Source organism: Malus sylvestris, chromosome 9 (assembly GCF_916048215.2).
Source record: "Malus sylvestris chromosome 9, drMalSylv7.2, whole genome shotgun sequence".
NCBI classification, from domain to species: domain Eukaryota; kingdom Viridiplantae; phylum Streptophyta; class Magnoliopsida; order Rosales; family Rosaceae; genus Malus; species Malus sylvestris.
In genome coordinates, this window is record NC_062268.1 from 4,372,913 (window position 1) to 4,433,860 (window position 60,948).

Sequence of the window (60,948 nt, forward strand, 5' to 3'; positions counted from 1 at the left end):
ACAGTGTGTTCCACCTTTTTTTGGCGTACCAAACGCAGGACGGAACGCCTCGTCCCGTTCCGTCCCGTCCCGCATACCAAATGCACCCTTGGGGACTTGTCAAACGTGGTTCTGTTCTGTCCTCACCCAATTTCCTGAATGAGGATCTTCTCCAGATTTTCTTTGTGAGGATTCTGAGGATCTTCAAATCGTATTCGTTCATCGTACATCAAGCGATCATAAATTATTTTAAAATTTTTATTTAAAATTAAATATAAATAGTATATGATAAAAACTGATCGCACGATATACGATGAACGGACACGATTTGAGAATTCCTAAGATCGAGAATCCTCTTCTCATTCCAATTTCCTTAACGTATTGTACGACTAATTGCATGCAAATGATAACTTGGGTAATCTCGGTTTTATGTTTGATCATACAGATATTTGATTCGTCAGATACTAAAATCTCTCCTAATCTATGATAAGACTGACCAAATAAATTAAGATAAAAATATTCTTGAGCTCATTTAGTCAAAACCACACTAGTATTCGAAATCTCCGTACTCTTTTTCTTCGCAATTGATTGGACTAAATATGTTCATAAATTTTAGTTTAAGAAGCATTGGTTAATGATTGGGAGAGAGTATAAAAAGAAAAGAGGAGGAGGAAGAAGGGCCGGCCAAAGCCAAGTGCGGGCAGGGCGACCGTCCAGGGTTCAAAATAATTGGGGGCACCAAAATTATTAGGATGACATATTTATATATGTTCTCATAAGAGTATAAAGTTATAAAATTTGGTTCAATGACAAAGAAATTTAACTATAACTGGTGGTTTTGTTGTTTGAAATTAATAAGGAGGTCTTGGGTTCAAAACACCATGTGTGCTTATTTACTTTTTAATTTTTACGAATTTTTGTTTAGTTGTTAATTTATTTTTAATTAGTAAGTAGTAGCTATGTGGGTTGTTATTTTTAAAACATTTGTTCCAATTCAAATCTAATATTCAACAAAGAGTAATGCGTTAACCAAATTTGCAAATCATATGACGTGTTATAAAAAAGTTTAATTTACTACCCATTTATTACTTATACATATCAATTAAAGACTAAAAAAAAATCATTATTTTTTTAGTCCCATATTGACAAGGTTAGTAAATAAGAAAAAAAACTCACGATTCATACAAAAACACTTTAAAAGTTCAGATGAAAAACAAAACTCATATCTATATACTTGTAATCCTGGAGTTTTTTTGTTTCCTTTTCACGATACAAAATAAATTAGTTTTTCCGTGTTTCTAAATTATTAAGTTTGAAGTGTTTTTCTAAGTATAATTTTATCGATGTCTTAGGTATGAAAACAAATAATTTTTTTATATAAAATGAGGGCACATTTTGTGGTGTCGGGGCCACAAAAATCTGTAGACCGGCCCTGGGAAGAAGTCTTTGTTTTTGCTTGGAAATGAAGAGGTCTCTTGGACGTTGTTAAACATTAGCTCAATCAAAACACCTTTCTTTCGTCTTCAGCCTAACAAATTTATCATTTTATACAATTCTTTGGATCCAATAATCCTCCATTTATTCTTTACACTATTTTTCAGAGCAAAACCAAACCTTCCCACCTTCCTCTCTCTCTCTCTAAAAGTCAGAGCTCAGGTGAGAATCGAATTCAAAACTTCAAATGCCTCTTAATTAACTAAACTACAAGCGAATCGAGCTTTATGGTTGGAAAATTCATAAAGTGCGGACAGTCTAGTACTTTGCAGTTTTGGAGTTGGAAACTTAGTACTCATGAAGCAAGTCGTAAATGTTCTTGGTTAAGATCAATGATCCATCACATCCGGAATTCATGTGGTCTACCTTCAAAGACAGACACTCCAACTGTCATCCATGAAGATAATGCAGCCTGTGTCGCCCAGATGAAGGAAGGATTCATCAAAGGCGATAAGACTAAACACATATCTCCAAGATTTTTCAATGCACATGAGCTTCAGAAGGCTAAAGTTATTGAAGTCAGACAAATCCGTTCCAATGAAAATCTGGCAGACTTGTTCACCAAATCTCTACCAAAGTGTACATTTCAGAAGTTAGTGTAGGGAATCGGATTACGTCGACTTACAAATTTGAAGAATGCGGAATCAGGGGGAGATACAATTCAGGGAGAGCATCCATGATACATGCATGTTGTACTCTTTTTCCTTCGATTAGGATTTTTCCTATCAAGGTTTTAACGAGGCAACATAAGCTTTCTTAACGCCATATTAACAATCCGGGTAAAGTTGTACTCTTTTTCCTTCGCTATGGTTTTTTTTTTCCCACTGAGTTTTTCCAAGCAAGGTTTTAACGAGGCAACTAATGTTGATATGTGGGCATCCAAAGGGGAGTATTGTAAAATAGTGGGTATGTTTGCCCACATGTCTATAGTAACTCTTTCACAAGTTTAATAGTGTCATTTGTTTGTTTCCTATGAGGTTGCTCTATAAATAGAGCACTACATTTGATCAAATGAGACTTGGAAGAGAAAAACAACTAATAGCAATAATATACATTACTTCCTCTGCAACAGCTTGTGTTGGTATAATATTTTGCAACTGCTTCGCTCATGTTTCTAATAAAGGTTATCTCTCTAAATTTTGCGTATTTATAACAGAAAATGAGTTTTCTAATGGTTTATGGATTTTAAGTTGGTTTTACTTTATTAAATAGTCAAGTATAATTGCTAACCTTCCCAGACTTCCATCCCAAGAAGAAGAGACTGAAGGCCGCGGATCCAGACCGAGATTCTCCAACGTCAAGCACAAATCAGACGGGAAAAACGATGACGATGAAACCTGTGTTTCCGGCGTCTTCGGAGGAGGCTGCAATCCAGGCAATGTCCACTTCTCCGCCTTCTTCCCAATCTCTTCCGCCGCCTCCTCCTCCCCATTCTGCTCATCCGAATCCTTCGAGCTCGGAATCGAAAACAGCTTCTCAAATGCCTGAACCAAATACATCACCTTCCCACGCTCCGGCACACTCTTCCTCGCCTCTTCGAACAACTTGTCCCTTCTTCTCTTGATTGTCGAACAACCCAATTCACTATCCGGGTCCAAATCACCCGACCCATCTTCAATTTGAAGGTCCTGAATCCTGAAACCCTCCTCGATTGCTTCCTCCAGTTCACGCTCAGCTCTGTCGCTCTCCTTCAAACTCTCGGATTCGACATCGTCGTCGTTTCGCTTCTTAAAGAACTCTTCCTGCGACGCCTGCAGATTTTCATACGCAACGCAGAGGCACATCTTCGAATTTCCCTTCTCTTTGCACTTGCAGGCGACATTCGGGTTCTCCTTCTTCGATTTCTTCTTCGCGACTGTAAAAATGTAGAATTAGTGATTTTTACTGATATGACTTTGTACAGAGAATACAAGGATTTATACAAACAGCTGAGAACTATTATAGGTAAAAGAATCCTAATTTGATGCTAATTACATTTACTCCTAAAATCTCTGGAGCCAAATCGTTGACTATCTTCCTGATTCCTATAATCACTCATTAACAATTTTCTTCCTTTAACACTCCCCCTCAAGTTGGAGTGTGGATATCAATAACACCCAACTTGCCAAGGTGTGAACGGAAACAGGTGCCCGCAATGGCTTGGTAAACATGTCAGCAATTTGTTCCCCTGTTTGTACATAGGCCGTTCTAACTTCTCCCCTTTGAATTTTCTCGCGGACAGTATGACAGTCAAGCTCAATATGTTTGGTCCGCTCATGGAACACGGGATTTGCTGCAATGTACAAAGCAGCCTGATTATCACAAAATAATCTTGCTGGATTAGGATGAGTTACATGCAAGTCCCTCAACAAGTATCTTAACCATGTTAGTTCACAAGTTATTGCAGCCATGGAACGATACTCTGCTTCCGCAGATGAACGTGCTACAGTGACCTGCTTCTTGCTTTTCCAGGATACAAGTGAGTTCCCAAGAAAGATACAATAACCTGTGACAGAACGGCGTGTGATCGGACAACGAGCCCAATCCGCATCGCAATAACCAATCAAATTCAGTTTACTTTGTGCAGAGAGAAATAACCCTTGACCTGGAGCTTCTTTAAGATATTGGAGGAGTCGATGTGCTGCATCAAGGTGATGTCGCTTTGGCTCCTGCATAAATTGGCTTAAGGTATTGACGGCATATATGATTTCTGGCCTTGTAATTGTCAAGTAAATCAACTTCCCAATTAATCGTCGAAATCTCGTTGGATCTTTGAGAGGATCGCTACCAGTAGGCAATAATACCAAGTCAGGCTCCATTGGGACCTTTGCCGGCTTAACACCAAGTAAACCGGCCTCTTCCAGTATGTCTAGTGTGTATTTGCGCTGACAAATGGTAATGCCGGCTTTTGAACGTGCCACCTCGACTCCAAGGAAGTATTTCAAGGGTCCAAGATCTTTAATCCGGAAGCGGCTATTGAGGAATTGTTTAAGATTGTTGATTGCGGCATCATCATTCCCTGTAATAACCAAGTCGTCAACATATAGTAATATAATGGTGAGAGAACCACCAGTGACTTGAGTGAACAAAGAGTAATCAGCCCGAGATTGTGTGAACCCAATTTCGCAAATGGCAGAGTGGAATTTTTGAAACCAACTTCGGGAGGCCTGCTTGAGTCCGTACAAAGACTTATGGAGTCGACACACGAGACGCTCCCCCTGTCGACGAGAACCAGGCGGAGGCAGCATGTACACTTCTTCATGGAGATCACCATGAAGAAACGCATTCTGCACATCCATCTGATGTAAAGGCCAATTACGAACAGCAGCGACGGTCAACAAACAACGCACAGTGGTGAGCTTCGCGACCGGAGCAAAGGTTTCTTTGTAATCGATACCTTCACGTTGGGTAAAACCCTTAGCAACAAGACGAGCTTTGTAACGGTCTATCGTTCCATCCGATTTATATTTGATCTTGAAGACCCACTTACAACTGATCGGACGCTGACCAGGAGGCAAAGAAACCATGCTCCAAGTCTGATTTGCTTCAAGAGCTTGAAGTTCAGTGGCCATGGCTACAACCCAATGAGGGTTATGACAAGCTTGTTCATAAGTGGATGGTTCCACAAGTTGAGATACATTAGAAACAAAAGTCCGGTAAGCAGGTGACAAATGAGCATAAGAAACGTACCGTTGGAGGGGATAGCGAGTACCGGACGTGGAGGAAGAGGCAGTAGTGGGCGTGAGCAAAGCCGCATGATAAGCCGTATAATCTTTAAAATATGCAGGTGGATGTTTAGGTCGGGTGGACTGCCGAAGTGGAGGGGGTGGAGGTGGCGGTGAGGATGAAGGTGGGGAGGGATTGAAGTGATCAGTGGGTGATGATTGAAGTGGTGGAGTGAGGTTAGGTGAGGAAGGGGAAGCATCAGGAATGGGGGAATCAGGGGCGTGTGGAAGATGGTTTATGGGGTTGTGGTCCTGATAAGTTGCAGGGTGGAGAGTAGGTGGGTCCGTAGGTGGGGCTGAAGGTGGGAAAATGGGAAGGTTGGAAAATTGGGCATCTGGTAGGATAGGAAGTACAGGGAGATCATTTTGATGTTCTGGTGGGGAGTGTGCAAAGGGAAAAATATGCTCATGAAAATGAACATCTCGAGAGGTAAAAAATTGCTTGGTTGCAAGGTCATAGACACGATAACCTTTTTGTCCTAGGGGATAGCCAAGGAAAATGCATCGTCGTGCACGTGCATCAAATTTGTGTGTGGGAAGAAGATTTGTGGCATAACAAAGGCATCCAAAAACTCGTAGATGGGAATAATTGGGTTGTTGACCATGTAAACGTTCATAGGGAGATTGGTGGCATAATAATGGTGTGGGAAGTCGATTGATGAGGTAACAAGCGGTTTGGATACTTTCCCCCCAAAATTTTAGTGGTAAATTGGCTTGAAAACGGAGGGCACGTCCAATATTTAAAAGATGCCGATGTTTACGTTCAACAACTCCGTTTTGTTGAGGGGTATGTGTACAAGAATGTTGGAAGATGGTTCCATTTGTTTCCAAAAAATTGTGCATGGATAGAAACTCACCACCATTGTCGGCGCGTAAGATTTTAATGTCATAATGAAATTGAGTTTTGACCCAAGAAAAAAATGATTTTATCAAGGATTGTGTATCAGACTTGAAACGCATAAGATGCACCCATGTAAATCGAGTAAAATCATCTACAATGGTTAAAAAATAACGTGCCCCTGAATGTGTATGAATTTTGTGAGGCCCCCAAATATCACAATGAATTAAGTCAAAAGGTGCAATAGATTTAATTGAACTTGAAGGAAAAGACAATCTAGTTTGTTTTGCCAAATGGCAAATTTCACACATGTGTTTGGACTCAAACATTATTTCTGGAACACTTGTTGACAAGGAATGTAAAGGTACATATGAAGGGTGTCCTAGGCGTTGGTGCCATAGGTCAGTAGTGTGGCGAACATGGTTGGCTAGATGCGGGTTTTGGCTTGGTGTAAGATAATAGAGCCCATCAAAAAATCCGAGCTTGTTCTTTGCGCTGAGAGCAATGCGCATAGAACGGCTCCATTGTCCATAGTTGTGTCCGTCAAGGGGTTTTGAGACTAAAACAAGACCCGGTGAATCCGAGTGGTGAAGGGTGAGAGGATCAGATGCATTTGGCATCACGTCTGTTGGTTTCTCGTCACCCATGTAAGCTGTTTGCAGGGAAGATTGACTGTGTTTGTAGCGGAAGGTGAATGAGCCTCTAGAGTCACCAGGATCGGTGCTCTGATACCATGTAAAAATGTAGAATTAGTGATTTTTACTGATATGACTTTGTACAGAGAATACAAGGATTTATACAAACAGCTGAGAACTATTATAGGTAAAAGAATCCTAATTTGATGCTAATTACATTTACTCCTAAAATCTCTGGAGCCAAATCGTTGACTATCTTCCTGATTCCTATAATCACTCATTAACAATTTTCTTCCTTTAACAGCGACGACGAGCTTCCTCTCCCGGATCTTGTTCCCTGGCGAACGAACAACCGGGTTTGCGTTCTTGGACTCCGATTTGTGGGACTTCGCTGCCGATTTCGACGCAGGTGAAGCGGTGGGTTTCGGTGCAGGGGAAACATTGGAGTTCGAATTCTCAGTGTATCTCGAGTTGTCGTGCTTCTTGGATCGAGACCCATGTTGGTTTTTCACAGGAGTCACCGCTTCGGCGTTCGAATTCTCAGTGTATCTCAGTGTTCTTTAGGAAGCTACTCTGTTCATTTTGTGTACAGTTGTAGAATTTTGGTTCAGTTAAGTTCATTAAGGATTTTCAAACTTTTTGGAGGTGTAATTTTCTGTGATTTGATTATTTCGAGTGTGTACTTATCTGTGATTTTCTGTAATTCTTTGCGATTTGCTTGTTCTTTTGATGTTTGTGAGCAGGTTGAGCTTCCTCCATGGACTGACATCGTTAAGACCGCAAGATTCGAGGAGTTGGCTCCTTATGATCCTGACTGGTACCATGTCAGAGTTGGCTCCTTATGATCACGAAGTTCTCTCAATGGCAGGGGAATCGAGGTGTGGTTCTAGTTCTTGAGTTTTATATGATCGAACTAATATAGTTTTACAATAACTAGTTTCGCCTTTCTGTAATATAAACAAAAGGAGTTGCGGAGAATGACAATAACAAATGTATGCGTGAGAATTTTATAGTCAAACTGTTAAGAGCAGTTGCCCTTACATGATTACATCCAAAGATGCGCATTAGAACAAGACGCGCATTAGAATGATCATGAATATATTAAAATTGCTCAACAAGTTATTGTACACGTTTGTATGTGCACGTAAGATGTCTCGATCACTTGGTGCATCATTTTGAGGGACGCTTCTTCCTATATAACGTAAGAGCCCGGTATCGAGGTTGTGTAAGTAGACATCCTTAGGCATACCAATAAACTCAGGATCATCCATCTGATTAAAGCTAATCTCCTTCACACGGCCATCTTCCTGCGGCACATGTATCTCCAATACAAAATTGAGTAGATTGGTAACCCACTCGGTAATATCAACTGCATTGCCATTTGCCGTAAAAAGAGCACATCTCCACGATCCTACGAGTATCCCTTCATCATCATATACTTCGACATTCAGTTCACCATTTATCCAGATCTTCACCTTCTCACTAAACAGATAGGGCTCTGGCGGTGGCAGACTGTAGATTTTGTAGGCGAAGTAGACTAATGCAATAGTAATGATGATAATACAAATCCATGTGCATGTGCAACCTTGTAGCAGTGCGTTTTCGTCTGCAGCATTTACACCAGGAATCCAGCCAAGCAGCAAGATTACGAAGAAAAATGTTAATCCAAACTTGTCCTTCTGGCTCACTCGTGCACCATGCTTAATGGGAAGCCCTAAAATTCTGGAACAAGAATGAAATCAAAATTTATTAAGTTGATTAACTGCGATTGTGTGTGAGAGAGAACATACTAAGAGGTTTAAGAAAATACACATCCGCACGGAAGAACATATTACACAAGAAACAACTTGAAATGCACCTTTTAGTAACGGCGATATCATTTGTAATACAGGTGAAGTGAAGTTTTTGAGTTTTTCGACCGGAAAGGAGGATCAAGGAAAATAAAGGAAAATCATATTGTGAAGTGAAGCTTTGAGTTTATGATATTGGAGAGAGGAAGTAGCGATCTCTGAAGGAAAATCATATTTTAATTGGAAAGAGTTTTTGAGTGGGGACATCATTTGGATATCATTTGGATATCATTTGGAGCTACTTAACATTCATATTATGAGATTAAATATCATTTGGAAGTCTGGGCCTTAGGCCTTTTGTTGTCTATGTTATTTTAAAATATCATTTGGAAGTAGCGATCCAAATGATATTTTAATCTCATAATATTCTAATATGTTAGCAACAGTATTGTTGCCAATTTCCAAATGATGTCCCCACTCAAAAACTCTTTCCAATTAAAATATGATTTTCCTTCAGAGATCGCTACTTCCTCTCTCCAATATCATAAACTCAAAGCTTCACTTCACAATATGATTTTCCTTTATTTTCCTTGATCCTCCTTTCCGGTCGAAAAACTCAAAAACTTCACTTCACCTGTATTACTTTCAGGTGGTCATAATGCTTACTCCATTGCTCCTGCGGTTTAGAGGTCTGGTCATAATGCTTACGATACTGTACGAGTTGGAACCGGAGAAATATATCGACTGGACTGGGCTAGCGGTCTTTCCCGCTCGTAAGGACTGCGCGTTGGCCTCCTTCAAAACAAAGTTCTCAGCGACGCCGTTCGTGGACGAGTTGGACGAATCGGAAAAATCGGTGGCGCACACAGCGTCACTACACACAGCGCCGTGCGTTGATCTTTTCCTCAAGAAACAGGAGCGTACGGCCGGCGCGTCGGTATTGTTCGGTGTTAAGCTCAGAACGTTGACGCCATTGGTGTACGACTTGGGACATGAGAAATCGACAGGGTGCGTAGGGGTCTTTCTCGACTGCGCGTTGGCTTTGCTCGGCGGAGAGCTCGGAGCAACGCCGTTGGAGGAGTTCGAGGAATCAGAGAAATCAGCGCTGCAGACGCAGATTAAGATTGTGCTCCAAGACGACCGTACCGACCGGTAACGAACTTCCTTGTTTTCAAATTTTATTAGAATTACTTCTTTTTTTTTCCAGATATTAAAATTACTTAATTAACAAGTAACAATTCAATTTGCTGTTAATTAACTGTCTAATGATTTCATTCCCTCTCACTTAAGAATGAAAAGTAATATCATTAAATCGTAGTACGAAGTGATCACTTCAACTCTGTAAAGGAATTAATTGTTCCTCCTTTTATACTTATTTCAACATTTTAATTAATTAACTGTCTAATTAATTTCCAAATGATGAAAAATTCTAATTCGCCTTCTGATTTCAGCGGGATGGCTCCACACGATTGGGCCGTTGATGGCTTGGTTCCTCTTGCTGTCAGTTGTAAGGTTAGTGTGATTGTTAAGTGGTTCGGAGTCTGGGCCCTTAGGCCTTTGTTGTCTATGTTGTTCACAATTGGGCCTTTGTCCTAGTCTGTGTGGGCTTGGTGCTTGTTTCTTTGCTTTAGTTTGAAGGAAATAATTTTGCTTCCCAAACAAAACTACTTAGGATTATTAGTTCACCCATCCATAGAAACCTGTGAAGCTAATTGAAGTGTTCTCTTCTGCATAGTTCTTCTGTAGCCAAAACTACTTTGGCAACTTTACGTTTTCATGGAAGCCATTGATATCGACCTTCAACAAATTAACAGGTCCTTGTATTGGATGATCCGGAATATGTTCATTACAATGCAGAAATTATTGACCTGACAAGTTCGCAAGATAAACGTTTCATGTTGCTTAAAAAGACCAATGTTAGCAACAGTAAGTGCATTTTTTTAAATGTTCCCTTTCTTTTACTCATCCGAAAGCATTACAAAATGTGTATGTACGGATATTGAAGCAACTACACCAATTATTGTACATTTCACATACTTTTTGGTTTGCAATACAACAGGTGCCAATCAATATAAATGCCTTGCTCGTTCGCAAGGCCGCGAGATTTTCTCAAGCTCCTGCAATGCACTTCCGATTGTTACAGATGATATCGCCGTTACTAAAAGGTGCATTTCAAGTTGTTTCTTGTGTAATATGTTCTTCCGTGCGGATGTGTATTTTCTTAAACCTCTTAGTATGTTCTCTCTCACACACAATCGCAGTTAATCAACTTAATAAATTTTGATTTCATTCTTGTTCCAGAATTTTAGGGCTTCCCATTAAGCATGGTGCACGAGTGAGCCAGAAGGACAAGTTTGGATTAACATTTTTCTTCGTAATCTTGCTGCTTGGCTGGATTCCTGGTGTAAATGCTGCAGACGAAAACGCACTGCTACAAGGTTGCACATGCACATGGATTTGTATTATCATCATTACTATTGCATTAGTCTACTTCGCCTACAAAATCTACAGTCTGCCACCGCCAGAGCCCTATCTGTTTAGTGAGAAGGTGAGGATCTGGATAAATCGCGAACTGAATGTTAAGTGGTTCAAAGTCTGGGCCTTAGGCCTTTTGTTGTCTATGTTGTTCACAATTGGGCTTTGCCCTGATCTGTGTGGGCTTGGTGCTTGTGTCTTTGCTTTAGTTTGAAGGAAACAATTTTGCTTCCCAAACAGAACTACTTGGGATTATTCGTTCACCCATCCATATACAGCTATGAAGCTAATTGACTGGTTCTCTTCTGCATAGTTCTTCTCTAGCCAAAACTATATTAGCAACTTTAAGTTTTCATGGAAGCGATTAATATCGACTTTGAGCTAATTGACAGGTCCTTGTATTGGATGATCCAGAATATGTTCACTACAATGCAGAAAATGTTGACCTGACAAGCTCGCAAGATAAGTGTTTCACGTTGCTGAAAAAGACTAGTGTTAGCAACAGTAAGTGCGTTTTTTTAATGTTTCCCTTCTTTTATTCTTCCGAAAGCATTACAAAATGTGTATGTACGGATATTGAAGCAACTACACCAATTATTGTACATTTCACATACTTTTTGGTTTGCAATATAACAGGCGCCAATCAACATAAATGCCCTGCTCGTTCGCAAGGCCGCGAGATTTTCTCAAGCTCCTGCAATCCACTTCCGATCGTTACAGAGGATGACACTGTTACTGAAAGGTGCGTTTAAAGTTGTTTCTTGTGTAATATGTGCTTCCGTGTGGATGTGTATTTTCTTAAATCTCTTAGTATGTTCTCTCTCACACACAGTTGCAATTAATCAACTTAATAAATTTTGATTTCATTTTTGCAGTTCCAGAAATTTATGGCTTCCCATTAAGCATGGTGCACGAGTAAGCCAGAAGGACAAGTTAGGATTAACATTTTTCTTCGCAATCTTGCTGCCTGGCTGGATTCCTGTTGTAAATGCTGTAGACGAAAGCGCATTCCAACGGGGTACTATTAGCACATGCACATGGTTTTGGATTAACATCATTACTATTGCATCAGCATACTGCGCCTACAAAATCTTACGTAGGTCTCCGCCAGAGCCCTATCTGTTTAGTGAGAAGGTGAGGATCTGGATAAATGGGGAAATGAATGTCGAAGTATATGATGATGAAGGGATACTTGTAGGATCGTGGAGACGTGCTCTTTTTACGGCAAATGGCGATGCAGTTGATATTACTGAGTGGGTTACCAATCTACTCAATTTTGTACTGGAGATACATGTGCCGCAGGAAGATGGCCGTGCGAAGGACATTAGCTTTAATCAGATGGATGATCCTGAGTTTATTGGTATGCCTAAGGATGTCTACTTACACAACCCCGATACCGGGCTCTTACGTTATATAGGAAGAAGCGTTCATCAAAATGGTGCACCAAGTGAACGAGACATCTTACGTGTACGTACAATTTTGATGTAATTAATTACGTACGAACTTGTTGAGCAATTTTATTGTAATTAACACGTACGAACAGTTGAATATCAGAGTGCGCAACGAACGAGACTTACAAAATAATAGAAATATTATTAAACGAACGAGAATGCCGAAACGGCTACAAAACCCTAAGAGACTACATTGTGACTAACTTGATACTCAAACTAAATTACAAGCTCTATTTATAGAGCAATAAACCAAAGAAACCCTAATGCGTAAATGCCAAAAATACCCTACTACAAAATCAAATCAAATCTCTAATTAATTTCCTAAATAAACCTAATAAATTCCAACACCCCCCGTCAAACTCATGACGGTACACGACATGAGTTTGCCAACAAGCAGATGTGGATGCAAGCCTCCAAATTCCGATGCCGATGCCGATTCCAATTTCCGATGCCAATTTCAATACGAAATTTCACCAGTGTAAGTACAAGATTCCAATGCCAGTGCAAATTCCAACTTCCGAACAAACAAACAAAAAACCATATTCAAAACCATATGATGCAGCAAACAAGTTTTGCAAAATAAAGGGATTGCAGCCGACAGAACAACTCTAGTGAAAAGTCAAATTGCAGAAGGGAAAGCCTAAACGAGACCAAACAGAGTGACCAAGAACAAGGGACACAGAGCAAAGCGGAAGCGAAGCCTAAATGAGACCAAAAGTAAACCCAAAAACAAAATGCGATAAAACAAATTGATACCAACAAGAACGGATTGAACCCTAAGGATCGAACCCGCTCTGATACCAAGTTGAATATCAGAGTGCGCAACGAACGAGACTTACAAAATAATAGAAATATTATTAAACGAACGAGAATGCCGAAACAGCTACAAAACCCTAAGAGACTACATTGTGACTAACTTTATACTCAAACTAAATTACAAGCTCTATTTATAGAGCAATAAACCAAAGAAACCCTAATGCGTAAATGCCAAAAATACCCTACTACAAAATCAAATCAAATCTCTAATTAATTTCATAAATAAACCTAATAAATTCCAACACGAACTTGGCTAGGGGCTAACCAACTACCAAGTCAAGAGTCACCTGTTGTTTTTGTTTTAAAGCAAGTCTTTGGATGTAATAATGTAAGGGCAACTGCTCTTGACAGCTTGACTATAAAATTCTCATACATACTTCTGTTATTGTCATTCTTCGTAACTCCTTAGGTTTATGTTATATTCATTCTGAACACCCATAATCCACGCTCTTGTTCTTCTCCAAGCCGGTTTTGCATGCTTAATTCTGAAGGTTCTTCAATGGCAGATTGGAGATGATAGTCTCCAAAAGCTCTTGCAGTTGACTCTTCCAAGCTAAACATGATGATGCGGTGGCGGAGGAGGAAGACGAACCGCTCCCCACCCCCCCCCCCCCCCCCCGCGGGGCATTTCACATGTCATCTCAATATTGATTTCAAAGCCAGTTACACCAAAAACCCCTCCCATGAATTAAAACTACAAATTAAGAGCTAGCTAGCATATGAAATTTGATTTTTTTTATTGAGATTTGCAACAAGTTTGCAAGATCATTCATATGAGTTCACATCTTTTCTTTATTAGGGTTTCCTCCAACTTGTTTCTGATATGCCTTTTTATCTTGCGATACTAGCTGGTCCTGAGTTTTTTGGTGCCCAGTGCCAAAGCTCAAAATGTGCCATTTTTAATACGGAAACATATGTTTAAAAAAAATTATTTAACGAGGATAATCACACGTATGTGTAAAAAATTCATCACTAATAGCATACAAAATGGCTTCCAATTTTTGTCATGTACGTGTAAAATTTTATTCACATCAACCAAATTATGATCCAAAACAGATGGATAACCACATATACAAACCTGCAAATGGCTTTTGCCTTCATCATTAGTAAGCCCATCAACCTTCATTAACTCTCTAATTTGTTTTGGTGTAGCAGCTGCAAGATAAAAAAACCAATCACATAACACATTAAACACACATTAAACATATACCAATCCAATCAGATATTCATCCAATCATATAAAATAAAGGTGTTCATCAATTCACTCTTGAACTTGTAAGGATTGGCCAACACAAAGCAAAGAGTGGCCAACACAAATCACCCTATGCAACATTTCCATAAAAACACTTTCGAAATCTTCACCGGTATCCATCTACAAATCCACAAAGACAAGTAATTAATGTTTCATGTCAATCACATTGACAAACAAACTAAACAACCTCCTCAAAAGTTTAACCCAAAAAGTATACCAAATTTGATATTTATTAACATAATCAAAGCAACTAAACAAAAACCAAAATTGAAAGTAATAAAAATAAATTGATCCATAAAAAATACACAATAAATTGACCCACAACTTCCCATTTGCCCAGCAGCCCTTCACCATTCACTATATGCCAACACCTTTCACGATATTGTTTTCCGTAATCAATTCTTCCACCATAGTAAAGCAATAAAGTAATCTTGTTCTGTTGGGGTCTGTCGGTTTCCCAGTTCCATTAGCCGTCTTCGGCTTTCTTTGTTCTTGGCCTTTGTGCCTTGGTAATGAATCCTTTCTTCTTCTTCTTCTTCAAAAAAAAAAAAAAAAAAAAAAGCAATGGACTCAATGGCAGCCATCGATTTTATAGGTTCTTACTAAAAGCTCAACAATAATTGTGCAGCTACAGGAATTCCAGATACAATTAGTGTTCTCGAAATTGTAGAGGTCTCTCCGATGAGATATTTCCATATGGTCTTCACTCCCTCTCTCAGACATTTTCTCAAACAGTTCCAATGCATAACAATCTTTTGTCACAAATTTTCGCACAAGATACCAATAAACCCATCCACATTTATCAGTCAAGAAGTCTTCATATATGATCAGAATAACACCAGTATAATATGGCAGAATAAACTTCAAAATCCAACACCATTTGTCTTTCCAATTTGTAAAATTGAAAACCAAGGATGTAAAATTGCCTACACATGATATAACAAAAATTTCCTATCAAAATTATCATTCCAACACATATTATTATAAAAACCCTAACATCTATTATATATATTACAAAATCACTAATACATAGTCTAACAAAACGGAAATCGGCATCCAAATTCCTAACAGGATGCAGGAAAAAAGTTGGACCTTGAACTTTGAAATGAAATCAAATAATTCAATTCATCAACAACAACAATTATACATCAATTATCATATAATTCTATATCACTTGCAAAATTTTATATTAAATTATGAATTAATAATTCAAATTTTAAGCACTTGCAGCATTTTGGAATTGGGAGAAAACTCGGAAAAGGAGACAGTCAGAGACGGCAGGGCAGGGAAAGTGAGAAACAAAGTGGGGTAACACTGAGTCTGGGCTGGGCCTAACTAGCTCATAGAGAATGATAAACACATAGAATTAAACTGGCAAGTCTCAAAACATGAAACTGCAACACAAAGAGTTTCGTTACTTCACGACCGCGACAAGAACAAGAACACAAAACCAGATATTACAGGCTCTATGATTCCAAATCAAACAGTTTCGAGGATGACAAACTATCGATCAACTACTAAGCGAGTCTCAGCACACCCTAAATGCAAAATCCAACAGAAAGCCATTGCCTTTGGGAAGTTCATTTATCATTTATGAATGATCACAGGCTCTAAGTAGGTACGTAGCAATAAAACCTTCAGTCAGGTACAATAATAACGTTACGAGGCTCTGTGGCTGGCATGGCATCCACACCTTTCCCAAATATTAACCCAAGTACAAGGCTTGTCAATGTCGATTCTCGATGCTTTGTTGTAAAGTTTTGTTGCTAAAATGAAATGCTCCTCGACCCTCTTCTCTTTGTTTAGTGTCAATTCCTCGATGATTCTTCGCTTGGCAGTGATCGGACAGAACTTCGATTAAAAGCATGAAGAAGACCATGATTTTTTATCTCATGGAAAAACCGACAAGTATCCTAAATCAAGAAAAATTATCTCGCTGTTTAGCATTAATATGAAATCGTGTCATCATCACACGTTCATTTAGCATACTCTAATAACAATTATTTTAGTAAAGTAATTTACACTAAAATTTACAAACAAATCGGCAGTCTTGAACTATCATCTTACAGAATGATAATTTGAGCGTAGGTCATTACTTCCTTTAGCTTTTCATGGAGTAGTGCCCTGCCTTTTTCTTTCCAAAGTGAATTTGATTCATAATACAAGGCCTCCACCCACACTCCAGCACCATCATAGTATTTTCCGTAGGGATCGATTACCATTTTCTCGAGCATTATTGCATTTCTCAGGATACAAATGGCAAGCTCGATCTCACATGGCGTATATTGAAATCCTTGAACTTAACTTCTCTCAGATGACAATGTTTGATTCCAGCAAAGTTCTCTATGAGCTCGGAAAGACGCCTTTGGAGTTCGTTTTCCATCACAAGAAGCCTGAATGCGTGACTTACGCCAAGCGATCCGCGGAGACCTCGAAGCTCATCTACTCTACTACAATGTCGAATCGCCGGACCGCGCGTTGGCATTTCTCGACGGAGAGCTCGGACAGACGCCTTTGGAGTCGGCTTTTCAAGATACTAAGCCTGAATGACTGAATCACGCCAAGCAATTCATGGCGGCCTCGAAGCTCATCCTCCTCCGTGAAGAGGGAGCGACGCCGTTGGTGGACGAGTCCAGTAAATCGGCACCGCAAACGGCGGTCTTGCTCAAGAAATGCTTTCTTACGGACTTCGCGTCGGCTTTGCTCGGCGGAGAGATCAGAGCGACGCCGTTGGAAGAGTTCGACGAATCAGAGAAGTCAGCGATGCAGACTGCAGTTGAGGTTTTGCTCCAAAACAACGATCGTACGGACCGGTAACATATTTCCTTGCCTTAGACCTCTTCTTGACTAATTAGTGTAATGAGAGTTAATTAAGTAACAAACCAGTTTGCTGTTAATTAATTATCTAATGATTTCAACAACCTTTAATTAATTAATTAACTGTCCCTTCTTTTTTACTTATTTCAACATTTACTTATTTTTCTACTTATTTCAACATTTTAATTAATTAACCGTCTAATTAACTCCACCTTCCTGCTCCACAAATATATACAAGGTTCTAAAAGTCGCTAGGCGCTAGTCGGGCGGCGGGCTGGGGCCTAGCGGCTAGGCGGCTAGGCGGGGCCTAGGCGGGGCCTAGGCGGGCGCCTAGGTGGGCGCCTAGGCGGACTAGGCGGATTTAAGTAAATCTATCATATTTTAGGTAAATAAGTGTCTGCTTCTACTTGAAATATATATAATTTCATCATAAACTACAAAATAGAATGCATATATATCATGAAGTATTGAAACATAATGAAAACATGTGAAATAAGGATATAATGTTTGTTCATTCAAGTATGCAACAAGTCTCTTACAATTTATTGGAAAAAAACAAAATGCAAAATGAAATTTATGTATTTTCTGTCTAAGTGAGTTGCAACCTAGGCGGGTCTAGGCGGGTGTCTAGGCGGGCTAGGCGGGTGCCTAGGCGGTCTAGGTGGTGGGCTGGGGCCTAGCGCCTAGGCGGCGCTAGGCGGGGATTTTTAGAACAGTGAATATATGCAACATCATGTTAAACATAAGTGTACCCCAACTAACCATATCAACTATATCTCCATGTTCAAATATATGCAACATCATGTTAAACATATGTGTACCCCAACTAACCATATCAACTATATCTCCATGTTCTGTAACAAAAGAACATTTCCATGATCCTACACGTTTATCTTCCTCATCAAATAATTTGAAGCGCATTTCAGCTAATTCCATATAACCCTCTGTCCGGATCCTCACCTTATACTAAATAGAATCCAATCAGGTGGAGGAAACACAGGTGGAGGCAACCCAGGTGGAGGCAACCTAAAACATTTTAAAATTTTGTAGGAGAAATAGAGTGAGGCAACCTAAACCCAGGTGGAGGAATCACTCTATTTCTCCTACAAAATTTTAAAATGGTTTAGGTTGCCTCCACTTGTGTTTCCTCCACCTGATTGGATTCTATTTAGTAGAAGGTGAGGATCCTGACAGAGGGTTATATGGAATTCGCTGAAATGCGCTACGAATTATTTGATGAGGAAGATAAACGTGTAGGATCATGGAAATGTTCTTTTGTTACAGAACATGGAGATATAGTTGATATGGTTAGTTAGGGTACACATTTGTTTAACATGATGCTGCATATATTTGTGGAGCAGGAAGGTGGAGACGGGGCCGGCCCTGAGGGTAGCCCGAGTAGGCGCTCGCCTAGGGCCCCCAAATATTTTTATTTATTTTTATATATAGGGAAGTGTTATTGACACTCCAAAAATCTCATCCTACACTCTTCACAAGTGTATTTTTCTTTCCAAATATAGAAAGTTTGGAATGTAGAATGAGAATTTTGGAAAGATAATCATAAGTTTCTATATATATATATATATATATTTATATATATAATTTTGTAGTTTGAGTAAAATATTTAAATATGAAATTATAAATATTTTTTTGGAACTTGCCATGCAGCGCTTTGGGGGGGGCCTAAAATATTTCTCTTTAAATATGTGTGTATAATATATATATATATATATATATATATATATATATATATATTTTAGAGTTTGAATTTAATAAAATATTTAAATATAAAATCATATAATTGTCTTGAAACTTGGCATACAAAGTGTCTTAGGTGGGGTGAAACTTCAGCAACAATTCAACTTTTTTTTGGAAATTTAACGCACAGCATACTGGTAGCAAGTCTGCGCCTGCGAATCGGCTCTTTCCCACTCCACTTACAGAGGTCAGTTACCCGATAAATGCTTATCTTCTCTTCTGCTTCTTTTTCTATAATTTAATTTGTGACTTGTGAGTGCTGTGTTTGTAAATATAATTAGGATTTTCGATTCTAGGGTTTATGATTTGTTTATTTTAATGCGTATTGTTTATGTGAAATCAAAGTATTCACTTGTCAAATATCTATATTGCAATTATAAAATTCGAACTTGTGGATGCACTTAATAAAGTGGTTAAATCCCTTCAAGAAGATAAATGGATTATGGGTGCACTTAACAAGGTTAGTTACTTTTGCTTCCTAACTAGTTTTGGTTCAAGATAATTCAAAGTTTCGATGTTGAATTTTGTTAACCATATCAGTTACAGTTGCCTCCGCAGAAAGAAGTTTCTCAAAATTAAAGTTGATCAAATCGTATCTTCAATCAACTATGTCACAAGAAAGATTGAATGAGTTAGCTATTTTGTCAATTGAAAAAGAATTGGTTGAAAAGTTAGATTATGTAAACTTAATTAATACATTTGCGTCTAAAATCGCGGGACGTGTAATATTTAAGTAATGTTTGCCAATCTTTCTTCTTTGGATATGAATTCTAATAATTTTTTATGTAGAAATGAACATTTTCATGTATTTAGCGAAACATTTTCTTATACATATAAATGTACAATGAGTTGGGTATCAAAGATCTTTAGACCTAGTTTGGGAGTGAACTGCTTAAAAAAAAGCACCCATGAAAAAAAACTGTGAGGGTTTTAGGTGTTTGGTAAACTGAAAAAATGGCTTATTTTGAAAGCTGCTGTGAGAATAAGCTGAAATCAAAGGAAAAATCTGAAGCTACTATTTGTAGCTTTGGAAAACTGGCTTTTTTTCAAAGCACACGAAGCTATAGTGCTTCTTTAATGAAAAGACCCATTATTAGACTGCTTTTTTTTTTTCAAAAGCACTTTTACAAAAAAGTTTACCAAACACTCTGCTGATTTATTTCACAGCCGCTTATTCTCACAGCATAGCCGCTTATTCTCACAACAGCTTTTTTTCAAAGCACAGCAATACCAAACCAGCCCTTAGGACCCTCGCTTGAAGCCTCGCCTAGGCCCCAATTTCTCAGGGCTGCTCTGGGTGGAGAACATGAGGTCAGTTTTAATCAAATGGATCATCCTGACTTCATTAATACGGCCAAGGATGTGTACTTCCACAACCCCAATACCGGGCTATTACACTATATAGGAAGAAGCCCTCATCGGAATGATTTACTGGGTGAACGGGAGATATTACATAAACGGATTTGGGATGCAGATGTTGATGCCTCGCAGTGGCGGATAAAGAGGGACCTGTAGGTCCCAGGATCCTTTGGAGAACCTAAATCGTGTTTTGAAATTTTCTAGGGACCCCTCATACTCGAAGATGACAGCTAGTGCCGCTGCAGCGGTGGCGTCTTCCTGGAGAAGACGACCGCGCGAGGAAGAAATATTTTTTTTCTGTTTTAAGACTTAACCCATAAAGCTCGTTTAGGCCAATTGTTTGGTTTTGTTCGATTTTTGCTGTTTGTTTGTGGGCCTAATATTTTGCTTAGGCTTTTGGTGAGATGGTTGGTGTGTTGCTTGTTTTCTTGTTTTTAGAACCCACTTTTTCTTTGTGTTAATTTTTTGGATATTTATTTTGTAAAGTTTCTTGGTAACTAATGAATTTTACCTTTGTATCATAAAAAATAAAAAAAAACCCCCCAAACTCCTATCACGTCCCCCCCCCCCCCCCCCGCAGTCCCACCCCATCCCTTCCTCAACTTGATATTATATTCTCCCTTAAAAAAACTTGATATTTATATTTATTTTATGCATAATGATTTTTCTCAATTAAGAGGGATTAGCAATCTTGCTAAAAAAATGGTGGAAGAAAGGGTTGCAACAAATATTTGTATATGTATATTTGCTTATTCAGTGGGCTTTGGTTTTATCGGGTTGCAACTGCTTCAATGGAGATGACATTTTTTGCTATGAATATCAAGGGTCTACTTCACAACAAAATGAGAGATCAATAGTTGCATAGAGAGGACATGTTTCATTATAAATTTTTTTTATCTTTATTATTGAAACCCTCGAATCTAAAATCTTGGATTCACCAATGCCTCGTGCATATCCCTTTTGGCCAGGGGTAAAGATGCAGATGATGGTCAAGGCTAGGGGTCTATACATGCAACTACCAAGTCAAGAGTCACCTGCAAGCAAGCTAGGGTCTATACATGCACTTTTGTTTTCATTTTAATGCTAGTCTTTCGGTGTAATCATGTAAGGGCAACCGCTCTTAACAACTTGAGTATAAAATTCCCATACATACTTCTGTTATTATCAATCTCTAATACTAACTAGGAAACCTCACTCTCACTACTCAGTCTTGGAACTCAGTAAGGTGCCTTGTACCTGTTCGACGAATTGCCCCAGTCAATCTGAAAGCTTTCTTCGGTACTAGCACCTCCTCCTGCCGGAAGCTTGATCTGCCTCTGGTTGCTTGGCTGTGGTGCCTTGTACCTGCTCGACGAATTGCTCCAGAGAATCTGCGTTTTTTTTTTTTTTTTTCTTTTTCAGGGTGCCCAAGGTTATTCTGCGTTCAACCGCCCAAGGTTATTCTGCGTTCAACCTTGCTTTATGGTGTTGACAACTCTAAACTGAATTATCATGGGCACAAATATCGTCTGTCCATGGGGTTTTCTTGCAGAGACGGTTATGCCGACAACTAATATGCCCCCCGCTCAACCAATTCTGAAGGCAAGGACTTTTGCTTCTGTGGTTTCCATCCCAATTGAAGACGTCCATCTCAGCCAACTTCCAACTCCGGTTGTGCGTGGGGACAAAACATATGTCAAAATTAGCGAGGATCTATACCAAGAACAGTTGAAGTTGTTTCAAAATAATCTCCTTGGGCGTTTGCTCCTAAAAAAGGGTTCTACGCCAATGAAGACCGGTGCTCTAAAATCTTGCTTAGAAGATGCATGGCGCCCTACTGCACCATGGAACCTGGTTCCTATAGGTAAAGGTTATTTTGATATCCATTTCAATAAGGAAGATGATATGCGACGGGCATGGGGTGGCGGTACGTGTACTCTTGCTACTGGTTTATTCAGGTTATCAAAATGGACGCCAGATTTTAAACCAGGTGATGTTCTCCCTCAAACTCATGCTCAGGTATGGATCAAAATTTTTGGTTTGAGTCAGGAATATTGGCATCCTAGACACTTGATGGAAATTGCGAGAGGGGTCGGCACTCCCTTGCAACTAGATTCAGCTACAAGGGAAAGGCAATATGGTTATTATGCACGTATATTAGTTGATGTCAATCTTGCAGATGATTTACCTACATCTCTTATGGTTGAAAGAGAAAGTCATGGCTTCCCGGTTGAGGTGGTTTATGAAAATTTATCGCCCAAATGTAGTCACTGTGGTTTGATAGGGCATTTGGCTAATAGTTGCAAACAACTTAAACAGATGTCGAGAGGTCGTTCTCGTAGCCGGACGCGAAAGGGTGGTAACATGGGGGGACAACAAAACCGGAGATCACTCTCGCAGTCAACTGCACATGGAATATCGTCCCATAAAAGATACAACAATACCGGTGAATGTCTTTTGTGGGTCACATGCTTCTGAACCTCTTCAACAGGTTGATCAATTGTTGCCTGCAGGTATTGAGGCAGCGGATGATGGTAATGCTGAGCCCATTCTTCAGTCTCCTCTTGGAATAACGCCAACTGTTTCTGGTAATGTCATACCAGAGACTGACACCGCTGATACGCATATTAGTATTCAATCCACTGGGATTTCGCATATTAGCAATTCTATGACCAGATCGCTGTCTCCAGATGGATCACATCCTCATAATGGTCTTTCTTATGGTCAGCATTTGGGCAACACCATTGTCCCAAACAATCTTGGCCCACATGATCTCTGTGACGACTCTAGCACTCCTCCTGGCTTTGAGCAGGTCGAGATGGTAGCTCAGAATAGTCAGCAGTTGGGCAACACAGATGTCCCAAATAATTTTGGCATGCAGGATCCTCATGACAACCATAGCATTCCCCCTGGTTTTGAACATGTTGCGACATTAGCTAAGGATGTCATCGATATTGTCAATCACATAGAAGGCTGTGATATGGATGGTTTTACTCCTGTGTTATCTAATAGTCAACGGAAAAAACAAAAGCAGCTTGCCAATCTTAATCAACCCTCTGATAAACCATATCCAAGTAGGGTCCGAGGAATACCAGCTCGCTATAAATGAAGGTTCTCTTCTGGAATATCCGTGGCATTGGTAACGATGACTCTCGGACGGAACTCTCTAACATCTGTCGGTTGCATCACCCGGATTTGGTTTGCATTGCGGAGCCTATGGTGACTTTTAATTCTATTTCAGCTACTTATTGGGATTCTTTAAATCTATATGCTCTTACTTTTAATTCTAGAGGAACTCTTGCTCCCAACCTTTGGTTACTAACATCTTCGGCTTGTGCAGACCCTTTAGTTATTTCTATCTCGGATCAACAGGTTACAGTTCGCTGTACTTTTGACCATATCCCAAGCCAGTTCACATTTGTTTATGCAAGCACTTCACCTATCAAAAGAAGAGACTTGTGGGCTGATTTTATCTCTCTGCGCCCACAAACACAAGTTCCATGGATGGCTATTGGCGATTTCAATGCTATCCTGGGCGCCCACGAGCAGATAGGAGGAGGCAGACCGTCCCAAGCTTCATGTGCTCAGTTTAGTAATATGTCTGACACTTGTAACTTTACCCACTTGAACACATCTGGGGCAGCCTTTACATGGTCTAATGGCTGGAGGTCACGTGGTCGCACTGAAAGAAGGTTAGATCGCTCATTGTGTGATATTAGCTGGTTTGATTCTTGGCCCCACTCTAACTGCATAGCATTGCCAAAGGTAGTCTCAGATCACAACCCCCTTATCTTCTCTGGTTCTAGAGTTTTGAGTAGTGGTCATCGTCCTTTCCGTTTTCAATCAATGTGGGTTCAACATCCATCTTTTCGAGAAACTGTAACTCATTGCTGGAGAAATACAGTTGTCTATGGTTGTCCTATGTTTATCATTCTGCAAAAATTGAAAGCTCTAAAAACCTGCTTGCGCCAATGGAATTTTTCGGTCTTTGGTGACGTCCATAATAGAGTGGCTAATGCTCGGCATAATCTTTCTATGATTCAACAAAGAATTTCAACTGAGGGTATAAATAATGATCTTTTCGAGGAGGAGATTGTCGCCAAGACTACAGTAATGGAGTCTCTCCAAATGCATGAGGCATTTTGGAAAGATAGAGCTCGTGTTAAGTGGTTAACTAAAGGGGATAGAAATTCTTCTTTCTTTCATGCCTATGCTCGTATTAAATCATCCAGCTCTCATATCAGTTGTATTCTTGATGGAAACAATCTTCTTACTGACCCGCTGGCAATTGAGAACCATATTGTTAATTTCTATCAGACTTTGTTCTGCTCTTCTTTCACCCCTTCATGTATTGATGAGGTTTGTGAAGTCATCCAGCCAATGGTCACAGACTCTGAAAATGATCTCTTATCTGCATTACCTACTGATGAGGAAATTAAGGAGGCAGTTTTCTCATTAAATGCTTCCAGTGCGCCAGGGCCAGATGGTTTTCCAGGTTTTTTCTATCACCATTGTTGGGATATTGTCAGCTTTGATGTTATTCAATTTGTGAAGCAATTCTTTCAATCAAATTGGTTATACCCCAATGCCAATAGTAATTTCTTAGTTTTGATTCCGAAGGTGGAAGACGTTATTTCCATGACTCATTTTAGACCTATTGCTTTGGCAAACTTTCTCTTTAAGATTATTCCCAAAATTTTGGCAGTTCGTCTTTCTCATGTTGTTCAACGCATTATTTCTCCGCATCAAGCTGCTTTTATACCTGGCCGTCGTATCACAGATTGTATTGGCCTTGTTTCAGAATGTTTCAATGTGCTTGACAAAAAAACTCGTGGTGGCAATATGGGAGTCAAAGTTGATATAGCTAAGGCTTTTGATACTTTAGATTGGTCATTTCTTTTGCGGGTGCTTACTAACTTTGGGTTCTCCACTTGTTTTATAGACTGGGTTTTTACCATCTTAAGATCTGCTAAATTGTCCATCCTAATTAATGGTTCCCCGCATGGTTTTTTCTCTTGTTCCCGAGGAGTGCGCCAAGGGGATCCTCTCTCTCCGTTACTTTTCTGTCTAGCTGAAGAGGCTTTATCAAGGGGTCTGAGTCGTCTTCAACTTGATGGGCTTACTAAGCCAACTTTTGCTCCAAGAGGTTGTATCTCTCATTCTCACGTTCTCTATGCAGATGACTTATTCATTTTCTGTAGAAGTGATGGTGTCACTCTGCGTAATTTGCAAGGTTTCTTCGATACATATAGTAGAGCCTCTGGTCAATTTATCAATAAGACAAAAAGTACTTTCTACTTGGGCTCTACCTCAAGGCATCGCAAAGCTGTGGTTGAGAGTTACTTGGGTTTCAAATAAGGCAAAGCACCTTTTGTCTACTTAGGAGTTCCAATCTTCTGTGGCAACCCTAAAATGAGTTATCTTCAAGCCTTGGCAGATAAAGCTAAAGCTAAGTTAACTGGTTGGAAGGGGAAACTTTTATCTATGGCAGGAAGAGTTCAACTCACTCAATCAGTTTTTCAAAGTATGCTCTTGCATAGCTTCTCTGTTTATAAGTGGCCTTCTTCCTTGCTAAGGCCTCTTTCAAGATGTGCTCGCAATTTTATATGGTCTAGTGATGTAACCTCCAAGAAGTCTGTTACCGTTTCTTAGCGTCAGATATGTGCTCCGAAGAATGAAGGTGGTTTGGGTTTGCGTGATCTTGGCTCTCTTAACACTACTGCTCTCTTAAAGCTTGGATGGCTTATTATTACTACTGATTCCCCTTGGAGTATTTATCTTCGGGAACGTTTCAAGCTACATGGTCGCCTATATTCTTGTAGTTATAAGCGATCTTCTATATGGCCTGGTATTAAATCCATTATTCATATCTTGTTTCAGAATTGTCGTTGGGTGATTGGAAATGGTTCTACTACTTCCCTTTGGGTTGATAAATGGCTGGATAAGCCTATTGTGGACGTCGTTGGTGCAACAGAGATTGCTCCTTCTTTATCTCGTACTAAGGTCTCAAATATTATTTGTATGGGAAAATGGGTTATTCCTTTTATTTTTTCTTCTACTTTCCCAGACCTAACTAAAGAGATTTTAGAAATGCCTCTTCCAATTGATGAGGATAAGGACGTTTTAATTTGGGAAGTTTCTACTTCTGGTGTTTTTTCGTTCTCCGATGGCTATGAAATTGTTCGTCATCGGTTTCCTGTTAAGAGTTGGGCTTCCATTATCTGGCGTCCTTTCATCCCACCTCGTTACTCTATTTTAGTTTGGAAGATTCTATTCAACAAGCTCCCAACGGATGATCAACTTCAGCGCAGAGGCATCCCGCTGGCTCCAATATGCCAACTATGTCACAAGAATTCTGAATCTATTGACCATTTATTTCTCTAGCTGTGAATTTGCACAATGTGCTTGGCGTTGGCTAGCTACCCAATTTGGCACTATTATTCCACCTACGGGCTCCCTCTCTGATTTATGGCTTGTTTTTCTGTCAAAGCGGTTTTCTCCACATCTTCGCAATGTCTGGATAGCTTCAGGGTTTTTCTTACTAATGGCTATTTGGAAGATGCGTAATAAAGTGAAGTTTGAAGGCAAACCTCCCTCATTCTCACGTCTCTGCCGCTCCACCTTGGCCTGGATTAGGCAGGTTGGAGCTCTCACCCCTGGCCATGTACGAGGCATTTTGGATAGGCAACTTTTAGTTTCTCTTGGAATATCGCCTAACTCCTGTAAAGCTCCTTCTATTGTCCCTGTTCTTTGGCACCCCCCTCATTTTTCTTGGGTTAAAGTGAATACTGATGGCCTTGCTAAAGGTAATCCGGGTCCTGCGGCATGTGGCGGGGTTTTTCGTGACTCTGCAGGTTATTTTCTTGGTGGTTTCTCCCTAAGCTTGGGCCATCGTACTTCTTTCTATGCGGAGCTCCTTGCTGTCGAATTGGCCCACGCGCGGGGCTGGCAAAATTTATGGCTTGAAAGCGACTCTTCTAGTGTAATATCATGTTTTGCTTTTGGATCTTTCTCTCCCCCTTGGTCTCTCCAGACACGCTAGAACAATTGTACTCTCCATTTGCAGAACATGGGTTTTCGTTGCTCTCATATTTTTCGAGAAGGGAATGTTGTTGCTGACAAATTAGCCAATTTAGGGCTTCTATCATCTTCACTTGTTTGGCATTCCACTCCCCCTATAGAGATCCTTCCTCCTCTGCACTCAGATTTCTTGGGCATGCCAACCTACAGGTTTGTCTCCTCTTCTTGATGTGTGTTCTCCTTTCTTTTCCTAACCTTTTTGGATTCCCTTTTGTTTTGCAGCTTGTCTTGCAGGTTATTACCTTTTAGGTTTATAGAGGGGCTTGGGTTTATGTCCGCCCAGTCTTTTCCTTGTATTTTCTTTTCCAAGAGGGGTACGGTCTATGTCCCCCCCTCTTTTGTATTTCCTTTCTCAAAAGGGGTAAGGTGCATGTCCCCCCCTTTTTTGTATTTCCTTTCTCTTGTTCTATGAGGGGTTAGGTTTATGTCCCCCCCTGTCTAGGTGTATCTTCTTTTTTCTTATCAATAAATTTCCCTCGTACCGCCGAGGTTCTCCGAAAAAAAAAAAAAAAAAAAAAACTAGGAAACCACAATGACTAGCGGATGAAATTATAGCTTTCTTACCAATTATCATGTTAAACTTTTGGTATGAAAAATTTATTGTCATTATCTTTATCATGCCAAACTTTTGGTATACTAAATTTCGATACGTCAAATAGTTCGGTTGGCATGGTAGGGTAATGACGATGTTATTCTTATTAGCCCAAAATGTCTTTTCCGTTGATGACACTTAAATCAAACTTGAACTTGATTCCCTTATGCCCTTTGGTAAAAAATATCGCCACTTTACACTCTGAAACTCGATTTTTGTATAACTTTGGCAGTATTCCGTCCATTCCATCAAAATAACGTTAAGTATGGTGACATGTAAGAGTATTACAGTAATTTTGGCTGTTAGAACGGACCATCAGAAGCCCACCCATGAATTAAAACTACAAATTAAGAACTAGCTAGCATATGAAATTTGATTTTCTTATTGAGATCTGCAACAAGTTTGCTAGGTCTCCTCCACCATCTTATTGGGCTTTAGCATATGAACAAACCCATCAGCTACTAGAGTTTCCTCCTACTTGTTTCTGATATGCCTTTTTATCTTGCGATACTCATTCAGAATGCTAAACACAGACTTAAACCGGCAAGTCTCAGAACATGAAATTGCAACACAAAGAGTTTCGTTACTTCACGACCTCGACAGGAACAAGAACACAAAACCAGATATTACAGGCTCTTTGATTCCAAATCAAACAATTTCGAGGATGACAAACTATCGATCAACTACTAAGCTAGTCTATTTGGTTTCTTTCATGGTCTTGTCTCGATGATTCTTCACTTGTTAGAGATAGGACAGAGCTTGGATATAAAGCATGAAGAAGACAATGATTTGTGATCTCATGGGAAAACCGACTAGTATCCTAAATCAAGAAAAAATATCTCGTCGTTTAGCATTAATACGAAATCATCTCATCATCACACGTTCATTTAGCGTAATCTAACAATAATTACTTAGTAATGTAATTTACACTAAAATTTACAAACAAATCGGCAGTCTTGAACTATCATCTTTACAGAATGATGATTTGAGCATAGGTCATTACTTCCTTTAGCTTTTCATGGACTAATGCCCTGCCTTTTTCTTTCCAAAGTGAATTTGATTCATAATACAAAGCCTCCACCCACACTCCAGCACCATCATAGTATTTTCCGTAGGGATCGATTACCATTTTCTCGAGCATCATTGCATTTCTCAGGATACAAATGGCAAGCTCGATCTCACATGGTGTATATTGAAATCCTTGGAACTTAACTTCTCTCAGATGACAATGTTTGATTCCAGCAAAGTTCTCTATGTCCTGTTGTTCCTTACGGAAAGGCGATACTTCCTGCAAAAACAGAGAATTTATGTAGTTATACATAGAGGGTTTAGGGACAAATATTTGGCATACAACGTAAACTTTTTTATTACTAACCGTTACTACAAGTTCTTCCAAAAGGGGTGCAGCATTCAGAAATTTCAGAACCCACACGAGGTCAGGTTCATTCGAAAAAATATCCAACTCCAGTTTCTTGAGGCTTCTGAATGTTGGTACCTCCCAAACTCTAAAAGCAGCACACGTCTGCAGATGAAGAGTCTCAAGCCCAGGAAACCACGCAAATTGATACATCCAGTGCCACGAACGAAAACAAATTTTTTTTGGCCGTGGAGGTTTGATGGCAACAAATCTACTTGAAACAGTTCTAAGGAAGCAAGATTTACTAGAGAAATATAAACTGTTTTTAGATACTTGCAGTTTACCAGTTTCAAATCATTCAGTCGATGTGATGGACTCTCAATAATTAAATCTTGGCCCAACTTGCAACTCTTTAAGGTCAAGCTTTCAAGCAACAAACAGTCGGAGAGAAGACGTGCCACAGGAATTTCGTCTGCAATTCTACACAGATACAGACTAGTTAGCTGATTGAATCCGTCGAAACCAGGTGGTAGTCTTAGAACACATCTAGCCATGGACAAATTCTTTAGAGTTGATGCTGCCTTCAACTCTGAAAGCAACCAGCACGGGAAAACATAATAATTATATGTATGTTCCCTGTCCGAGCACCTATATAAATGAAGATGAATCACTTCAACTCCCTTTGTAATTGCAAAACGAATCCATTCATTGAGGAAGGCAGCAGAAAATCTGTCCAGAAAGAATTCCACTTTGAAAGAGTCCAACTTCTTGCCGTGGTGTAGCTGCAAAACTTTATTCACACATCTTACGAAGCTTTCTCTTTGATAATATACATTTATCAAGGATGGACGACAATCGTTAAATCCATCTTCAGGCAGTTTATCCATTCGTTCAGGAAGTCCGACTCCGAAAATGTTTGGGACGTCAAACGTAAGATTGGCCCTTGTTAGTATGGGACGCAACGTCCCAAGGTACCTCCACCAACGGCATACCAAGCTACTAGTATCCACTGCATCTTTTATGGTTAACAATGAAAATACAGATGACAGTATGCAATCCGGCAACTCATTGATAGAGACAGTACAAATACGATAGAGACAGTACAAATTTTCTGTTATATATATATATATATACATACATCTGTCTAATATGTAGGTAGGGCAGGCAATCATCTGATGCTCTCTCTTGAGCGCAAAAGAAAAATAATAAAACAAAAGCTTAAAAGAAACAGAACTTACAGTTACAGTTAGTTCTAGGGTTGGGCACGAGTCGGTTCGGTCGCGTTCCACCGCAGCAGAACCGTCAGTCTGACGGACCACCACTGCATGGTTTGGTTTGGTTTGGTCCAGCAGCAGTTTAACAGGTGCAAAGAAGGATCGGAACCAAAATGTAAACCTTGCAAATATTCTACTTATAACCATCGGCCTAGAGAATTGCTCAGCCTAAACAAAGTATTTCACAATTCTACACAACTCCAAGACATTTATTTTTCCCCATAAGTAGGCATTTATAGAGAACCAAAATACTAGTTTTCTTTTTTGTCAACAAAATACAAGCCTAGCTGAATAAAAAAACTAAATCAAATAAGTAAACCTAATTCTTGTAGAACAAGGAAACCTATATATATATTATATCTTAGAAGTAAAATACAATTCCCAAACTTTACCAATCTCGATTACTTTCCTTTTTTTTAATTATCCAACTTATATATGGAGAGTGTGTGATTAGCAGACCAATCACGAAGTGGTGAGGTCTAACATTATATAAACCGACGAGAGAATATTTACTCACCACCATAACTATGATGTATGTTTACCATACGCCTAATTATCTGCCACGTGTCATTTTACTTAGCTCTAGTTATCTTTCACATTAGATATTTACCTTTTCAATTTTGAAAAAAAATAAACCAAAATTAAGTGAAAAGACACGTGACAAATGATTAGGTGTATGATGGGGATACACCATAGTTATGATGGTGAGCAAAAATGCTCCTATAAACTAATAACCGTAACTAGTGGTTTCCTTATAGGTAATGCTAGAGACACTAAACGTTTAAACTAAATTTGCAAACTAAATAATGTGTCACCAATAAGAAATAAGCACGTTAATCAACACTTAAGTAATAATTCAATAATCAACAACTACAATTCATTTAGTTTACAAATTTTAGTTTAAAATTTTAGCCTCCCATTACTCTTTTCTTATTATTTACCAATCATGCTAGTGAAAATAAATTTGTAGACAAAATTTGCAAACTAAATGATGTTTACAAATATAAAATGAACACGTTTATCAACACTTAGTAATAATCCAATAATCAACTTATATAATTCAATTTACAAAATTTTATCTACAAATTTAATCCTTGACATTACACTTACCCTCGTATCTCTTTTGTTAAATATATATCCAACTATTTAATCAATTTTCTGCATAATTTTGGTAGCGGCTAAGAGAAAATGTAATTAGACCACAATTTCACACCACATGATGCGGCGGCTGGGGTTGCTATGCCACATCATATTACCAATTATTTAGACTCCCGTTGCAATGTCATCAGCTGGTTCTATTTTTTAAGGTAACAAAATATTATAGCACAATTTAGATGATGATCCGAAGAAATAAAGATAGTCAAAACATGGATGAAGTTCCCACAGAAAGAAAAACAAAAGATGTCAAACCGGCTATAACAAAACAAAACTCATGTTTCCCTCACAACATATTGCAACATCCCTTTCAACTAAATCAAATTGGAACCTAAAATTATAGAATTTGGTAGTGCCCGCGCGGTTCTAAGAAATCCGTAGCTCATGGTGTAATCACAATTCGTCCGGCAACTTGGTCAAGATCGCGTTGACCGTTAGATGTGATTTTCCTCCCTCTGTCACAAGTTCAAAGTTCAAACCAAAGGTCAAAAATCAAGCAAATGCTGCTAAACACAAGCTAACGTCGAAAACCAGTTTATAGACGATATATCAAGGAAGCACTCACCCCTTTGGGTCAACATCAACGATGTTCATTTTCTGTAACTGTTGGAGAATGTGTCGGGCAATAGCACCACTGCTCTCGCAGAAATGTGGCGGACGACTTCCATTCCTCTGGCTTCCACCATAAATCCTGCGGAAGGCACCAACACCGAGTCCTCCCCTCAAGTAGATCTTCCTTGCCATGGAGGCTGCACATTATTGAAAGTCACATTGTCAATACCACAAACAACAAACAATTTGAGAAACATACACAAATAAGTACAATGACAATCAAAAGCAAAAGAATGCTCACCAGCTCTGACATAGTACCAGTCAGGATCATAAGGAGCCAACTCCTTGAATCTTGCGGTCTTAACGATATCAGTCCATGGAGGAAGCTCAACCTGCTCACAGACATCACAAGAACAAGCAAATCGCTAAGAATTACAGAAAATCACAGATAAGTACACACTCGAAATAAGCAAATCACAGAAAATTACACCTCCAAAAAATTTGAAAATCCTAAATGAACTTAACTGAACCAAAACTCAACAACTGTACATAAAATGAACAGAGCAGCTTCCTAAAGAACACAACAAAAATCATCCAGAACAGCATAATCTAGCACAAGATCTTATTAGTTCGAAAAGATTTGTACATTACAAAACTGTTATTAGTTTATAACACATTGACCACCGAATCAAAAATTATTCAGGCAAACAAAATACACGAAAAAAATGAGAAAATCGATGAAATACACGACCGACCATAAACAAGGCAATGATTCAAACATATATATATAGCCCAATAAGGTAAATTAGACGATTCATAACAAGTTGGAAATGCATTAGCCACGACATATCAAACTAATCACAAGTCAGCTACCATTTCAACAAAATAGTGTAAAGTTCCTCATTTTTCTAGAAACAATAGTTAGTTACAAGCAAAAGAAGCAAAGGAGCATCATTTTCCGTGAGTTTTCTATTAATTTTCCCACATTTTCCCGGAATCCAAACAAGGGGTGTAGTAGACTAGACACAAGTCAGCTACGATTTCAACAAAGTAGTGTAAATGTTCAAACTTTCTATCATTTTTCTAAAACATAGATAAAAAAAAACATCAAAGGCAAAAGGGTTTAGTTTCCTAAGAAATTTTCTAATGGTTTTCTATCATTTTCTCGGAATCCAAACAGGGGTTTAGTGGAAATACCTTGCCAGATCGCTTCAGATGGGCGGCGTAAGCCTTAACAAATTCGTGAGGGGAGACATCCTTCACAGTTTTCGCAGTCGCCATTGCTGGAAATCAGAGAGAAGCAGTGCGAGCGCCTCTGAACTGATGCGATATAATACCGAGGAGGCTGACGAAGACGATGGCTCTCTCTCTCTCTCTCTAGGGTTTCTCGTTCTGCTTTCGCAGTTTATTTATAGCTCTTTCGTTCTGTCGATTTGGGCCGCTTTATTTGAGGCCCAACTTCTGAGTTTCACGCAAAATAATGGGCCTATGAAAAAGGCCCAATTTAGCGAACGACGTCGTAATAGGTGTTTCGTTGCTTATTTGAACAGCTGAGCCTCTGGAATTGTAGTACGCAGTTTCCCCCAAACCGAAACCCTAGAAGGCCTCTGACTGAGACAGCCATGGCGATGAAGCACCTTCTTACAACCCTAGCTTGCCGACGGCCCCACAGACCGCCGGCTGCTCTAACAGCAGCCGTTCGATCCCAGTCAACCTCACCCGCCGTCGCCACGTCATCTTCATCCCCATCCCTACCCTCCCCTCCTCCACCAACCGCCATGGTCTACGATCGATTGGCCGAGGAAGTCAAATCGAAGATCAAAAGGCTCGAGAATCCGGACCCGAGGTTCCTCAAGTACGGGTCGCCCCACCCGAGTCTCACGGACCACAGCCACATCCTCACCGCACCCGAGACACGTGTCACCACGCTCCCCAACGGCCTCCGGGTCGCCACCGAGTCGAACCTCGCGTCTAAGACCGCCACCGTCGGGGTCTGGATCGACGCCGGGTCAAGGTTCGAGAACGACGAGACCAACGGCACCGCACATTTCTTGGAGCACATGATCTTCAAGGGGACGGAGCAGAGGACCGCGCGTGATCTCGAGGAGGAGGTCGAGAACATGGGAGGCCATTTGAATGCGTACACATCGAGGGAGCAGACCACGTACTATGCCAAGGTGCTCCATTCAGATGTGCCAAAAGCGCTTTCGATTTTAGCTGATATCTTGCAGAACTCCAAGTTCGATGATGACCGGATTTTGCGCGAGCGCGATGTGATTTTAAGGGAAATGGAGGAGGTAATCTCATAAAAATTTATACTTTTGGGAAATTGGTTTCGGGTATTAGTGATTTTCCATGTTAGTTTGAATTTAAATAGTATTCAAAGCAACTTGATTTAATAGGAAAGTTGTGAACTTTAATGAGAAAATGTTTCTAGATATATGCATTGATTAGGTACACTCTTTAAACTTGAACGGGACATTTCGCAGTAGCTTGTGAAAACTTACGTATTGCCTCTTATTGTGTGACTTGTATGAAGAACATTGATAGGATAGGGATCCGAAAACTAGGGTCATATAAGAGTTGAGGAAGCTATTAAAAGTAATATACATTAGGCAAAATTGTTCCTTACTGTTTTCAAATAAATGTTTATACCATTGCTTTGGTAATGCAGGTTGAGAAACAACCCGATGAAGTCATTTTTGACCATCTGCATGCAACTGCATTCCAGTACTCTCCTCTAGCCAGAACTATTCTTGGACCTTCTGACAACATTAAGACCATCTCCAAAGAGCATCTTCAGAACTATATCAAAACACATTACACTGCTCCCAGAATGGTAAAGCAAGATTTATGAATTTTTGTTCGTGCAATATAGCAAAGCATGCAACTGGTGTTGTCGTTGTCCTTTGGCATTACTTTACATGACATGTTGATAATGAGGAATTTGTTTTCACAAGTGACTCTGTTTTCACAAATGACTGTCCTGAGCTTAACTTGTTCTATTTTAGGTTATTGCTGCTTCAGGAGCTATTAAGCATGAAGATCTTGTTGGTTCAGTTAAGGGTTTGTTTACTAAACTGTCTGGAGATCCTGCCACGGCCAGTCAGTTGGTTGCGGAAGAACCTTCCTTTTTCACTGGTTCTGAGGTAATGCTTGTATCCTGGAAAATTACCTTTTATCTACTATTTAATTGTTTACTTTCTCTTATAATATTCATTTCTATTAATGTTGTGAAAATCAGGTCAGAATTGTGGATGATGACTTGCCTTTGGCACATTTTGCGGTTGCATTCAGCGGAGCGTCTTGGACAGATCCAGACTCTATTCCTCTAATGGTCATGCAGGCAATGTTGGGCTCATGGAATAAAAATGTTGGTGGTGGAAAGCACATGGGGTGAGCACTTTTACATGGTTTTCAACTTCTGTAGATTGGATATTTGATTTTAACTTTTAAGAGTTTATCTCTTTGAAAAACATGCAATGACTAGTTTTTGCTGCTTTCTTGTAAACAGTTCAGAGCTGGCACAGAGGGTTGCCATTAATGACATTGCAGAAAACTATATGGCTTTCAACACCAACTACAAGGATACTGGCTTATTTGGTGTTTTTGCTACTGCTAAGGTGAGGGTGCCATCTGTAATAAAAAAAAACATTAATTCAGCTTAATTACTTCGTTTCAACAAATTTTGGACTTCTTATTCTGGTCTGTAGTACCATTGTTCTTACTTGAGAATTGAGAAATATCAGCTGTTTGATGTTAGATAAGCTTTCCAGGATTAGGAATTGGGATTAATTTTTTACGTTGAACGCCAAGGAGGAGTTGTGCACTTTGGAAGGAGTTAGTGTATTTTTATTTGGGAAAGGAAGAGGGAAAGTGGGAGGAGCCATGATCACCTAACCAATTCTCTCTCTCCTCTTCTCGCTCTCTATCTATATCTTTCTTCCCCCTTCCCTCTTCCACTCACTTTGAATAGGCGCTAGCACATGTTTACTTATACATTACTAACCTACTCATATTAATTTACTTCTGACTCATATTGTGTTTTCTTTTAATTCCAGGAGGATTGCTTAGATGATTTGGCCTATGCAATTATGTATGAGGTAACCAAGTTAGTTTATCGAGTTTCAGAAGCTGATGTTATTCGTGCGCGCAATCAGGTATTGCTAGATCTCTAACTCTGTCTGTCCCACTACTAGATTTATGCTTTCTAAATCTATTATAATTGTTTGTATTTTTGTATTGTTGTTGGTATCAAATACATTCACGTTCTCATTTGGTCGTTACATTACGTGTTATTGAACATATCTCTATAAATAAGTTGCCACTTACCCTTGTTCCTTTCCTGGCAGTTGAAATCTTCTCTCCTCCTTCACTTGGATGGGACAAGTGCCGTAGCTGAAGATATTGGACGCCAGGTACCTTTTCCTTCTCATAGAGAAATAATGATGAGAGCAATCAGGTTGAACATTCGAGTAGCTAATTGGATCCAATCACCGGAGACCTGAAATGATTACCAAAGCTTTTCTTAAGCTTATGAATTAATACAGTTCTATTACTTACGAGATACTAAAAGGGAAATAAGATCCTAGTGCTTCTCATAGAAGCTCTTCATTGCATTCCCTGAAATGGGCATATGTTCACTGGCTGCTCCATTATCGTTATCAAAGACTCGAAAACTGTTGCCGATAGTTGTTTTCTAGTGTTTGTAGGAGCAGAGTGCAAGAAATAATTTGTCCTACTCAAAGCTGATTCTGTCTATTTTATTTTGATTTGTGGTTTTGCAGCTACTTACATATGGTCGAAGAATCCCGTTAGCCGAAATGTGTGCTCGAATCGATTCTGTTGATGCAAGCACCATCAAACGTGTTGCAAACCGGTTTATCTATGACAGGGTATGACTACAATCTGTTACAGCACTTGTCCCAAGTGCTAATACATTAGACTGTTTCCTAAAAACCTCGTAATATCATAGAACCGAACGCTCATCCTTCTGCTTGTTGCTTGCTCTCATCAGGATATTGCAATTGCAGCCATGGGTCCCGTCACAAAATTGCCCGACTACAACTGGTTCAGACGCCGCACCTACTGGAACAGATACTAAGCTCCTAGTTTCTCTTTCCATTGATTATTTCATAACTGCCCTTCACGATCGATCCGGTCTTGGAATATTGTGCTGCTTTTATGCAATTTAATCATCGGCCTCGGAGAGAGCTATTGAAGGCTGGTGTATTTTTGTTCCCCCCACCCCCGCCCCCCAAAATATGTTATAGCTTCTCTCACTGTTAGTAACATTTGCATTTCATTTAATAAGCCTCGACGACTGCGAACGAATGTGATTTGCCGGATAAAAATTTTCCATATGTGTTTGTACTGATCTCTGCAATCTGTGAATAAAACTTCAAATCTATTTGGTTTAACGAACGGTCGAATTAGTAGCTCAACTGTCACCTTGTAGCATGCTGCCGACTTGGAAGGTCGAAATTGTTTTCTCAATTTGGTAATTTTTGTTTGGAAAAATAAGAGCCTGTTTGTTATCTTATTTGAAAATTTTTATCATTTCTCAAAATATTTTTTAAGAACATTTCTGGAAAACAATTTTTTTGTCTTCAAGCGCAGACAGCAGCATCGTTTGAGGCCTGCGATTGAGTTCGAAGTACGTCCTGCCTTGTCAAAGCCATCGACAAGTTTAAAGCTGTTTTTGTCTTGTGATGATTGGCTTGCCTGCCTACAAAGGGCTAATAGGAATGTATTTTTGCTCATCACATTTTTGTAATGGAGGAGTATTGTTCAATTTATGTGTTTACTAAGACTAAGGATTTGAGGTGTCCCACACCTGGGAAGGCATCGAAAAAGCCAAAAGTATTTCAGTCTACTTCTTATTACAGTTAAATGATACACGTTCTCTCAAGAATTTCAACTAAGGGATTATTCATACTTTTGCCAGCCTTGTGCCTCAAACCCAAAGATCATACAGCATACCTGACTTGTAATCTTACCGTGGTTACTTCATACTTTACTCTTGGTTATTATCCTTTCTTCTCTTTAAAAAAGTTAAATCATTTATTATATGAGAATCAAACTGATGAATATTGAATAAAAAACTTGAAGTTTTCAGTGTAAAGGCCTTAGACTATCGATTAACACATGAAGAGATTTTTCAGTGTGCTCGGAATACGGGATAGAATAACACGTCATTATACAATTAGATGAACACTTAAAAAAAAAAAATCCTCCAATTGTACAAACGGTGTTCCATCCCGTTTTTCGGTCACAGAAAAATCACTCCAACACATGAAAGCTTATAAATTTTGCATTTCACTAGTATGTCCAGTATATTTATTGAAATGAAGTGATACCCATATTGCATTTATTAAATGGGTTAATTAATCAATTAAACAGTAATGATTTGCTGGGATGGAAATTGGAGGAAATATATCATTTTTGGATCTCTTCCACCAAAGTCATCAGATCAAATGACCTGGACTTTTGAAATTTCATTTAATAGCAAAAAATTATAGCTTTTAAAGAATTAAAACAAATAGATCATTGGATGAAATTTCAAAAATCCGAATTACTTAATCCGGTGACATTGGTGGAAGAAATTCGGAAAGTATCTCTTTCGGAAATAGGATAGTCATGATTTCATAAATGGTCAAAAAGATGAAAAGCCAACGGACACCACCCAAACCTTTGGAGAGTTGGAGGGAAACCCTACACATTTGCCACTGCTATCTCAATGTGGATATGTAGGCCAGTAGGGGTAGGGCTTTCTAGAGAGAGAAACAGGCGCGTGAGTTGTTAGCTGTTAGTTGAAGAGGGTGGGCGTTTCAAATGGCCTCTCTCTCTCTCTCTCTCTCTCTCTCTCTCTCTCTTCACATTGTAAGTATCGGAAAACAAAACAAACACATTGTGATTAAGTGGAGAAAATTACACATAACATTGAACATCCAGTCCCTTCCTCCCCTCTCTCAGATTTCTCAGTCCCCAATACCCAAACAAAAACCCACCTCTTGGATCTCATCGCCCCTCCATACCCTACAAATTTCCCATTTCCCATTCCCTTGCCGCTTCAGATCCCACCTCCCCATTTCCCCATTCCCAATTCCCCCTTCAGCCATCTCTGCTTTTGCTTTGCTTCACACTACACTCCAATGGCTTCCTTCACTGTTCCCTGTCCCAAGGCTTGCTCCACCCCCGTTACCCGCCTCGGCTCCTCCGCCCAGCCGTCACAGCCGCAGCAGCACCTCCTCTCCTTCCACAACTGCCTCAATCGCTGCCCCATTCCCTCTCTGCAGATTTCTGGCCTTCAGGTTTGATTAATTCCGCGTACCCTTTACTTTTTTAAGCTTTGTTTGTTTCAATTTCATTGCTTTTTGTGTTTTCATGCTTTAATTTTGTGTTTTGCTCAAGCGGGTATTGTTTGTATAGGTTGTATATCTTCGTTTCTGAAGCTTCCTGAATATAAAATTAATAAGTTGAATTTAAGACGTGGGAAATGTTGTTGGTGTGTGTTGAAATTCGTGTGGTTGAAGAATTGTTGGTTATATTACAGTTAGGATTTTCATTGAGCTGTGACCCAGTAATGGTTTGTCTTTGGATTAAACCAGCAAGCTTCTTGGACCGATAAATGATTTGCTTTTGCTATGATCATACTCTATGTTTTCATTTTCAATATGTTTTTGTAGCAGTGACTGTTCTACGTATCACAATCTAGATTTTACGTGAAAGATTGCAGCTATTAATTGTTTTCTGATCGTATGGTTAACTCGTGTAGAGCACGGTCAGGAAGCAATCTTCTTCCTGGAAGGTGCAGGCACAGCTTAATGAGGTAAAACTGTTTGGAGTCAGTTTAGTAGGTGGGATTTGGAACATCGTGTGTGAAATTATAATTGATTACTTTCTGAATCCAAAGGTTGCAGCTGAGAAATCCCCAAATTCTGTACCCATAAACAACAAGAAGTCTGAAGATGGATCACCGGAAGGGAAAGGCGAGTCTTCCAGTCAAACCAATATTCCAGATGCAGCATCAATTTCCGCATTCATGGCTCAAGTATCAGACCTTATTAAGTAAGTTGCTGCAAATTTTGTTTGTAATTGGTTTCCATATACCGTCAACTATGTTTTGGATGCCAATTATTTTCATTAACATGATACCATTTTTGTGAGCAGGTTAGTGGATTCGAGAGACATTGTGGAGCTGGAAATGAAGCAACTAGATTTAGAGCTTGTGATTAGAAAAAAAGAAGCATTGGCGCCACCACCACCAGCTCCAGCTTCCCAACAACCAGCACAATATTATTCCATGCCACCACCTCAACCAGCAGCAGCAGCTCCTCCTCCAGCACCCGGTCCACCAGCACCTGCACTACCCGCCCCTGCAAAGACAAGCACATCATCTCACCCTCCACTGAAATGCCCCATGGCTGGAACCTTTTACCGCTGTCCTGCACCTGGTGAACCACCTTTTGTAAAGGCAAGTGTCTTTACTTAGCTATAAAAGCTTGAGTTCCAAGAGATATGGGAGATGACAAAACACTTTTTATTTTATTTTATCAGACACTTGCATTTGTCCTAATTGTTTACTCAAATAAATGCTCAGGTTGGAGATAAAGTTCAGAAAGGTCAAGTCATTTGCATCATTGAGGCCATGAAATTGATGAACGAAATTGAGGTTCGTTTTTACTCTGTTTTAATTTAATTGATGTTATGCGCTGATTATGGCTTTACTTTCATTGGAAAATGTTCTCAACTAATTGTTCCTTTCATCCTTCTACAGGCTGATCAATCTGGAACCGTTGCTGAGATACTGGTAGAAGATGGGAAACCAGTCAGTGTAGACACGGTAAGTAATCTTAAAACCTCTCATAAGTACTCTCGAACAATCTGTTTATCTAAGAAATTTTTCTGCTTCTGTGCAGCCTCTTTTTGTCATAGTACCTTGAGAGCTTTGAGCAAGGTTCGGAAGAATTTTTTTTTGAAGCTTTTTGGTGATAAAATTACGTTTCGGACATTTATCTTCTCTTGTAACTTAAATCTATATAATGTTTGTTTCAGTTTCTGGACAAATCGTCGAAATTCACAAGTTTTAGAGTTTTAGGGACGGGCCATGGTGTGTTGTCAAAGATGTCAGGCAATGTGCTTTCCTGAAACGTAATTTTATGCCTTCTTTCTTTAACTACTTTGCTAGATATAAAATTATTTTACATACATTCAGCTTCTTTGTTTGCAACGTGCTTCGTTCTAAACTCGCTTTTATTTTGGGAGGGTCGGAATCACTTTGGGGAGATGCACCTGAGAGCTGCCTCCTATAAGTGATTTTAAGGGAAATACTTGCCATGTGCTTCTCCATGGTCATCTGTTTTTGGGTGATTTTGTGAGAAGCAGCTCATGCTTTCTGACCCTCCCAAATCACTTTCCATACGATCCCATGTAAATGTGTTTTAGATTGATTTCTAAGTCATGTCAAAGAAATGCATATCATCGGGCTGTTTGCGAAAGCGGCTTTTGTAATCAAACCTGCTTCTACATCGACAAAAAATCGACGATTTGATGGGAAGGCTGGATTTCATTCACAAAAGAATGCGGTTGATATATGCTATCGCGGGCGAATTACAAAATACGGAAACAGTAAGAGTTCACGCTACTCTACTGGATTTCTCTACCGTTTCCAGAAATCTAGTTTTTTCCGCTCTCGTCATATCACCCCTCTCTATTGCTATTCCTTTCTCCTACAACATTTACAAGTTAGCCTACCTGTCATGTACTACTATAACCGCTGTCGACTTCTGATACCGTAGCCACCTCTCCTTCCAATATTACTCGGCCTCCGAGCCCCACCTGAATAATCCTCGTCGTCATCATCGCCCTCGTCATCTCCACCCACAGATTTCCGCCCTTTTCTCGGGGCTGGGCGTTTTCTCTTGATGTTTGCAGTGTAAGTTGAGAAATCAATCGTATCCTCCCTCAACGCATTCTTGAATTCCTGTACAACAACGATATCGGTAAGAATTTATGCACGGACATGATTGCTAACATCCACAGAGAGAGAGAGAGAGAGAGAGAGAGAGAGAGAGAGTCTCACAGCTCACAGTACCTGATATCTTTGAACCAATTCTTGATAAGTTGTAGGCAAATTGGTGCGGGTATCACTGAGGTCAAAAGGAATGTTCTGCCTGGAGAGTACATCTCCCGGTTTAAGGGGTTCGCCCGGAGAAAAAGCCTGGTTCAATGAGGAATTACAAATGATAAAAAAAATTAACAAGGGGCAGTTAGATCCAGGCACCTCGCACCTATAATTATCTAGTGATTGCTTACCTGGCACCTTGCATCGTTCAGGCTGTACACAATTTTTAGGTGTCTCTTTAATTTCAAAAGAAGCTGCACCGCAATAGCCGCCAGGCAGTCTGCCTACAATAGCACGTAAAACAAGAGTATGATCAATGAAAATTAACTGAGCAGCAAAACTCTAATTCTCAGGCTTGTGAAAAATCAATTTAGTACAGGACTACAGGATACCTGGAATTTCTGTACGTCATCTATTGAGAAGCCACCAGAACTGTTGGAGCCCGTAACGTGCATGTTTGCCTCAAACGGGGTAGCTTGATTTGAGACAGACTGATCTGCTGGCTCTTGTTGTATTATACCATTCCACTCCGTTGACATATAATTTGTAACTGGTTGAAACACTGGTTCTTGTTGAACTGTCCCATTCAAATCGAATGACGCCATTCCTCTCGTAAAAGGTTGAGCAGCTGAACCATCTTCAATTATGCCGTTCCCATGAGGTGCGCTTCTTTGTAACAAATGCAAAGTCAGAGCTTTAAGTTTTGCTTCGAGCGCCCCAGCCCTAACTTGTACTACTCTATTTATGGAATAGACCAAGTAAAGCGGCTCATCAGGTGTTGTGAAGGGTAGCAAGGCGAGTATCTCTGTGCAGTACCTGTAAAAAGAAATCAACATCCACGTCAGCACCCTCATCCAGAATACATTAAGTCCAAGACTGACACCAACGATTTAAACTCACATCAGGAAAGGGACTACTGAAGGTGTCCAGCTAGTATTATCGAACTTGCGAACAATTGAAGACATAAATTTGTTTCTTGAAGTCCGGTTAGCACGAATAAGCTTGTAGATTCGAGAAACCCCTAGTCTTGCTTGTGCGAGAGAAACATTATCAGATTTTCCCTTCGCATTTCCAGAAGCCTTTGCTTGAATTTTTTTGTTCTCATGTTCAGAACTAGAACTTATGGACTGTATGAAACTAAAAGACATTTGAAGGCCATCTCCCAGGCGGCTTTCGAAAAATGCGGGGTACCTAAAATGATACTTCGATTAAAAAACCTAAGCAACAATAGAAGATATGGCAAAGTCAAAAAGCACATAGAGGAGAATACTTTTCATTCATTTGCATCAGTAAATGATGAGCTAACTTCGAGTTGGCCTCCAGTGGATCTGTTTCGAGTGCAATAAGGTATGGAACACATGTAATAGGATGTACAAGCCCTTGGCGCAGCACAACTTCAACAATCTGCAGTTATATTAGGAAAAAGTAGATAAATTGACAAAAAATTGTCTTTCAAATTTTCAAATACATCACATTCTTTCCACCGGATAATTTTCTCAGGAGTTGGTTGTCAACAAGATTCTGATTCTCCAAATTCATGACAATCTTAGAAAAAGAAAAAAACGTGCACAGAGCCAGGAACAGAACATAGAAGCTCTATACTCACCTTAACTGCAGATTGGCGAACTTGTTCATTAAGGTCTAAACATCTCACCAACATATTATCCCAATACAACTGAACTATACCACCACAGATATTAGTATCTCCGGCACCCGCAGCAACAGATACAGCATTGCCGCCTTCCACATTACAATGAATCACATTATCACTGGCTGCATCTGTTCCCATTTTACTTTCAGCATCAAGAAGATAGTCGTACATGTTTTGCAATGCTTGCATCTGGTCAAAAAAATGATTTAAGCATACAGACTGACACTGTAGTAGAAATAAGAGACACAGTTATCTTACCCTAAGACGAACGTCAGAGCTAGAAGAGAATGTTGCCTCTACTATCTTCCCAATATCTTTTTCCAACATATATTCGGGCCTAGCTATTAGAACAAAGCCCAATGCCTACAAACGTTACAACACAACATTACTACATTTCATTATAAAACCAGGCCCTTCACATTTCAAGATCAAGCTAGGCTTTAGGAAAAAGTAAATTATAAAGTTCATACCTGTAATGACCGAACCTTTATTACAAAATCATCCACTAGAAGATATTTTTTAAACAAGCTGAGACTGCTAACAACATCAATTGTTCTGTCGGAGTTACTGGGCAAAGAGTTGCCGTAACGGATAAGCAATCCGAGACAGAAAAGAGACCGCCCCACTTGCTGAAATTAGCAAAGGTTGCAAATTGTCAAAACTTGAAGCCCAATTACATAAATTTAATGTATGTACATGTGGTATGTTTGTGTACAAACTATCAACCATGATCAGCTCTCTGTTTGAGCTTAGAGCTAAAAGCCAAGATACAAACACAAAACTCCCCTATCAGTAATTTCTTGTTACATAAAACCTAACAAGATGCTGCCTCAAGAAAGCAATAACAACTATAAGCTTACTCTGCAACCCAATATTACAAAAGTCCTTCATGTAACTGCCTGCATGAGTAATCAATACTGCAGCTAGACAATACTGAAAGAGGGGCTTAACTTTAACCATAGTCTCAGTTTTGCTCTTAACTCAGGTCTGAACAGAAATATTACGATATTAATTTTTTTTTTTTATAAAATAAAGTCTATGAAAAATTATGAAAGAAAATAGCCGACCCCACTTAGTGGGAAAAGGCTTTGTTGTTGTTGTTGTTGTATAAAATAAAAAATTTATTAAGAACAGAGGAATATGTTAATTATTCAATCAGTAAATCCTAATTTGTAGCATATATGACACGAAAAGTTTGCATAAGGTTTCCACTCATAGTTTTACTTGATTGACCGCCATACTTGAGCACTATCTGCAAGTTCACCATTGTGGTTCGTTCTAAATTTCTGTCGAGTAACTATATAAATGCATGGCCATGCACAAAAATGTAATATCTCATATCAAACTCTTTTAGAAGAATAAATTCACATATCATTTTGCCTATGAGGTGCTTGAAGGATTAGGCGTACACGCATAACTCTCAGGCAAACTTCAAAATGGGCCACCAATATGTTGGTAATAAGAGATGTAATATAAAATACAAGGTATATTTGCCATCCCCTTTGCCATCCCTTAATAGATCAAGGAGGATTTTCAAACTTCAGGGGTAACTGGAAGAAACATTGATCCAAGCACAAACATCGAAAATACACTAATAATTAAAGACATAATCCATTTGCACATAATTTAATCCACCAACCTGCTTGTTATCTACTGCCTGAGCATCCAAACGTTTGAAGAACACCTGGATAAGATTCTCCACTATAGCAGCACCTTTTCCTGCCACTTTACTCACAGCACAGAGGCACCTGTAATGAGGACAAAGATATAAAACCTAGAAGGCATCTAAATCATCATAAGAAATGCAACTGTAATATATTAATAAAAGACAATTGTCTGAAAGTGAAAGCCTGAACTTGAACTTACTTTATGCAAGCATGCACAACAGTCAAGAAGGAATGCCGAACAATCATGTTCTTTAAGTCTTGTTCAAGTTCTTCCACAACAGTTTGTGGTAACTTTCTTACCAAAGGCAGAACAGCATCAATTATAAAGATTATACTCTCCACTAACTGTGCAACCACTCGATTATCAGCCTGAACACAGAGCAAATAATCAAAATGCAGGCATGAGTTTTGCTTTACTAGTATCTTTCTGCATTTTCGATCAAAGGGGAAAAAAGAGAGAAATGAATTGTAACAAAGACAGATCGTGAGCAATCAAATTCCCAATACAGAGCATGAACAAGCCCTTGCAGAAGAAAATCCTAAGATCTCTTATTGGTAAGGTCTAGATTCATATTATTTAGAGAGAAACAAGAAAGGGTCCTAGAAGGCTGCTCTTCAGAGCAAGTATAACTATTGATAAAATGCAAAAGTGACAGGTGGAATAAAATAAATTCCAAATCCAAAAAATAATTCTGAGAATGCTCTAAAGGTACATTTGAAAAAACATAACAAAATGTAGTTTACCTGACTCTTTAGATAAGGCTGAAGAGTGACCACAAACTGTGAAGGGTCAGAAGCCGGTGCACAAAGTGTTGGATCCACAACACAGAATGCATGCAAAGCTAGCACATACGGAAGTGCCTGCCTATCTACCTCCTGGATATTCATTTCCTCTACCTGAAAAATAAGGGTTTCTAAACATTCAGATTCAAATAATCAACCAAATCGTTTTAGCATGTAAAAAATATTGGGGAAAAGTACCTGCAATATCTTTTCCAGTAAGCACTTGCACATTAACTCACAGCGGTTGCGTACAGATGCAAGCAAGACAGGGTTGATCCCAATAGCTTTAGCCGATTGTGGAAAAAAATCAAGGGCCAAGTTGCGTTTAATGACTGTCACAAGAGGTTGATGACTTGGCATCCTCCTCAACATCTCAACGATCTGTTCAGTTTTTTTAGTCACCTCCAATGGAACAGAGCTACCATCTCCAAAGAAATGAGTTTGTGAACCAGCAGGTTCCTCAAACCAGAACTCATAAAATGTCTTGCAAACAATATCCTGTGGAAGATGAAAAGAATAAAGATTGGACCTAGTCAAGAACAAAGAACTTTGTATACTTGTGTTTTACATGTCAATGAACTTAATCCAGCACAATCATTGCTTCAGAATTACCTGTATACTTGATTCATCATCACTAATACGGGAGATGATAGCAATGCAGGCACTTGTAAATTCGGAGAAGTTTGCATTTGAAATGCACATATCTCGTATGATTTTGATGGATCGCTTTCGAACACTTACTCCTGTATCTTTAATTCTCTCAGCAACTTTCTCAAAATACTGAAAGAAAATGGAAAAGATTAAGCAATATGTGTTAATAGCGCACGAACAAAGGAGTTGGTAGGATGAGAGTTCAATTGTGCACACCTGCAAACCAACATCAGGATGAGAAGCAATATGCCTTCCTACAAGTTCCAGTGCTGCTTCTCTTGCAGAAATTGCAGAATCACAAAATCTTCCTTCAACAGCTGATTGAACGCGTTTATCTCCTAATACCTGTGGATCAGCTTCTACAATTATACTGACCTGTTCATCATATTAAGAGATTTAAGACATTAAATTTTGTCAATGGTCATAAAATGAATACTAAATTTCCACTACGAGGATTAAAAGTTCAAGAATATAATTTTTCACTTACCGCTCGTAAAGCCTTGGCCCTGATTACAGGAGAATTCTCCATTAAGCTTGCCTGAAATCCACTGACATGTCAAAATAGAGATTTATTACATGAAAAATCAGGGAGTGAATAGAAAAGATTCCTGACCAGAAGCAAATGAAGAATCTTATCAAACCCTCTGGAGAAAGAGTTTTTTTGTCCCAATGCTAAAGTAATTTTCTTGACTGAATCCCTTGTCAATAATGAAAAAACAGTCCCAGAATCCCGAACTATTTCTTTTGATTTCAGTCGAGCAAGATAGTACATGAGCTTCTGCTGTGATTTTGAATCATCCTTGTACCACAACAAGAGATAAAACCTGTCCAAACAAGCACAACTTCACTAATGGAAACAATGGAACCACAGAGTCAAGAAGGATTGAAGTTAAACGAGTACGTACCAGCGAACAAAGAGATGCCCATCATCAGCTGATGTGGTATCTTGAAGGTAATTCAAAAGCATCTGTTGGACAACCTCAGGTTTTGTAATTGAAAAAGCAACTTCAGTGTTTCTTCCTGAACGACTTCGATCCTTGATTCCTTCATCTTTGCATTGAGACTTGCAATAGGATTGTAAAACAAGAAGTTGCTTCCAGCAGAGGCATATCTGACAGTGCCAACTTCGATTTGGAACTTCATATTCTCTCACTCCCATGCAATCAGCATGAAACATTCTCTGACAACCTTGACATACAAAGACATTTTTATCAACCCTACCATCTAAACAAACTGAGCATGCATCTCTTGGATATGTCTGATCAACCCCATCGTCACTAACCAACTCCTGAAGTATCCAGATTTTGTCACTACTGCAAAGTACAGAATCACGCTTCAACCTTGCAGCAATTGTGCCGAGAAGGTCAATAGCCATGGTACGTGCAGCTATGTCTTTAGATTTCAGCCCAGCATTCTGGAGTAACAAGACACAAAGAACCTGCAACTAAATCTACTTCAGAATTGCAACGTACTAATATAACTAATGAAATTACAGTCCACACAAGTCACATATATTACCTCCAGAATAGGAGCTGAAGCGGGATATTCCGGTAAATTCAATGTTGTCAATAGATCAGTAACAAGATTCTCCATCATTACTTTCAACTCTGAAGCTTCCTGAGCCTTTGCACTAGCAAAGCGCTGAAGTACACGAGTCCAAAAGTGACAACATGCCTCTGTTGCTGCCTCATGACCTTTAGTTGGATAATCGGCATTGACAGAAAGTTCTAAGATGGAATTACCACTTGATTCCTGTCTTAATGATTCAGGAAGGTTTGCACTATAGTGAACCAACTGAATCAGCAAAGCAGTGATCATCTGAATCTGCCGTTGCTCTTCATCAGGTAGGTGATAGGCTCTCAAAGCTCGCTTCGAGACCGGCAACTTCCAAAGCAACTGAATTAATTCATCTATCACATATGTGCGATGCTGAGTGTATGAATAGAATATCTGTACAACCAACAATGAAGATGTACAAGTTTCAGAGTAGATAGCATCAAAATGCATGTGTTTGAAGATATGTACAGGTATGAGTAAACAATAGCTGCCAAGAGGAGATGAATAGTGCAGATCTGTACCGCGCTGATTAAACCCATTGCCTTCAGTTGCAAGAGCTGGATATTATCCACCATAAATGTTGTAAAGCTTGTTTTCACTAGTTGTAAGATACAACCATCTGACAACCTTTCTATTAACAACAAATCCTTGAGTAAACCAAGAATGGTGCACATTTTCTGAAGAATATTATTCACAGCAGCAGAGACCCTACCAAGGCAAAGATGTACGGGAAAGACAGCACCTAAGTTTTTTTATATAAGGATCTAGTAAAAAAATCTAAAACCAAGAGAAGAATATAGATAAGGATACCTGTTAAATGAGGATTTCTGCACTTTAACAGTCTTGATACTGCGTCTCTTCTTGCTTGCTGAACCAAATTCAGCATCAGGCTCTTCATCTTCCTCAACTGTCAATATATTGGAAAAAATTGTTATTCAAATCACACAAGTTGGAACAAACTACTCCTGAAAAGGCAAAATGACCAACCAAGCAAGACAATATACAGCCCACCATTTAGGTAACAACTGAAAGAAAATGATGAAGATGGTTAGGGAACATATGGGTTAAGGAAATCCCAACTGCCCAAGAAAAACTAACCTTCGAGCGACCCATTTTGACTTGGCCTATGCAAAGCACGATATGATGGATCATAAGCGCACATAACATCCATTATCTGATGCCTGGAAAACTCCAGAATTCTTTCAATGATCTGATATGATGGAACAAAATTAAAAATTACTAGCATTTTCTACGATAGAAAAACAAAAACAAAATACAAGGTACATTTACAAGTATACAATACAAGGGACCTCCACTAAATGTAAACTGAGGAGTTAACATCTTAGCATGTACCTCTTCTTTATATAGTTGTTTTGGCATCTGGTTATGAGCCATTACTGCTAATGCTGCGTGAATGGACTCCAGTGCACATTGTATTGATGAAACCACATCTGAATTTGACTGACATTACAAAAGATAAGTAAGCTATGAACATGATCACAATACTATTACAATAAAACTCCACATATATAATTCAGTGCATAAATATGAACTGGAACGAATAATTGATTTATTAAACTAGCATTGTATTCACTGCCAACAACAACAACAACAACAAAGCCTTTTCCCACTAAGTGGGGTCGGCTATATGAATCCTAGAACGCCATTGCGCTCGGTTTTGTGTCATGTCCTCCGTTAGATCCAAGTACTCTAAGTTTTTTCTTAGGGTCTCTTCCAAAGTTTTTCTAGGTCTTCCTCTACCCCTTCGGCCCTGAACCTCTATCCCGTAGTCACATCTTCGAACCGGAGTGTCAGTAGGCTTTCTTTGCACATGTCCAAACCCATTTTGTGTACGTGTTTGATGCTTCACCGCCCAACATTCTGTGCCATACAGCATCGCCGACCTTATTGTCGTCCTATAAAATTTTCCCTTGAGCTTCAGTGGCCTACAACGGTCACACAACACGCCGGATGCACTCTTCCATTTCATCCATTCAGCTTGTATTCACTGCCAAAAATGAAAAACTAGTTTTCTATCTTTCTTCCTTCCTCTCTTTCCTGATTATTCCCATTACTATTCCTGTCCATTTATCACTCCCCCAAACTTTTATCATTGCACTTTGCAGTTGCTAATGCTATCCAATCAAATTTGTACATAACAAGCAGTCTCCTCCAAAGGCTCCAGATGCTTGATGCATTATTTTTCGATAAGAAGATACTCAATGCCTTATTTTGCTAATAAAACATTTATTTTATTTCAAACCTCACCCCCGTGCCCCCCCCCCCCACCCAAAACTAAAGAAATTTCATCCCAAACATGGTCATAACTAGGCAAACATAGGGTCAGGATAAAAGTGATTCAGATAGCAAAGACGATTATAAGAAGAAATTCAAAACTTTAAATATATTGCAAGGTGCTGCAGTAACACCATTCTTTACTAGCTTGAAGATTAAAAACAAGATAAGAAAAAGAGTATGGAAAAATTAAACACTGCACAAAAGCAAGAAGCTAACAACAAAGCCTGAAGAAATGTAATTTAAGAAGCAAACTTGAAATTACCACAACAGACCTGCCAAATGCAAGAAAGAAAGCAGAACAGAAAACAAGCTCACCTGGTCATATTCAATTATAGTCAAGCCTTCAGCTCGATGTATCTGATGATCTAAAATCCTTAACAATCTAACAAAAGTATCTACAGGAACCAAATGTAGAAGCTTCTTTGCTCGAAGAGACATTATTTCATTTGCAAGCACTCTAAGATCAGAAAGAGGCATAGATAACCACTCAGTTTCTTCCCTGTCATCACTGAAAATTTCAGCTCTGCCACAGAAATCCTCCACCAACTCACAAAAGCTTCTGATGGTGGCATCTAAACAAGATTTTTGAAGATAGGTCACTCACATGAATATTGAAAAGAAGAATGTATGTTTGAGAGGAAGAGAGAGTTCTAAAGCCCACGAACCTTGAATTTCAGCAGAATCGAGTCCGACTGTTGACACAACGGTATCACTAGCTTTTTTCTTGGATTTTGGTTTTCTAGAAGATGGTGGAGATATGTCCTGCCATTTCACCTTCTAGATTATTAAACAAGGAGGGGGCAAAATTATTAACTGCCAAATAGATGCACACATACATTAGGAGGAATATCATTGAGCTGATTATTGTCAGATACGGAATAGTCCCTTTGAGAAAGCTTTGGTATAGGTACAATAGGCTTGAAGGGCTTCTTGTCAGATACTGTACTACTGACAGGCACTTGCCCCTTAATAGGACCTGCGAAACTTGAACAGTGCAAGAAACAATAAGCACAGAAATATAAATTTATACAAGAACAAACACTTTAAACTACAACCAATTCTTCTAAGGAACTAAGTAGTGTGTGTAATATCTAGAGACATTTATTTACTGTGCATGTAACATATACAAAGACTAAGAGAGATCTTGGAAATTCGCATGTATCCTTTCAACGATGAAGTAAAAGTGCTTCATCTAAAAAGAAATAAATATTTTGAGCTTAAATGAAGCTACTCTGTCTGGTAAGTGTAAAAAATATCAACTAGCACTCTTTAACTTCTGCAACTTGTGCTTTGAAACCAAAAGAAAATATTTTTATTATTATTTTATCATATCTAATCAATATCTCCACTCGTATGAAAAAAGATATGTTTTTCTCATTCATAGACATATTATCTTTAGTTTTTATTAATTATTTTCAGTATCTTTATCAATGAATTAATATTATTCTCAATCTTCATTAGTATAAAATCTGCATAATCATTAACCAAGTCTATATTATCACCAAAACTTCTTGCACCTGAGAGATGTGATTGCATTACTCAATCATGTTATAACCTAGTAAAGGCTTATTGGTTGTATGATGAAAATATGGCTGTTGCAATTTGCAGTTATATTCGAAACAGCTATACAGAAGCCCTATGTAATAAGTAGGAAACCAAAAAACAATCTAAAGAAAAAGTTGAAGCATAAAAGCAGGTAAGGAGAGACGAAATACTTGGTTTACCTGGACTATAGTACTCAAATGCTTCTGGATTGTACCGAAGAACTTCATCGTGAAGTTTTAAAGGTTCTCCATAACCATATGGAATTGCCCTAGCATCCTCCCTAAGGTTCCTGTGCATGAAACCGTATATGAGCACCGACAAATGAATAGAAAAAAACAAAATTCAAAACAAATCTAAACAATGTAACTAATAGAAATTTTGTATCAGCACAGTTCCCCTAGTCGGTTGCATTTTTAGTAAAAAATAAGATCCTGGGATACAATTTAATATACGGTACAACAAATCAGGTGGCTGCTTTGTTCCAAATTACTTATAACAAAGTCGTCTCCGAATTCACATTTCACAACCTCATCGCATTAGTTCAAACACATTGAGCTGCCTGTCAATTCAGCTAAAAGTGGGGGGAGAGAGAGAGGGAGAGAGAGCTAATTCTCATCAATAACCATTACATTTTTCTCCAAATTACTTAAAATTTAAACAAACAAAACCACACCCCATCACAAGAAACGGGAAAATTCAAAATTCATACGCAGCAGAACACGGCAACAATCAAATACGTCAAATTTCAGATTGTAAATTAAAAAATAAGCAAAAATCACAATTCAAATGCAACATCGCGCATTTCTAACAATCAAATTTCAAATGTAAACCTGGAAATGAAATTGCTGGCGCAGAACACAGATAAGTACTTACAAGTACGACACGTCAGTTTCTCGAAGCAGATCAGCAATCCTACTCGCAACAGCTGCGTCAGGGCGGTTCAGCCACGCACTGTTACGACTGGGCTCGTCGAACAGCCGGAGGTGATCAGATGCCCCGCAGAACACCGGCAGCGACGGCAGAGGCAAGCAAGGCGCGACCTCCGAGTGCACCGTGTTCGAGAGGCTGATACCTCCGTGAGCCGAGCCGGAGCTCGAGCTCGAAGTGGCTACCGGATAACTCATCGATTGCTCCACCGGTGAGTTCGCAATCGGCGCTGCAAGGGCATGTAGGGAGAATGATGAACCGGCTGAGTGGCAGGGGTCGTAATTATGCAGAATCAAGGGGGGATTTCGAAGAGAATTAGGGTTTCGGTTGCAGAGAGTGACGAGGACGGAGCCCTAGATTTTGGGAAGGAGAATTTGGAGGAAGCAAATGGCGGGGAAAAGTGTGGTGGAGGAACTAAATTCTGGGGATTTTAGATTTGCGACTGCGAACGGAGTCTCGCTGCCGGAGTTACGAAAATGCCCTCAGGGGCACTGTACGAACTGTCAAAGCTTCCTGCTGACGACTCGTCAGTTAGCTTCGTTGGGAAGGATTGTTTTGGAATTTTATTCGACGGAGGATTTTGCTGGGCGCAGATTTTGGAAAAAGGTCGAGTTCTGAAATTACGGAATTAGTCTTGGGGTGGTGTCGTGAAGGTCAGCAGCACAAAGATTGTGTGTCGTCCTTTTCGGTCTTTTCCGCTTCCTTGCCGGACTAAGAAGATTGAGAAATTGAACTGTAAATGATTAGTAGATTTTTGTTTGAAGTGGTAACATGGTTTGCACCACTGAATTCGGAGAGATTCTTGGGTCCACCTGCCATAGCATTCGTCTGACCGCATACAAAAAAAAAAAGAAGAGATATCTTAAAGAGTTTTTCGTAAATCGGCTAACCCGCCGGCATCGTTGAGAATTATGTTTAATTTTGACGTAAAAAAGATAGTTTGTGCGGGCGAACGTAAGAATTTCTTTTAGTTATAGTATGCATAGTAATTAAAGATTGTCAGTTCAAACACGTGTAAGTAACTGACTGTAGCATTTTTATTAAGTAAATCCAATTATTTACATGCACTTTAACAAGTGAGGAGAATAAATATGTAATAAGCTTGTTTCAACTACATATTTAATAGGCAAAAAGTGGTATTCAAGACTAATATACTTTTGTACGCCTCTGTGTCATACACTGAAATTTTTTACCATTAAACTCTTAATTAAAAATTCCATCACAAAAATTTAACGAATAAAACTCTCATGAAAGTACAAAATTTTGGAGAAGGTTGACTTAGGCCCCATCACAAAGAATAAAAGCTAACTTTGGGTAAGCAATTAAACAAATTACGAATTATTATTTTTTACCAAACAAATTAGGAATTAAATATATAATATTCAAGCCTACTATAACGCCCAAATTATAAGTAATTGCATTATAAAAAATTGATAACCAATTTCATAAAACTTAGAAATCACAAAAAATATTTTTAAAATTAAACTAATTTTTTTATCCAAAAAGGTCATAAGATTAGTATAACTCTTTATTTTGGTCCCTGAAATTTGAAATTGATAAAAGTGATCATGAACATGTCAATTAATTTGAAATTTGAAATAACAGATCTCTCCCCCTTTAATCTAACAATAGGATTATAAAATTAATTATTTCAATTATTGTTAATTTCTTGTTTTTTCACTTAATTGGAATCCTCATATTTTCTTTCCTTTTACAATTAATCCCACTTATGCTATAAATTTACTAAATTTTTTAAACAAAACTAATGAAAAGAACTTGAAAACTTTGAGTTTTAACGATAAGGACAAAATAAAGGTTAAAGTGAATAGTACCTATTAGGATTGACTTTTTAATGTAAAAATATGATTTTTCGTTAAAGTAAACAGCACCAGAGTACCATCACAATTACACAGACCAACTTTTGTCCGCCAAATTGGGCTCCGGCTCTTGATCACTGGTGCAATCCACCCCAAAAGCACTTCGACCTGTACATGCCTATGCTCGCAAAACTCGCACAGACAAAAGCCGGTATCAATCCAGTTAAGTACCGCAGAGTCTCGAACCGGAAGAGTGGAAGGGTTAAGTTCGAGCTCAACAGCAACCTCGAGTGGGTTACCACGACAGTGTTCAACGTTGGCAGTGCTGGCGATGTTACGAATGTCGGTATCAGAGGATCTAGCACTAATTGGATTAAGAAACTGGGGGCAAGTTTAGGTGGCGACGGGAAACCAACTAGCTTGTCATTCGTAGTCACTACGAGTGATGGGAAAACAATAGAATTGGATGATGTCGCACCAGCAAATTGGCAGTGTGGTCAAACCTTTGAAGGCAGACGAAATTTCTAGACCAACAGTGACACTCTTACCACATTTTCCATACCACATTCGTACCACATCTAATAGAGATGGTCCCCATGTGTTGGTGCGTCTTACCATACAAATGTGGTATTATAAATAGAATGAACATGAAATAAATACACTTCAATACAGAGCAAAAATGAAGATTTGTAATTTATTCACAGTAACGAAGAAAACAAGCATGTAACAAACTTCAAAATTTTGAATATGCAAGAACATATGAAAGAAAGTGATACCGCTGAAGCAAAGTGCTTACATGGAAAACGAGAGCGTTGTGCTGTTTTCTTCCATATGCAGACGCAGCATGTCAACGAAACTGTAGAAGACAAAAGCATCATTGTTGCATCCAATTCCGTCGCTCTTTTTATTTGAATGGCCTTGCAAGTGAAACCCTCACTTCCAATCAAGCATGTCTAATAGCCACAAAACCTCTTCCTTCGAGTTCGCAGCATCCATGAAATCCATTTCGATCCCAAAAACATCAATAACTCCTTCATCTCCGTTGTCCATGAAAAGCAAAGAGATCCATGCCCGGATACCTGAAGTGAATGGGTAGACTGCCGAGAAGTCTAGGTATTCATTTGCCATGGCTCTAGATGCTGTTCGATCAATGTAGTCAAACATAGAATTATCAATTATACGTGCAACCCTGTTAGAATCCTTGCGCTCCACAAGCACTGAAACACTCACGGTCTGGGTCAGAGGAACAGCAAACCTTGGCTCAACAGGGAGTTTCATCTTGTACTCAGTACCCTCCAGGTGATATCTAAGCATGTCACATAGTCCTGGTGGTGGGATTTTGGTACCTTTCTGTAGAACGGGGCCAGGGACCACTTCAGAAAAGAGAAATCGATCTTCAGTCCATATATCAATGAAAAATTCCAAGTCATCAAAGGAAAGTCTTGGTGGAAGAAGAGTTCGACGGTGGTGCCGCTTATAAAAGTTTTGATACAGCTTGCAATAGGTTAGAGTGGGAGGGTTAGGTCGCTTGCAGGTAGAGGGCCATCTCTTGGCACATAGACGCTTCCAAAAGAAATCATCTCGAGCTATCTGTCTCCACCGCTTGCACACCCCCATACAAGAAGCAAGGTCCACACCCTCCAGTAAAGGGAAAACCGCCTTCAGGACCACTTCATTCACCATTTTCAACTCACAACCAATTCATAAAAAGAATCTGCCACGGCGGCTGCTATCACTCCATTGGAGGACTAAAATCAGCAGAGACGAGGACAGATAGAAAACCCTGGGGAAAAAAAGTATAAAATCCAAAATTCATAAAATATACACTCGTCATTTTTTGTTCAGATCACCACACATTTAGCTTAACGAGAAAAATGCAAAAGATCATATCAAATTCAGTTCAGATATAACGAATGACTTAGTAGTGTCCTTCTAAACTAAATAACCATCTGTGTTCGACGAATCATAAGGAAAAAAATGTGTTCCCTATAACAGGTAGCCCCGAGAAGAAGTGAACATCGCATTATGTCTTCAACTCAATAAAAACCTCGCATTGGATTGATCATCGGGATGGGCGGTCTAATTCAATAAGCAAATGCACTTTCATAAACCTTAATGCACTTCCAAGTTTTAACCAAACAGCTAATTTTCATGCCGAACAACCACAGAATTCTTCCTAAACTGGGATGCCTAACAACGTGCATTTTACATATGCATTTACAAAACACAGGGCAAGGGCGACCCAAGCCAATAAGGCTCCCCGCTTTGCGAGGATCGGAGGAAACATCTATCTACGCAGCATTATTCTTGTTTTGAAAAGAGGCTATTTTCACGACTCAATCACAAAGGAGCAACATTTCCGTTGCGCCAAGATTCGCCCTCACACAGATAACAAACACATATTTCTAACACTTGATTAGATCAGATTAAGAGTCATATCAACATAAAATTAAGAAAATGACATACAAAATTTACACTGCAAAAAACCCCAAATCAAAAATTGATGGGAATCAAAAACCTAGATCACGCAGTCGAAGAAAATGGACAAAAGTTTGAATTAAAAAAATGGAAGATTATTTGCATTCGTACCTAATTTGTTGGCGGAATCGGTTAAACCCGGTAATGTTGTTGGAAGCTTTGGAAGCAGATGACGGAGGGAAGTGGGATATTAGACTTTGGGCGGAGTCTGGGAGGCAAAGGAAGAAAAGTAAGCAGCAAATTAACATAAAAACAAAAAACAGTACAATCGCAATATGGGACCTTTATGTAAAATTGTTTATTAATTTGGTGGTCGCCACTCGCCAGTGGGCGCCAACAAACGAAGAAAATTATTAATTTCAGAATACGGCGAGTTACGTTAACTGTTATTTTATAAATAGAGGAAAATATTTTTTTAAGTTTCTTTCTATTTGTATGATGACATATGTTGGACAAACGAAATCTTCTGTGATGGCGGAAGCGAGGTGAGAAACTTTTATCGGGTTGCATTATTCGGGTGAGTTTGGTGGAATCAATGTGAAATTAAGTGAAACTATAACAATTGTGGTTTCGGGTATTGTAAGGGAGACTTTTTAGCTAACTTCTTGTCCACCCTCAACTCATTTAGAGCATCTTTAAAGGAGATGTCAAAATCTTAGATAAAATGTCACTGTACATATTTAACATCAAAAGTTTCTCCAACAAAAATGTTATTTGATGACTGGATTTGAAGGCTTAGTGATTTGATGTAAAATTTGACATTAATATCAAATTTATTTTTAATTCATTTTAATAGTGGATCCCTTATTCCGCTAGCATTTCAAGCAATAAAAATTTTGTTTCAACATTTTTTTAATAATTATAATCATTTAAAGCTCTATTTAAATAATAAAATTATATTTGACAATTTCGTTGGAAAAATACAAAATTTAACATAAGGCTTCAGATTGTTACAATAACTATCAATTGTAATTTGACATTTCTTTTTAAGATGGTCTTATAGTGATTTGATAAAGACGTCTTTCTTTTTATACAAAAATTATAAAATATGTCATTTCTATAATTTCTAAATTTTTCACCCCAAAGGTTTAGGACATGTGTTTGAAGATAAACAATTCAATGCAAGCATGTATTCGCATTTTTTGACATGTGTTCTGCACTAAATTTATTATTTCACTTTTGGACGTATTAGCATAAAAAATGTGGAGACATGGAGGGGGGGGGTCTGTGATTGAAAAAAACTTTTCGCATGTGTATAAGCGTGTGTGTAGAAAAACTAGTAAAAAGAATGTGAAAGATGAATGGAGATTGCAATTTTCCCTTAAAAAGAATATTAAAAGTCCTGTATTTTTGCATCAAGTGTTTTACAAATGACGCGATCGAATTGTTTTTACCCAAAATTTGTTCCAACCGACAAAACAAATATTATTTTTTGGTTTGAGGAGTATATTATATTTGACGGGTTCAGGGCTTTTCGGGGATAACCCGGGTCCAATTTTGTCATTGTGGACTTTAGACTCCATGTCCAAAGCTTTTATATCGGGCTTAGTAACCCAGGTCCAATCTTTGCCGTTGGTTTCATCCAACGTCCAATAAAAGACAAAATCCTCAATAGAAATATTTCTGATTTTTTTTTTAACAACTGGTATTATTCACACTAAGAGAGGAGGGGGTGGGTTTAGCTTCACAATTGGCTAGCAATAATATGGTTCAAATTCGCCTTTAGCGAGAATAGAACCTAAGACCTCTCACTTATAAGTGAAGAGAAATATCACTAAACCGTATTACTAAGTAATAATATTTCTAATTTTTTAATGCTTTGTAGTATGAACTTTGTATTTAGAGTTGTGCGTGAGAGAATGTCGTATCTGGTAGAGCCACTAGAGGTGATTTAAGGACGGAAATAATGTCGTATCTGGTAGAGCCACTAGAATTAAGGTCGAGATGGTTAAGTTAATTCAGTAAGATACTATATCGTCGTTTTGTACTTAAGTTCAAATTATTCTCTTTATAAATAAGAGCATTCAGAATACATATCGTATAACAAAACAATAAACCACACTTGTCGGTTATGGATTAGGTGCCGATAATGATTAATTTTAGTTGAGCATATACATATAAGGAGTGTATAAATGGGAAAAATAAGAGAGGAGGAGGAAAAAGGAGAAGGCAATGAAGCTTAGTGGGCAAAGTTGGTTGAGACTAGACAAAACAAGTGGAGTTTGCAGCCAAAAGACCGTCGAGTGACTGAGCCATGTCCGATCATGGCAGCCTCTGCAGACCTGAAAACAAAAGGAATAAAGTGAACTCAAACCCTAGCTAGCTTCTCATGATATTGCATCTCTCTCTCTCTCCTTCGCAGTTGCTGCTGCAGCTCACTAGCTCATGAGAGCATCCTCAATGGGAGCTTTATCCTCCATGAGGCTACTATATTTCCAACCTTAACGAGAAATTTCATCTCTAATGAGCTGGAAAATGTGGTAAATCAACCACTGGGGCAATCAACTTGCTTTCTTGAGTAGCATAAAATCGGGCTACATCTAGCCCAAAAAAATAGTGGGTCCCACAAAAAAAGTAGTAACCCATGTGAGCAAAATTATATCACTCTCTATTCACTTGCGAATACACTTAAACTTTCCTTTTATTATTTTTTTAATTCTTTTTTTTACTTATTTTTCTAGCAATTTGGCTAATTAATGATTGTTTTAAATTCCATAAGAAATAAAATTTGAAATTGATTTAACGTTCATGAGCATTGATGAGTGAAATTTTCAAATATTTTTTTTCAAAATTGTATGATACTAATTTACCAATTGGTGCTAGGTAAATTGTTGTGTTATACATGAAAAACAAATTATTTCAGAGGTCGAAGTGGAGGTTTGTTTCTTTCAACGAAAATTGAGATAAGGGAATCTAATCCAACAAATGATTCATAAGTGATTAAATCTAATTTTGTCACAATTTGAACGTTTTAGGTTGAAGATAGCACATCGAAAAATCAACTTAAGAAAAGCTAACAAAAAAAATCATCGCTTAATCAAATTACTACATAAATTAATATATAGCCCCATATAAAGCCCGAAAGATATAA

The 60,948-nt window shown here is 38.9% G+C and overlaps 8 protein-coding genes and 1 long non-coding RNA gene across 10 annotated transcripts; 4 read left to right on the forward strand and 5 right to left on the reverse strand.

The window, feature by feature from the left end:
* Positions 1-2,609: 2,609 nt before the first annotated feature.
* LOC126582720 (microtubule-destabilizing protein 60-like) lies at positions 2,610-3,347 on the reverse strand. The gene has a single exon (XM_050246898.1). The coding sequence runs from the start codon at positions 3,255-3,257 to the stop codon at positions 2,670-2,672; it is 588 nt and encodes a 195-aa protein (XP_050102855.1). The 5' UTR covers positions 3,258-3,347; the 3' UTR covers positions 2,610-2,669.
* A 3,138-nt stretch (positions 3,348-6,485) lies between these two features.
* Positions 6,486-7,662, forward strand: LOC126582723 (uncharacterized). Its single transcript, XR_007609569.1, has 2 exons — positions 6,486-7,260; positions 7,394-7,662. It is a non-coding gene; the product is annotated as an uncharacterized LOC126582723 (long non-coding RNA).
* Positions 7,663-28,775: 21,113 nt separating this feature from the next.
* LOC126582717 (uncharacterized) lies at positions 28,776-31,235 on the reverse strand. Its single transcript, XM_050246895.1, has 2 exons — positions 29,395-31,235; positions 28,776-29,307 (listed from the first exon to the last, which is right to left on the reverse strand). The coding sequence occupies exon 1, from the start codon at positions 30,795-30,797 to the stop codon at positions 29,439-29,441; it is 1,359 nt and encodes a 452-aa protein (XP_050102852.1). The 5' UTR covers positions 30,798-31,235; the 3' UTR covers positions 28,776-29,307; positions 29,395-29,438.
* Positions 31,236-31,921: 686 nt separating this feature from the next.
* Positions 31,922-33,749, reverse strand: LOC126582719 (40S ribosomal protein S19-3-like). The gene is made up of 4 exons (XM_050246897.1): positions 33,555-33,749; positions 32,659-32,749; positions 32,371-32,554; positions 31,922-32,260 (listed from the first exon to the last, which is right to left on the reverse strand). Exons 1-4 carry the CDS (start codon positions 33,636-33,638, stop codon positions 32,188-32,190), a joined length of 432 nt encoding a protein of 143 aa, XP_050102854.1. The 5' UTR covers positions 33,639-33,749; the 3' UTR covers positions 31,922-32,187.
* Positions 33,750-33,912: 163 nt separating this feature from the next.
* On the forward strand, positions 33,913-37,777 carry LOC126582712 (probable mitochondrial-processing peptidase subunit beta, mitochondrial). The gene is made up of 9 exons (XM_050246888.1): positions 33,913-34,654; positions 35,032-35,196; positions 35,369-35,506; positions 35,602-35,753; positions 35,872-35,980; positions 36,419-36,517; positions 36,710-36,775; positions 37,145-37,252; positions 37,375-37,777. The coding sequence occupies exons 1-9, from the start codon at positions 33,980-33,982 to the stop codon at positions 37,459-37,461; spliced, it is 1,599 nt and encodes a 532-aa protein (XP_050102845.1). The 5' UTR covers positions 33,913-33,979; the 3' UTR covers positions 37,462-37,777.
* A 1,463-nt stretch (positions 37,778-39,240) lies between these two features.
* Positions 39,241-41,569, forward strand: LOC126582214 (biotin carboxyl carrier protein of acetyl-CoA carboxylase 2, chloroplastic). 2 transcript variants are annotated; one of them, XM_050246268.1, is made up of 8 exons: positions 39,241-39,670; positions 40,135-40,188; positions 40,273-40,427; positions 40,530-40,833; positions 40,960-41,031; positions 41,137-41,202; positions 41,279-41,316; positions 41,415-41,569. In XM_050246268.1, the coding sequence occupies exons 1-7, from the start codon at positions 39,512-39,514 to the stop codon at positions 41,300-41,302; spliced, it is 834 nt and encodes a 277-aa protein (XP_050102225.1). In that variant the 5' UTR covers positions 39,241-39,511; the 3' UTR covers positions 41,303-41,316; positions 41,415-41,569. The 2 variants fall into 2 exon arrangements, with proteins under 2 accessions (XP_050102225.1, XP_050102224.1); XM_050246267.1 differs by having other exon boundaries at positions 39,242-39,670; positions 41,279-41,569.
* Positions 41,570-41,905: 336 nt separating this feature from the next.
* On the reverse strand, positions 41,906-54,338 carry LOC126582213 (sister chromatid cohesion protein SCC2-like). Its single transcript, XM_050246265.1, has 28 exons — positions 53,509-54,338; positions 52,815-52,924; positions 51,927-52,066; positions 51,756-51,852; positions 51,406-51,662; positions 50,146-50,253; positions 49,891-50,002; positions 49,603-49,699; positions 49,314-49,500; positions 48,754-49,185; positions 48,141-48,673; positions 47,849-48,059; positions 47,723-47,773; positions 47,452-47,610; positions 47,197-47,364; positions 46,783-47,082; positions 46,546-46,698; positions 46,001-46,170; positions 45,774-45,882; positions 44,605-44,763; positions 44,393-44,497; positions 44,090-44,323; positions 43,754-43,887; positions 43,384-43,674; positions 42,876-43,299; positions 42,675-42,767; positions 42,454-42,579; positions 41,906-42,342 (listed from the first exon to the last, which is right to left on the reverse strand). The coding sequence occupies exons 1-28, from the start codon at positions 53,757-53,759 to the stop codon at positions 42,127-42,129; spliced, it is 5,427 nt and encodes a 1,808-aa protein (XP_050102222.1). The 5' UTR covers positions 53,760-54,338; the 3' UTR covers positions 41,906-42,126.
* Positions 53,950-55,907, forward strand: LOC126582552 (expansin-A25-like). The gene is made up of 3 exons (XM_050246688.1): positions 53,950-54,055; positions 54,156-54,250; positions 55,449-55,907. The coding sequence occupies exons 1-3, from the start codon at positions 53,950-53,952 to the stop codon at positions 55,905-55,907; spliced, it is 660 nt and encodes a 219-aa protein (XP_050102645.1).
* A 143-nt stretch (positions 55,908-56,050) lies between these two features.
* On the reverse strand, positions 56,051-58,134 carry LOC126584002 (F-box protein At5g39250-like). Its single transcript, XM_050248571.1, has 2 exons — positions 57,969-58,134; positions 56,051-57,162 (listed from the first exon to the last, which is right to left on the reverse strand). The coding sequence occupies exon 2, from the start codon at positions 57,060-57,062 to the stop codon at positions 56,313-56,315; it is 750 nt and encodes a 249-aa protein (XP_050104528.1). The 5' UTR covers positions 57,063-57,162; positions 57,969-58,134; the 3' UTR covers positions 56,051-56,312.
* Between the last annotated feature and the right edge of the window lie 2,814 nt (positions 58,135-60,948).

Coding starts and splice junctions, on each gene's coding strand:
- LOC126582213 (XM_050246265.1), bottom strand. CDS start 53,759: ATGAGTTATCCGGTAGCCACTTCGAGCTCGAGCTCCGGCTCGGCTCAC. Junction 52,925..53,508: donor GAAACTGACGTGTCGTACTT/GTAAGTACTTAT, acceptor TTTCATGCACAG/GAACCTTAGGGAGGATGCTA. Junction 48,060..48,140: donor GGGCATCTCTTTGTTCGCTG/GTACGTACTCGT, acceptor TTGTTTGGACAG/GTTTTATCTCTTGTTGTGGT.
- LOC126582717 (XM_050246895.1), bottom strand. CDS start 30,797: ATGGTTATAAGTAGAATATTTGCAAGGTTTACATTTTGGTTCCGATCC.
- LOC126582552 (XM_050246688.1), top strand. CDS start 53,950: ATGGCGGGGAAAAGTGTGGTGGAGGAACTAAATTCTGGGGATTTTAGA. Junction 54,056..54,155: donor AAAATGCCCTCAGGGGCACT/GTACGAACTGTC, acceptor TGCTGGGCGCAG/ATTTTGGAAAAAGGTCGAGT. Junction 54,251..55,448: donor ATTGTGTGTCGTCCTTTTCG/GTCTTTTCCGCT, acceptor TAAAGTAAACAG/CACCAGAGTACCATCACAAT.
- LOC126584002 (XM_050248571.1), bottom strand. CDS start 57,062: ATGGTGAATGAAGTGGTCCTGAAGGCGGTTTTCCCTTTACTGGAGGGT.
- LOC126582214 (XM_050246268.1), top strand. CDS start 39,512: ATGGCTTCCTTCACTGTTCCCTGTCCCAAGGCTTGCTCCACCCCCGTT. Junction 39,671..40,134: donor TGCAGATTTCTGGCCTTCAG/GTTTGATTAATT, acceptor TAACTCGTGTAG/AGCACGGTCAGGAAGCAATC. Junction 40,428..40,529: donor CAAGTATCAGACCTTATTAA/GTAAGTTGCTGC, acceptor TTTTGTGAGCAG/GTTAGTGGATTCGAGAGACA.
- LOC126582712 (XM_050246888.1), top strand. CDS start 33,980: ATGGCGATGAAGCACCTTCTTACAACCCTAGCTTGCCGACGGCCCCAC. Junction 35,507..35,601: donor CCTTTTTCACTGGTTCTGAG/GTAATGCTTGTA, acceptor TGTGAAAATCAG/GTCAGAATTGTGGATGATGA. Junction 37,253..37,374: donor ACCGGTTTATCTATGACAGG/GTATGACTACAA, acceptor TGCTCTCATCAG/GATATTGCAATTGCAGCCAT.
- LOC126582720 (XM_050246898.1), bottom strand. CDS start 3,257: ATGTGCCTCTGCGTTGCGTATGAAAATCTGCAGGCGTCGCAGGAAGAG.
- LOC126582719 (XM_050246897.1), bottom strand. CDS start 33,638: ATGGCGACTGCGAAAACTGTGAAGGATGTCTCCCCTCACGAATTTGTT. Junction 32,750..33,554: donor ATCTGAAGCGATCTGGCAAG/GTATTTCCACTA, acceptor GTCTGTGAGCAG/GTTGAGCTTCCTCCATGGAC. Junction 32,555..32,658: donor CTGGTACTATGTCAGAGCTG/GTGAGCATTCTT, acceptor AATAATGTGCAG/CCTCCATGGCAAGGAAGATC.